This window comes from Lissotriton vulgaris, chromosome 10 (genome assembly GCF_964263255.1).
Source record: "Lissotriton vulgaris chromosome 10, aLisVul1.2, whole genome shotgun sequence".
Classification (NCBI taxonomy): domain Eukaryota; kingdom Metazoa; phylum Chordata; class Amphibia; order Caudata; family Salamandridae; genus Lissotriton; species Lissotriton vulgaris.
In genome coordinates this window covers 1,080,612,406-1,080,684,494 of record NC_141698.1, presented here as the reverse complement: position 1 = coordinate 1,080,684,494, position 72,089 = coordinate 1,080,612,406, and the positions used below count along the sequence as shown (strand labels likewise).

General features: G+C 45.4%; 1 protein-coding gene across 1 annotated transcript; it reads left to right on the top strand.

The window, feature by feature from the left end:
- Positions 1-36,421: 36,421 nt before the first annotated feature.
- Positions 36,422-43,710, top strand: LOC147689349 (glutamine amidotransferase-like class 1 domain-containing protein 3, mitochondrial). Its single transcript, XM_086942155.1, has 4 exons — positions 36,422-36,812; positions 40,002-40,173; positions 41,377-41,578; positions 42,990-43,710. Exons 1-4 carry the CDS (start codon positions 36,705-36,707, stop codon positions 43,180-43,182), a joined length of 675 nt encoding a protein of 224 aa, XP_086798281.1. The 5' UTR covers positions 36,422-36,704; the 3' UTR covers positions 43,183-43,710.
- The last annotated feature ends 28,379 nt before the right edge of the window (positions 43,711-72,089 follow it).

Sequence of the window (72,089 nt, the reverse complement as noted above, 5' to 3'; positions counted from 1 at the left end):
CTATCCAACGCTTTCCCTACTGTTGCACTCTCTGGAGTAGGAATAGTAATTTTTATCCCTACGCTATCCAACGCTTTCCCTACTGTTGCACTCACTGGAGTGGGAATAGTTATTTTTACTCCTACGCTATTGTACGCTATCCAACGCTTTCCCTACTGATGCACTCTCTGGAGTTGGAATAGTATTTTTTACCCTACGCTATCCAACGCTTTCCCTACTGTTGCACTCACTGGAGTGGGAATAGTAATTTTTATCCCTACGCTATCCAACGCTTTAACTACTGTTGCACTCACTGGAGTGGGAATAGTAATTTTTACTCCTACGCTATCCAACACTTTCCCTACTGTTGCACTCTCTGGAGTGGGAATAGTTATTTTTACCCCTACGCTATCCAATGCTTTCCCTACTGTTGCCCTCTCTGGATTGGGAATAGTAATTTTTACCCCTACGCTATCCAACGCTTTCCCTACTGTTGCTCTCTCTGGAGTGGTAATAGTAATTTTTACCCTCTCACTATCCAACGCTTGCCCTACTGTTGCACTCTCTGGAGTTGGAATCGTAATTTTTACCCCTACGCTATCCAACGCTTTACCTACTGTTGCACTCACTAGAGTGGGAATAGTAATTTTTACCCCTACGCTATCCAACGCTTTCCCTACTATTGCGCTCACTGGAGTGGGAATAGTAATTTTTAACCTTACGCTTGTTGCGCTCTCTGGAGTGGGAATAGTAATTTTTATCCCTACGCTATTTAACGCTTTCCCTACTGTTGCACTCTCTGGAGTGTGAATAGTAAATTTAACCCTCACGCTATCCTACGGAAAAAATATTGTATATGTTTTGTTAATAACATGTGTATATATATATATATATATTTCAAACTGAGTCTCCCAAAGAATACAAGATCCCCCGGAAAACAAATGAAGCCGCCACTCCAGTCACTCGAATTGTGTGAGACAACTATCTTGGGGGTGGTGTGTAGCGAGTGTGCCACTTGTTTGAGCGCTCTAGCGCTCACTTGGACCACAGGTGAGCCCTACTTAAGGCGAGCTTGGCAGTTGCTCGGCCTTGGAGAAGGTAGTAGCACGCACGCGCGTTATGCTGCTGAATTGCAATCCTCAGCACTGCTGATATTTTAAAAATACTGCTTTTGTATCTTGGTTGCTATAATTTGCATTTCCCCCGTTTTTAATTCAATCTTTGTGTGCCCTCTTACTTGCACCTTAAATTGGGCCCCCCACCGCGCTTTTCGCGGATCTGTGTCACTTTTTCTTCTGCCTTCGTGTTTGGCGCCGGGCGCCATCTTGGGGGTGGTGTGTAGCGAGTGTGCCACTTGTTTGAGCGCTCTAGCGCTCACTTGGACCACAGGTGAGCCCTACTTAATGCTCGCCTCCTGCGCGCAGCGGTGACGCGCAGCGGTAGCGCCGGACTCGCGCCGGAGTCAAGCCAGAGTCCTGCCCGTCTGCGCCCGTCAGCGTCCCGGAGGCGGGCGGAGCGGCGGGTGGGGCTCTACCACCAGGGATGTGTCCCCCTGGGACTCCTTTCCACCATTATTCCCCCTTGGAACTTCGTTCTCTCAACCCTCGGGTCTCTGGCTGTCGCACTGTTTTTCCCGGACGTCATCGTGGGAAATCCTGTTGCCCGGGTTGTGGCTGGCGCCCTAACCGCTCGCTCTTTCCACGGCCGAGCAATAACACCCATAGTGTGGGCTTCTGTTGCATGCTATTAAACACCAGGTCAGCATGTAAACATGCGCAAGACATTTTTGAGCTCCTAGATACAGTGAAGCCACTATGTCTTATGCTCACTGAGACGTGGTGGGGTGATTTCTCCAACCCTGATGTTGTTACGGCAATCCCGCCTGACTACAACATCTTCAGGAAGGATAGAGCTAAGGGAAGGGGCGGTGGAGTGGCATTGGTGGTCAAGAAAGGTACCCCGTGTGCGATCCTGCCAGCAATGGACATCCGAGGCTCGGAGACCCTAGCCTTTTCTATTACTCTGTCGCCACATCAATCCTTTAAGGGATTACTCGTGTATAGGCCACCTGGCGCACCCGGCACTTTCTTTGAAGATCTGGATTCTGTGCTGTTGGGGCTGGCCCTGAAAGCTGAACATTGTATCGTGGCAGGGGACTTCAACTTTCGGATGGATGATCCGTCCGACCCTGCTGCCATCAAACTTTCCGAGGCTTTGACCCCGCTGGGACTGATCCCTTATTTACAGGAGCCTACGCACGAGAAGGGGCACACTCTTGACCAGGTATTCTCGTCCTCCCCTCTTGAGGAGATAGAGATTACTCCTGTCCTATGGTCAGACCACTTCCTTGCCAAATTTGTGATCAAAGGCATAGCTAAACCGGTGCCTACCTTGGCACAGCAACAGGGTCGTGTCCATAGGGCATATCATCGAGTAACCCCAGAGATGCTGGTCCAGGCAGCAGTGGTCCACCCTTGCCCCCTCTCTGGCGATCTGGACAGGGATCTGCAGACCCTGCAGGACTGGCTTTTTGACAGGCTAAATGATCTTGCCCCGGAATTGACATCTCGCCTGACACCGAAACGGGTCTCCGCGCCTTGGTTCACCGCTGCACTGTCGGCTACGCGGCAGCAGTGCAAGGTAGCCGAAAGAGCCTGGCGGGCACAATATGATACTGTTGCCAAGCTGACCTACAAGACGGTGGTTAAGGCCTATCACCGGGACATTCGCCTGGAAAAAAAAAGCATATCTAGCCAGGAGAATAGAAGCTGCTTCTAACTCCTGCAAGGAGATTTTCTCCATTGTGAGAGAATTCACCTCCCCATGGTCTAACACCTCGGATGAAAAGCCATCTGGTACCTGGGCTACGGATCTTGCTGATTTCTTTACGAGCAAGATCCAACGCATTCAGGATTCATTTCCTTCACCAGGGCCTATGGTCCAGACTGAACCTGAGACCACCATATCGCCGCAGACCTGGCCAGGTGTGACGCTGAGCGTGTTTCCACCGATCTCTGCTCCTGACTCCCTAGCGCTAATGGGCAATTTAAAATCGGGTTCACCCCTCGACCCATGCCCTGCTAAATTTCTAGCGAAAGTTGCGGAGGTGATCAATCCACTGGCTAACCCGCTGTTAAATCTCTCGCTGAGTCAGGGATTGGTCCCACAAGCCTGGAAACAGGCGATGGTGATTCCTTTGCTCAAAAAACCAGGCCTAGATCCGAAGGCCCCGGTTAATTATAGGCCCATCTCTCTGCTGCCGGCTCTCACGAAGATTGTGGAAAAACACGTTCAGGGTGTGCTTTCCAATTTTCTTGAAACCAACGAGATCCTGCATGCCACCCAATCGGGTTTTCGCCCCCATCTAAGCACAGAGACTGCGCTCCTTGAGGTCGCAGAAACCATTAAAGGGGTTCTGGACTCTGGGGGCAAAGCCATGCTGGTGATGTTAGGCTTGTCGGCGGCGTTCGACACCGTTCCCCATGATGGTCTTCTCGCAAGACTCTTTGAGATAGGTCTACGGGGGACGGTGTTCGACTGGTTTTCTTCCTTTCTTGCCGGCCGCCGGCAAACGATCTGGGCTCCGCCTGATTCCGCCGTGATGCCGCCTCTGGGAGTCGGGGTCCCGCAGGGCTCTATCTTGAGCCCGACCCTGTTTAACATCATTATGACCCCGTTGGCGGCGTTGGTGGAGTCGCATGGCGCCCAGATCGTATCCTACGCTGACGACACCCAGCTCCTCTTCTCATGTAAGAGAGGAGGTGACTTTGATGAGGAGAGTATCCGGGATTGCCTTGGGGCTGTTTTGCAATGGTTCCAACTGAACAGCCTCAAGTGCAATTCCGATAAGTCCGAGGTACTTTTCTTTGGGTGTGACACAGAGCCAGATTGGCAGGCCTGGTGGCCGATGAATATGTTCCCTCCGTCTTGCTCCTCCCAGGTTGCCAAGAATCTGGGGGTCAAGATGGATAATAGGCTAACTTTGAAATCCCAGATCCTGGGGGTGTCGGGCACCTGCTTCGGCATCCTTAGGATGCTGCGGAGGTTTCTGCCCCTGCTGTCCGAGGAGCACAGGAAATTGACAGTGCAGGCTCTGATTGGGTCCAGGTTGGATTATTCCAACATTCTTTACCTGGGCCTTCCAGAGTACTTGTTGCAGCGGCTTCAAGTGGTGCAGAACGCCGCTGCAAGAGCAATCTATGGTCTAAATAGACGGTCCAGTGCATCGGGCCTGTTGAAAACCTTGCACTGGCTTCCCATCCGGAAACGGATCGCCTTTAAGGCTCTGACTCTGGCCTATAAAGCTCTCCACGAGGGGGGAGCAAAATACCTTCAAAAGAGACTGGTCTTTTATCAACCGACCAGGTCTCTGAGGTCGGAATCCCTGTACTTGGCAGTTGTTCCGCGTGTAAAGAGAGCGCGCCTCGGAGGCCGCTCTTTTGGATTACTGGCACCACAGTTGTGGAACTCTTTGCCACTTGCTCTGCGGGGAGCTACTAGCCTGTTGGCTTTTAGAAAAGGCCTTAAAACTTGGTTGTTCACTCAGTAGCCTGTTTTGTTTGCGAGTTTTTGTTTGGCACTCTGTTCTTTCTTTTATTGGTGTTATGTTATTCTGTCGCAGTTTTCCTTTTCCAATAAAGCGCCGGGACACTCTTTTTGGGTAGCCGAGCGCTATACAAAAGAATAAATAACATACCATAACATAACATAACTAATTTATTCTTAAATCCATTGCAGCATTATTCACAGCGGTTTGGTTCCACCGCATGAAGCCACGCACCTGCAAGAAGCGCCCAACACGGAAGGAGACTTGAACCAACCTGTGTTGAATATATATATATATATATATCCAAATCAGAGCAGGAAACCCTTTAGGGAAGAAACCACACACGAAATGGATCCAAAAACTCCTTTAATATCGTCAGCTTGCCAGCAAGCTTCCAGCATTGGTGTTATCAACAGGTTTTTCGCCAGACACGTTTCGAGAGCTGAGCTCTCTTCTTCAGTGGCTTACAGGTTACCAGTCACAAAAGAATGCCTTATATTGCGCACATGTTTCAACAGTCCCCGCCCCCTGGGCGTGTTCCTCAAAGCGGCGTTATGGGATCTGTAGTGCCAATTTCTATGCCAAGTGGATGCATTCTCAGTTCAAATGAAACCAAAATAAAATCCAAGTGGGTGTGAAGACACACAATGAAGGATGCCTGCCCCGCTTTGCAGCTGACGATGGAGTGACACAAGGGCTCCCCTGCTGAGCCCCAGGTCAGTTTGTGTCCTTGTTGATCCTAAGTAGGTATCAGCACTGGTTCTGCGTAGGCAGCAGGTCTCTTCTCCACGACCGGGGCGGCCATTGTTTACATCCAAATCAGAGCAGGAAACCCTTTAGGGAAGAAACCACACACGAAATGGATCCAAAAACTCCTTTAATATCGTCAGCTTGCCAGCAAGCTTCCAGCATTGGTGTTATCAACAGGTTTTTCGCCAGACACGTTTCGAGAGCTGAGCTCTCTTCTTCAGTGGCTTACAGGTTACCAGTCACAAAAGAATGCCTTATATTGCGCACATGTTTCAACAGTCCCCGCCCCCTGGGCGTGTTCCTCAAAGCGGCGTTATGGGATCTGTAGTGCCAATTTCTATGCCAAGTGGATGCATTCTCAGTTCAAATGAAACCAAAATAAAATCCAAGTGGGTGTGAAGACACACAATGAAGGATGCCTGCCCCGCTTTGCAGCTGACGATGGAGTGACACAAGGGCTCCCCTGCTGAGCCCCAGGTCAGTTTGTGTCCTTGTTGATCCTAAGTAGGTATCAGCACTGGTTCTGCGTAGGCAGCAGGTCTCTTCTCCACGACCGGGGCGGCCATTGTTTACATCCAAATCAGAGCAGGAAACCCTTTAGGGAAGAAACCACACACGAAATGGATCCAAAAACTCCTTTAATATCGTCAGCTTGCCAGCAAGCTTCCAGCATCGGTGTCATCAACAGGTTTTTCGCCAGACGCGTTTCGAGCTGAGCTCTCTTCTTCAGTGGCTTACAGGTTACTTCGTGCCTTGCTGGATTAAAGCCTCTGAAGAAATGCTCAAGGGAGCATGAAACGCGTCAGGCTGGCAGATTTATGGACAGTCTTCCTTCCAGTGTGCTGTCACTTGCACAGAATAAACAGATTTTAACCTTCCTAATTTGTGGCTCTTCTAAATGGGGTGACTCGTTATTTTTGGTATTTAAACGGCCGGTCCCGGTCGTGTAAGAGCCCTGCCACGAGTGTTTGTGAACCAAGCTGCTTGCAAACTGGACAGCAGCGTAATGGACAGGAAGGTTGTTTAGTGCAAGAAGGCACTTGCAGCGCAAAGGTAACGGGACACTTTCCAAACCCACTGGGGTTTTATTTTTTCCAAAGTTTGCATCGTAGTGAAGCAGCTCACTGGAGTACTATTGAAGGCACTACATAGATCATCAGGCTCAGGGGAGAGCCGACGCCCACTGAGGCAGGTGGTGGGAGTCACAAGTAATGCTGATGCTTCGTGCCTTGCTGGATTAAAGCCTCTGAAGAAATGCTCAAGGGAGCATGAAACGCGTCAGGCTGGCAGATTTATGGACAGTCTTCCTTCCAGTGTGCTGTCACTTGCACAGAATAAACAGATTTTAACCTTCCTAATTTGTGGCTCTTCTAAATGGGGTGACTCGTTATTTTTGATATATATATATATATATATATATATATATATATATATATATATATATATATATATATATATATATATATATATATATATATATATATATCGACTCAAGATTCCGGTATATTACCAGTCCCGTTCGCGAGTGGGTCGGAGTAGGGCTCCCGGTCACCCACTATTTCCAACACAGGCTTCCATTCAATAGAACAGACGTCTCCGACACTCACAGGTTGCAGTGCACGTAGTTATTTTAATCAGCAGGAAAACTGCTGATTAAAATAACTACGTGCACTGCAACCTGTGAGTGTCGGAGACGTCTGTTCTATTGAATGGAAGCCTGTGTTGGTTTGATGTTACTGTGACTATTACACACATTTACTTCTGCTAGTGGGTGGCATGCAACTCTTCATCAATAGAGATTAAATTAGCGTGCCACCACCAATGCACTCCCTTAAAACATTAGAGTATAGCACTCGGTTTTAACAAGCACAATTTTGCACATTACCACTGAAATTGCACTTTATAACAGCATATTTTGCACGTTACCTATATGTGAGACTTTTTGCAACTTTGGAATACATTTATACATGAATTGGAGTGAATCATTAATTTGATGGGCAATGCACTTTATTCCACAGGCATCAGTATATAAAGATATATTTATTTGTAAATAGTATGTAAATATATTAATTTGCCTTGTCAAGTGTTTACATTGATATATATTTTACCATGTAATGAATTTGCCTTTTGCATATGGACCATTGTACATTGTTGATGGGATTTGAGATAACAACTCCGTTTACAAAGTATTTCTTCCATGTTTATGTTGCATTTAAGTCTGATTGGGAGCATTCACAGTATATAAGTACACTTATTGGTTCTTTGTAGTCATGTGATCAAGGCTGCCTTGCTGCAGCCGAAACGCGTCATGCTGGGGACAGAAGAACAATAAACCACCCTTGAATTAATACCAATCGCAGTGTTTGTGGTCTGTACCTACGTCGAGGACTCTGCACTTTTGCCGAGAAGTAGGAGTTGGAACGGATATATATATATATATATATATATATATATATATATATATATATCGACTCAAGATTCCGGTATATTACCAGTCCCGTTCGCGAGTGGGTCGGAGTAGGGCTCCCGGTCACCCACTATTTCCAACACAGGCTTCCATTCAATAGAACAGACGTCTCCGACACTCACAGGTTGCAGTGCACGTAGTTATTTTAATCAGCAGGAAAACTGCTGATTAAAATAACTACGTGCACTGCAACCTGTGAGTGTCGGAGACGTCTGTTCTATTGAATGGAAGCCTGTGTTGGATATATATATATATATATATATATATATATATATATATATATATATATATATATATATATATATATATATATATATATATATATATATATATATATATATATATATATATATATATATATATGTTTTAAAATAATACATTTGTTAAGTTACATTAATTATTTATTAATTTTAAGTTTATTTAAGTATTTTAAGTATGTTTACATTCATTATATTTATTATTATATTAGTTTTAAATTACTTTTAAGATATTTAAAAAATTCGATATTTTGACTGTCTATATTTTTTCCTATCGATATTTTGGAGTCAATATTTTTGTACTTACCTGTTTGTAGATAGGAAGTCGATATTCTGGCATTCTATATTTTTACCTCGATATTTTGACTGTCGATATTCTGTCAGTGATCCAAATTAATAATCTCCCTAAAATATTTTTTGACAGGAAAAGGCAATCGCAATAACATTGAACTTTTCTAAATCAGATGGACTAGTAGTAGTATATTGCGAACCATCCTATCCTATTACAAATTTTCAAAACCTACCTACCTAGCCCTATTCCAAATTTATCAATCTACATTTTGGATTTACTAATAATAAATTGCAACAAATTATGTTTGCTTCTTCTCAAATCTCATTCATAATCTCTCAACCCCCTTTGACCGGCTAATTCACTAAGAGGCCTTATTAATGAATTATTATGGCAATGTCGGGTGGATGTCGTTGCGGTTCTGGAACCTCCCAAGCTTAGGTTGGCAGTCCCGGCAGCACTATTATGATGCGTTCGCCCATAGGCCATAGGGCGGTCGCAAAACCTCCATTTTTAACTTATTACAGAACTTCTTACATAATCATCACTAATAGTACGATAACTAGGTTAGGTAGCGCCTAGCACCTGTCTAGAATAACGATCAGATTTGGGAAAAAATATAAGCTATTTTATAATTACTTAGCTACTCACCCTAGCCCCACAACCTCAACCCCTAGCAGGTCCAGCAAGTTCTGATCTTGGTCCTGGATGTCGGACCAGTGGTGTATGAACTGATGATAGGTACACCCGACCACCGGCCAGAGGGTGCACTGCCCAGCGCATCCTAAACCTCAAGGAAGGCGGATGCTACTTGCGCGCCTTGGTGCACCCTTATCTGCCACGGCGCAGTGGGGAAAAAGAGAAAAGAAGAAATGGGGAAAAGAAGGAAGGAAGGTAATAAGGAAGTAGTAAAGATAAAAAAAAGTACAAAACTAATGCAAAAACACACATAAATTAAAAAAACAAAATACACACTTAGGAAGACAGAGGGTAAGATAATAAACAAAAAAGATGGGGAAAAAAGTTTTGAAAGCCAAGGATTATGGAGATTAAGGAAGGATGAAAATGTAGGCCCCAGTATCATAAACAGAGTAAGAAACAAGGTGGCTGCACCCATGTGCAACAATGTGGTGCAGTTCGAGCAATATTTCTGCCTGAACACGCAATCTGCGTTGACGTATGGTTGAAAAATCACGCGAACGGGTGGGACAAGCATTTCCGCCAGCTCACGGAATACTGCATTGCGCCGTGGAGATTTTTCATTGCTTTGCGGAGTTCCACGTAGCTTGGCTATGCAAACTTCACCCAGGTATTGGTTTGGGACTTTGACTTTAAACATTACCCCATTGGTTTATTACAACAGTAGCTTTCCCAAAAACAATGCACACTAAATGTCTGGGGAATATCTAGAGGAATTTAAAATAGCATAGCAAACCCATTTAGAGACACATGAAAACCAGAACTTCATCAATCACAACAGCACAATTTGCTCATCCTTTCCCTCTGGCTACCTAGTGTTTCCCAGGAATTGAAGACGTGACTCCAGAGGTGTGTCGAAATTCCTTTATTTGTAATTTCAAACTGACTAAGAACTCAGTCGGTATATTTCACAGCACATAGCCTACTATTGCCAAACACAAAGTGCTGCCTCAACAGGTTTGACGTAGTGCCAGAAGCTGATGTAATGCAAATTGATGCGAAACTGAGCGTCTCAACTCCATCTTGAGAAATGGAGACAAATTTCAGAAAATGTACGTTTTTTTTAAAATGGAAATTATTTTGCATCATATTTGCAGCTCATATGTGAAGAAATGGGGAAACAGTATTTACTGAATGGCCCTATACCGGGTTGATACTCTAAAATGCAGAGCTATTGGTTTTGCCAAAATCTTTTGTAATTGCTTGCATGTGCACGCATGAAGACTCACACAGACGTGATGTGAGTGATGTCAATTTTCGAATGGGTTTTCTAATTAAGAAAAGAAACATGAGCAGACAGGTGTGTGGCTGAGGAAGCAAAGTGAAGAGTGAGGGGAGTAGAAGAAGTGGAAGGGGTGGCAGCACAAGGGAGAGAGAGAAAAATACACTCCCTTCCAGTGCTTACATAACAGGAGTTCATTTGTTTCAATCAAGGATCATCGTGTAAGGATTAAAGTCAACCAATCAAAACATTGGGAGACCAAAAATGCTCTTGGGAGTGATATACACATGAGCAGGGAAGAAAGCCATTGAATCAGAAGGAGGGTAGGGGTCTAAACAAAGCCATCTAATCATAGGCAATGTGCTGACCCAAAGCACTCTGAATGTATATTGGAAGCCAACAGTCTGGCAAACAGACAACTCAAGCTGTCTCTAGCCGAGCCCTAAAAAAAGTCCTACAAGACATATCTGCTTCATGTATGTTGTGACTTGTTTTGTTTGTATCGTTGTGATATTCTTATATTTATTCATAAACAAACTTTCCTTGTATATTGCTTTGGTCTTTTGCCATTGTTATTATTATCAGATACTTGGAAGGGTAGAAAAAGAGCCACAACAAATGTCAACTTTGTTTGTGTGGGTTGTTTTATCTGGCTTAACAGCATAACTATGTGTGGCCTATCTTTTCAAATATGGAGTTCTCCGCCCTGATCTTGGAGTCTCCACAGTCTTAAAGTTACTATTAAATTGCAGTTTTGTGAATACCGAAAGAATACATTTACACATTTGTAAGGTTATCTTGTGAACATGGCGCTGTGAGGGAAGGACAACTAAGACAAAGTCATACTTAAGTTGAATAAGCAAAACTTTAATAGGGTTGACAACATCAAAAGTGATTTTTTGCCAGGTAAAAGTGGGACATCTGACAGGAGCCAAAGGTATGTGGAATGTTTAGCACATGCATCCGTACCAGAGCAGATCTCTCAATCTCTTACCCTCCTATCTGCTTCACAATCCAAGCCAGGAGACCAAAAGTGAGATTTAATTAGGTTCTTGAGAGCTGATATTCCCAAGAGACCCTGGGGCCCATGCCCAAGCATATCTTGCCTAATTCCTTCACGTGTTATACACTTTCCATTTTTCAAAAGAGAGGGATCTGTAAACACTAGTGCTGTTGCTATGTTGTTATGCAACCTCAAACAACCATGTTGGCAATAGCCAACCTTCAGTAACATAATTTCTGTTCAATTTGAAAGACTCATACTTCCTCAGCCTCACATTCCCTGTCTGCACCCCCAGACTGAATGATTTACTCTTTCATATAAAGAGGGTAGTTTATCAGTTTCACAATCATCCTTGCTAACACTGAAGGAGAGTTCTAATGGAAGACGTGAGAGATAGTCATCAATTACATTCTTTTTGCCAAGACAAAATATATCTCAAACAAGTACTCTTGTAACTTGGACCAATATCTTGCAATCCAGGCCATAGACCTTTCCCCCTGAAGGTGATGGGACATTAATTAGAGGCTTGTGGTCAGATCAAAGAATTAATTAATTTCCCCCCACATAGTACCGGAGGTGAACATTACTCAGATACAAGCAATAAGTTCTTTGTCGATCCCTGCGTACTTGCGTTCAGTGATATTCGGAATTCTATTGATAAAAAGGGCACATTCCACTTTGAGCTATTAGGGCATTGAGAGAGTACCGCCCCCAGTCCATACTCCGTACATACTAGCGTCCACTGTGATTCCACATGTTTTAATATAATGCTAAGTCTTAGAAATAATTGCAGTGTAAACTGATGTTTCTACAGCTTCAAAGGCTTTTCCTTGTTTTTAACAAGTTGGTGACTCATAAAATAACAGCCTATGAGGTTACATTATTTTAGCAGACTATATGGCAAATCTACGGTAATATTCTCATAATCCAGCAAATGAGATTAGTTTCTCCTTGGGATCTAGGGCAAGGGCTCACCTAATGGTTTCTATCAGATCGGCTTTGGGCACTATTCTCTCTTTTGAAACAGAACGTCCTAAATAGTTTACCTTGTCTTGTAATACAGAACACTCCTCAAAAAGCAAAGCAAACCCATAATTAAGCAAGCTGGAACACACCTCCGTCCAAATTTCAAAATGATCTTTGTTTTTTAGAACAAGTTAGAACATCACCCTCGAAGATGTTAACTTTTATATCAAAATCCTTACAAATGCTGACCAAGGCCCTCTGTAATGCAGAGATTGCTGAACCCATACTCAGTGCAATTCTTTTAAAACATAACAAGCCCAATGATGTTAAGTAGGGAATAATTAGTTTGCTTTAGGAACCAACTCCACCTGATGTGTGCAGCTTTCAAGTCTAAAGCGGAGCAGCCCCATGTAGCATAGAAATAATTTCATTGATTTTAGGAAATGTTTGGACGTCTACAACCAAGTATTCAAGGCTTTTGGATCATAAACAATCAGAACCGACTAACCCTCTTCAAACCTATTCTGAGGACTTGGCTCCCACTATTACATCCGCTCTGACCATCTCCTCAAGTATCTCTTACAATTATCTCTTGCATTCATCGGTTTTCCCCCTTAACTCATGCTCAACTCACTTTCAAGAATGATCCTTTAATGATGGCTTTGCAACTTTCCTACAACTCCTGAACAAGCTTCACCGAACCTCCCTCTGATGAGCAAACTCAGATCTTCTTCGATATCCAGTTATGTTATGTTATGTTAACAATCAATCAATAAGGGGATTTTAAAGCGTGATACTCACCTGTGACGGTGTTATGTTATGTCATGTCATGTTATGTTATGTTATATAATGCTATATCATGTTATTTTATTAATGTTATGATATGTCGTGTCATGTTATGTTATATTATGTTATGTTATCAATCAATCAATCAATCAATCAGGGGGTTTGTAAAGCACGCTACTCACCCGTGAGGGTCTTAAGGCGCTGGGGGGGGAGGAGTTTGGCTCTGGATCAGTCAAACACCCAGGTCGTGAGGCTCTTCCTGAAGGTGTGCAGCGTGGGGGAGCGTTTGATGTTGACAGGGAGCTTGTTCCAGGTCTTTGCTGCGATGTAGGAGAAAGCTCTTCCGCCTGCTCTGGTTCTGCGGATGCGTGGGATCTCTGCCAGGGAGAGATTGGCGGAGTGGAGGTTCCTTTTAGGTACTTGGAAGGAGACTCTTTCGTTGAGGTATTTGGGTCCGATGTTGTAGATGGATTTGTAGGCATGGGTGAGTAGCTTGAAGGTTACTCTCTTCTTGATGTGGAGCCACTGGAGGTCTCGTATGTGTGGGGTCATGTGCTCATGTCGAGGGGTTCCAAGGATGGGTCTGGCAGAGGTGTTCTGGATGGTTTGGACCTTGCATAGCAGGGTTTTGTTGATTCCGGCATAGAGGGTGTTGCGGTAGTCTAGTCTGCTGGTTATGAGTGCGTGGGTGACAGTCTTTCTGAATTCAGGGGGATCCATTTGAAGGTCTTGAGGAGGATTCGGAGAGAGTTGTAGCAGGTGGAGGCAACGGTGTTGATCAGTCGGGTCAGGATAAGGGAGGAGTCTAGAAAGATGCTGAGGTTCCTGGCCTAGTCCGTCGGGGTGGGTGGGCTTCCGAGGGCCACCAGGAGCTGTCCCATGCGGTGGGGGAGGGTCCGAGGATGAGGACCTCTGTCTTCTCCAATTTCAGCTTAAGTCAGCTATCGCTCATCCAGGCAGCGACATCTTGTCATGTCATGTCATGTCATGTCATGTTATGTTATGTTATGGTATGTTATGTTATGTTATGTTATGTTATGTTATGTTATGTTATGTTATGTTATGTTATGTTATGTCATGTTATGTTTTGTTATGTCATGTTATGTTATGTTATGTTATGTTATGTTATGTTATGTTATGTTATGTTATGTTATGTTATGTTATGTTATCACCCGGGAGTGTATCCTGGCGCAGGTCAATGGCCAACACTTATTCTGAGTAAGATGGGTTGAGAAGCATCCCCAGCCTGCGTTGTTCTCTCCATCCAAGACACCAAACCCATCTTCATCCAAGATATATTTTAATGATGGTGCTACTGAATATCGACACCAACTATATCATGACGTACTAATATCGATGACAATATTGAGGGCCAAATATCAAAGGTAAGTGCTTATAGGGAAGCGTAGATTCACTATTCCTAACTCCACATCCACGTACCTTGAAAATATACGCACCAGGTAGGTACATATATGTGGAGTTAGGTATAGAAAATCTAGACTTACTTATTTGTCTGGATTTTATGTTTGATATTTTGTCTTCAATATCATGGTCCATTAATATTGTTGAATGGATATTTGGGGGCACCCCATTTTAATCTAAGTATTTCTGCACTTAAAACTCACCTCACCAGCACAGTGCCTGGATACCCTCACGGGTGATAAGAAGTGCTCTAAGAATATCGATTGATTGATTGATTGATTGAAAATACCCTATCGAGTAGTTTGTTTTGCAATCAGATGTATCTGACTTAGCACCATTGGTTTGTCATTCTTATTACATCTTTAACCCGTTAAATTGCTGCCGCGGTGCCGCGGGTTTAATGAGTTGGCGGGACCGCGTCGGCCAATGGACGTGCATAGCACTATGAAGGTAGTGCGTGCAACGGCCGTTGGCCGACAGCAGCACGCAGAGGGTTAAGCTTACCATCAAAATAGTGTTTAGTGATGATAGTAAAGGGGGAACCTGAATCAGCCATTACTTCGAACTCCTTTTCTCTCATACCAGTTTTCATCGACCTCATAAACTTGTGAAATTCCACAAAACCACAGGGCTCTACCCTGCAAAACACAATTGCAAAAATGTGGTGAATCTGTTCTATGGGCAAAATGTGTCATTGGCTGAATTCCATGGTTTTTGTTCTCCTGGAATGTTTCTCCCACGGCCAGAAGATACACCTACGATATCTGCAAACGACTGTCGCCAGTAAGAGAACTCTAAGTCTGAGGCTACCCTGCAAATTGCTTCCTACTGTGGTTCTCCCTACTATTTTAGGAATTTGTGAAATCTCACAAAGGTAACAGAGGCCGCTGATCCCCAAACAAATATGTGCTGTGGAACAGCCTTTGTGAATTAATTTTGGGAAGAATCTAGAATCTTTGTTTTGATATATTATTCTGTTTAATGCAGACCTGCCAATCTTCAAAACATGTTCACCCTATGGGAGGAGGAGGAGAAGTTTGGGGCCTGGTGAGGGGGCAAGGCACCGGGTTTTTAAGCTTATCACCGCCCTTCCAGCCATTGAGAGTGGTGGAGCAAAGTGGAACGGATGGGTTTTACAGTGCAGGATTTCTTGGCAAGACCTTTATATTCTCCCTAAAACACTTACAAAAACTTCAGAGGCTGCTGGTGATATCCTGGGAAGGCAGCATGACCCCTGATTGACATCAACAGAGCAACTCCTCCACAAAGAGCTAGAAACCCATTCTGTGCTGGAGTTTCCACCTCACCTGTCTTACACCATGTGATATTGGCACTTCATCAGGAGATTGTGGGGATAGAGTTGATATCATGTGGCACACTGTGGCATCATTTGAGATGGACGGTCTGTAGAATGTTACAATATAATGAGCCAGATTCACAAAGATTTTGCTATGATATGGTCTTACTTATTCTTGTAGTACTCCTGTTTTGCCAATAAAGTTCATGAGTAAGCCATGAGTAGTCTTGACTTACTCCCAGAATTCAATAGTAAGGCAGGAATGCTCCTAGAGGAATCTAAACAAATTCTGTCAGTCAGGCCACTGTTTTCAAGCACTTTCCCACTAGTATCTAACACCACTCACGGGCATGCTGGCTGGGGAGGATCTAGGCAATGGCTGGGAGAGTGATGTAGAAATCCTTGGGAATTGTGTATTCAGTCAGAAGACAAGCCTACAGGGGAGGCAGCTGGGGTTGCCACTAAGAAGGCTTTAAACTCCCATGTCAAGGGTCAAGCGACCTCTTCGTCCTCGTTGGCCTGCAGCCGTCTCTAGCCATGTCACACTTTAGGAACTGACGGGCTTGCTGTTTTACCACCCACCAACCTTGAAAGGTATATGGTGTTTGCCTGCTATGCTTTGAGTAACATTATGTTAGTGAGTCTGGTCAGAGAGTTTGATTGGTGTCGTGTTTTGAGGGATGTTTTCTGGGTAGACTCATACTTGGCCTTGATTCAGGCAGACACCTTAGCCTTTTTCGTCAAATTAATTACAGAAATGGTTCTCAATGACCTCAGATTTAGGTTTTGGAGCTTGACTAAGTTTGGGGATTGGCCAGATGCCTATGTGGCTCTTTCCAAACCTCAGCTGGCTATGCCCATGGGTGACGGACGATGGTCTTCCCCCAGGATCTTTCCTGGTAGCCCAAGCGCATCTCTCCGAACGGTGTCAGGGGGATGTCCCAATAGGGACACCCCTAGAAGGTCCTTCAGGTGGCATCTGAGCTGAACTTGTCCTTCAGAAGAGCTGAGCGTTCTTCCTCACATTTTGGTGGGGAACTCTTTGCCTTCAACCAGTGCGTTAGACGATGCTCTGCATCTATTTGAGAAGCCGGTCATGAGACTAGTTATTGCACTGTCAGTACTGGAGTGCACTGCATATATAATATATCATAGCTGTACATTAGGGGGCAGACTTACAAGCCCCTTGCGCCTCTTTTACACCGCCGTTGCATCACTTTTGTGATGCAGCGGCGGCAGCAAAGCCAGCGCCATGGTGAGGGATACTTACAACATGACGCATCCGGGAGATGCGTCACGTTGTAAAGCCCTGCGCCACATGTAGGCGTTCCGGCCCTGGGGGAAATCTACAAGATTTCACTCAGTCACTTTTAAGGCCATGCTGTGTCAAAACCCTGCGCCTGCTTGAAACAGACGTAAGGATTGACACAGCATGTTAGGGATAGGGCACCCGGAGCCTTGCTGGAGCTGTATCCACTTACGACGCAACTCCAGCAATGCGCTGCCTTTACGGCAGCAGATGCATCACGCATCTGTCCATTTTTGCACGGTACTTCGGTGGCTTACTTCATATTTGGAAGGCCATCAGCAAACAGTATGGGCCCCTCCTTTTTCAGCCCTCATCCCCTCTATGAAAGTAGGAGTTCCACAGGATCTATTCCGAGCCCGTCCATGTTTAATGTGTATATGGCACCCCTGGCACTTCTGGCAGAGGAATGCGGCGCCTAAGTAATATCCTACACCAATGACACTCAGCTGCTGTTCACGTGTGAGAAAGAAAGTATGCTGAGGGGAATCGAGATAAACGCTTGCCTGTCAAAGGTGTTTTCCTGGTTCAGACAGAACCAGTTATGTGCAACTCCGAAAAATCGGAAATCATTTTCTTTGGGCATAACCCGGATGAGGAATGGCGCCAGTGGTGGCCTCAGCATATGTCCCTCCAGTCAGCGCAGTCACCACCGTGAAAAATCTTGGAGTAAAATTAGACGTGGACATGTCCATGAAGTCTCAGGTCCAAACTGTGGCCTGACATGCTTTGATCTACTCAAAATGTTGAGGAACTTCCCTCCTCGTCTACCAGTTTCTCACAGGAGAACTGTAGTCCAGGCCTTAATAACATCCGGACTGGACTATGTCAATGTTTTGTACCTTGGCCTCCTAGACTACCTATTAGGCCGCCTTTAGGTGGTACAAAACGCGTCGGCACAGTCCATACTCATGGAAGGCCCCAGGACACATATGACCCCTCACCTGATATCCCTGCGCTGGCTTCCGGTGCGACAGAGGATACATTTTTAAGCCCTAGTTCTAGCTTTTAAGGCATTTCACAAAATAGGGGCCCAGAAACATCAGGAACAGAATTCAACATTATGCTCCCCATAGAACCCTGTGATCTTCCACTCAGCGACTGCCGACGGTGCTCGCTCTTGCATAAGGAGCTGCTCCTTTCAGGTGGTGGCCGCACAGCTGCGGAGCAGCCTGCCGCCTTCTTTAAGACAGGTTCAGGATCTCCACAGCTTTAGGAAAAATCTTAAAACTTGGCTTTTCCAATGCCAGCAGAGATCTCCATGTCAGTCTGTGTTCGCTGTTTCGGTCTCTGGGTCCTTCTTAGCGCCGGGACACTCTGTGGCGTAGCCGTGCGCTTTACAAGTACCAAGTAACATAACATAACATCTAGCTGCTGCATTGTTCTGGTAACTGGCGCCTATTGAAGGTTTTCTAAGGAGTGTTATCTTAGCTGATTTACAGCGAGATGCTTGCAATTGCATTTCAAAGGCATCTCTGCCCTCTCACCCCCTAGGTTGATTAACCCGTTACTGCCTGCAAGACAAAAAACAAGAAAGCAAAAAAACAACATTTTATTTTGCATTTCGCAACTCTGCACTTTGGCAGTAGGACAGAGGAAACCATCATCTATGTTTGTTTTCTTCAACCAATTGCACATAGCATTGCGGGGCTTATAGTTTTGCTTTTAACAGTTTCAAAATGGGCTGAAAATTCTAGCATACAAAGTGCTGTTGGTTACAATATCACAATTGGCAATTAGTCAACTATATTTTAAAAGTTATGCAAAGTAGTCAGCTATGTTTTAAAATTTTACAAAGTCGCTCCAAAAATTTTTTTTCGCATTTAAATTCAAAAGCAAGCTCTGCTCACATATTTTGTGAGAGTTCACTCTTACACTCTCATCGCGCATTAAAACAAACATTGGCAATGTGGATTTGTCTTGTGTAGCTTTTCAACACAATAAAAGTACAGTAGCAGCACGACCTTCTCTAACACTAATATTAAGTTAAGGACATGCGATAGTGTAAAAGGAGTCAAGTCATAAGTCAAGTCATAACATTTATATAGCGCACTACATACCCAGAGGGTTTCAAGGCGCTTAGGAAGGGGAGGAGGATTATTTGTCAAATATCCACGTTTTAAGCTGCTTTCTGAACGCTAGGTGATTCTGGGTGAGGCAAAGGTAAGCGGGGAGTGAGTTCCATGTTTTGGCAGCCAGGTATGAGAAGGATCTGCCTCCCATGGTGGTCTTGTTGATGCGAGGTACAGTGGCGTAGGCTTGGCTGGAAGAGCGAAGTTGGCGGGAGGGGGTGTAGAAGGACAGTCGAGAGTTGAGGCAATCTGGTCCGATGTCGTAGAGTGATTTGTGTGCGTGGGTAAGCAGTCGGAAAGTGATTCTTTTATTGACGGGTAGCCAGTGGAGGTCTTTAAGGTGACCAGAGATGTGTTCGTTGCGTGGGATGTCTAATATGAGCCTGGCTGAGGCGTTTTGGATTCGTTGTAGTTTCTTCTGGAGTTTAGCGGTGGTACCTGCGTAGAGGGTGTTTCCGTAGTCCAGTCGGCTCGTGACTAGAGCGTGGGTGACTGTTTTCCTTGTTTCGGAGGGGATCCAGCGAAATGTTTTTCTGAGCATGCGAAGAATGTTAAAGCAGGAGGAGGATACGGCGCTGACTTGTCTGTTCATTGAGAGTGAAGAATCCAGGATGACGCCAAGGTTCCGTGCGTGGTCTGTCAGGATGGGTGCATTTCCGAGGGCTTCCGGCCACCAGGAGTCGTCCCATGCAGAGGGGGATTTACCTAAGATGAGGACTTCTGTTTTGTCTGAGTTCAGTTTCAGACGGCTTTGTTTCATCCATTCGGCGACTTCTTTCATTCCTTCGTGTAGGTTAGTTTTGGCGGTGCTGGGGTCCTTGGTGAGAGATAGGATCAGTTGAGTGTCATCCGCGTAAGAGATGATGTTGAGGTTGTGTTGGCGGGCGATGGCCGCGAGGGGGCTCATGTATACGTTGAAGAGGGTGGGACTGAGTGAGGATCCTTGTGGTACGCCGCAGATGATTTCAGAGGCCTCGGACTTGAATGGTGGGAGGCGGACTCTCTGGGTTCTTCCGGTGAGGAACGAGGTGATCCATTCCAGTGCCTTTTCTTGGATTCCGATGTTTCTGAGGCGTTGTAAAAGGGTTTTGTGGCAGACTGTGTCGAAGGCTGCAGAGAGGTCGAGGAGGATGAGGGCGACTGTGTCTCCATTGTCCAGTAGAGTTCAAATGTCGTCTGTTGCTGCGATGAGGGCGGTCTCAGTGCTGTGTTTGGCTCGGAAGCCAGATTGTGAGGGGTCGAGTGATTTGTTGGCTTCGAGGAAGGCGGCGAGCTGGTTGTTGACAGCTTTCTCGATGACTTTGGCCGGGAATGGAAGAAGCGAGATGGGGCGGTAGTTTTTGAGTTCGGTGGGGTCTGCTGTTGGTTTTTTCAGAAGGGCGGTGAGTTCAGCGTGTTTCCAGTCTTCTGGGAAGGTAGCGGAGTTGAAGGAGCAGTTGATGACGTCTCGGAGGTGCGGAGCTATGACGGAGTCTGCTTTGTTGAAGATGTGGTGAGGGCATGGGTCTGTGGGGGATCCAGAGTGGATGGAATTCATCAGGCGGATGGTGTCCTCAGTGGAGATGAGGTTCCAGGCGTTAAGGGTGTTAACGGGGGGAAGATGGTCAGCTGATGGTAGGGTGGGTTGGCTTCCGGGTTGGTTGTCAAAGCTGTTGTGGATGTCTGCAATCTTGTTGTGGAAGAATGAGGCTAGGGAGTCGCAGAGGGCTTGAGAAGGGGTGATGTCGTTGGAGTTGGCCGAGGGGTTGGAAAATTCCTTGACGATGTTGAAAAGTTCCTTGCTGTTGTGGGCGTTGTTGTCAAGTCGATCCTTGAATGCTGTTTTCTTGGCTTTTCGGATCAGTTGGTGGTGAGTGCGGGTGGCGTTTTTGAAGGCGTCCTTGTTGCTGGTGGATGGGTCTTTTTTCCAGGCCTTTTCAAGGGAGCGGCACAGTTTCTTGGATTTCTTGAGGTCGTCGTTGAACCATGAGGCCTTCTTGTTGCCAGGTTTGTTTTGACGTTTTTTCAGTGGTGCTAAGGTGTCGGCGGTTTTGGATAACCAAAGGGTGAGGTTGGAGGCGGCTTCATTGGCGTTAGAAGAGAGGGCTGGGGAGGTTTGAAGGAGCGATGTGGAGATTTGCTCCGTGGTGATTTTGTTCCAGTTTCTTTGTAGAGTTGGTTGGAGGTGGATGATGGGTTTCGGCTTGTTGTAGGTGAAGTGAACGCAGCTGTGGTCAGTCCAGAGGAGATCCGTAGTGTGGCTGAAGGAGACATGGTTGCTGGAGGTGAAGATGGGGTCGAGAGTGTGACCTGCGATGTGGGTGGGGGAAGTGACCAGTTGTTTAAGTCCGAGGTTGGCGAGGTTGTCCAAGAGGGTGGCGGTGTTGCGGTCGTTGATCTTTTCAAGGTGGAAGTTGAGGTCTCCCAGAAGGATGTAGTCTTTGGAGGGGAGCGCGTGTGGGGTGATGAAGTCCGTGATGTCTTCACTGAATTTTGCGCGGGGTCCTGGTGGTCTGTAGAGGAGGGTGCCTCTGAGTGTGGTCTTGGGGTCGATGTGGATCTGGAAGTGAAGGTGTTCGGAGTTAGCGAGGTTGGCGTCAGAGCTGGTTGAGATGCGGATTGATTTCTTATGGACGATAGCGATTCCACCTCCTGTATGGTCGGTGCGGTCCTTGCGTGTGATCTTATAGTCATCAGGGATAGCGATGGCGATGTCAGGGGCGGAGGAAGCGTTCATCCATGTTTCCGTTATGAAGGCGACGTCTGGAGAGATGGTGTCTAGTAGGTTCCAAAGGTCAATGGCGTGCCTGTGGACCGAGCGGGTGTTGAGAAGGATGCATTTTAGGTGGTTGGGGTCGGGGATCTGTGTTGTGGTCGTAGCGGTGATGTTGTCGGTGCCGCTAAATTTGCAGGAGAAGCAGGAGAACGGTCCATGGGTGCGTCCAGGAGCGGCTTGGACGCAGTTGGGGGCGCGACCGGGGTTAAGGGCTAGGAGGGTGGCGGCATCGTAGGTAACGCGGGGGGGCTGGGCAGCGTGAGGGGCAGGGGGACTGGCGCTGGGCGCGGCCCAGGCGCGGACGGGCGTAGACGGGCTTACCTTTGGCGCACCTTCGGCGCGGGTTGGGCGCGGTCGCTGCGCGTGGACGCTGCGCGTTAGGTCATTGGTCATAAATGGATGGTAGAGGGGGCGGAGCGTGGGAGGGGCAGCAGCTGGGAGGAGGCGGTGGCGGGAGGAGGGGCGGACCAGGGGATAAACAAAACAAATGCACAAAATGGAGGGTCAAAGGCGAGCACAGCCAGGGCCAGCAAATGCACAGCGTAATGAAGCTTTACACGCACGACACAGCTGAACAATTCAGGGTTAATGAAATAAGTAAGGCGACAGTGCAGCACAATAAAATAATTAAATCAGCAGAGCAGCGCTATTCACGAGGTGAAATTAAAACGGCAGTACAGCGCTATGGAGCGATGGTGCAGCGCTAGCAAATGGGTGAATGCAGGGCAATGCAGCGTTGGGAGCAGAGAAATGGAAAAGCACAACGATACCAGCGTAACACAGGTAGCTAATAAACTAAAGAATGAGAGGAAAGTGTTACAGGAGTGTTGTGCAATTTCCATAAACATACAAGAAGCACAAAACTACTTGAAGAAACAGCCGAACCTTTTATGGAATTAACATATATTCATGTACTCATATAAGATGATGAACACTCTCCTATCCAGTGTGGTACTCATCACCAGTGGGTTCCATATCTAGTACTGGGAAGCATTTACAAGCACTGCTGTTCACAGTTTCTAGTCTCCTACTACGCGCTCCGTAGTTTGGCTGTGATTCTGTCACTTATGTCGACATTTAAGTTCTCCCTTTGTTACACTATTGAACTTATAGTAAACTTGTATGTGGGTGAGCTAAAATGTAGCTCATTGGTGGCTGCCTACATCAATGTTAAAAACAGGACGGCTGAGCAATGGACCCTACTTCTCTCCTCCATCCACATGCCATGTTGCTAGAATTTCACCCCTATGGGGCCAGGCATCTTCCCTAGGAGTATGGGTATCTCACATCGAGTGTTGGGAAATAGATCTTGCTTCATATGTCATGTTCACCACCCTCAGAAAGATGATGGGGAGGGCGATGTTACAAATTTCCTCAGGCCTCATTCCTTGTGCTACTGGGGAGGCTGTCAGAACGTGCAGCATGTTTCAAGAGCGAGTAACGTTCATTTTTTTATTTTTTTATTTTAGGAGTTTTCTATAGCGCTAGCCAGACCCGAAGGTATCGGAGCACTTTACAACAGTCGACATATGAGAGACAAACAATCTAGTAACTGTATTGAAGCCTGCTGTATGAAACAGGTCTTGCCCACACCACCAAGTCACACTTGTAGCTAAATGGGTGTGCGAAGCGGGAGTGCATAGGCCTTGAGATTGTGAACTACATGTCCAACACCAAAGCATAATCTGCCTCGCCACCTGTACGGCTAAGAGAGGGGTAGTGAGGCAGTGGCGGCCGGGTCCTATAATCCTGAGCAGCCCGGTCTGCGTTGCATCCTGTATGAAAAGTCAGCAGAGTGGAGGCTGAGATCAGCTCTCAGCTCATCCTGGACCTCCTAACCTGCTGCAAGTGTTGCAGACTGCCCATTTATTTATTGCTGTGGTGTGATTTTTTTTTTAGATAAAAAGTGTAATTTGGATTGTTTCCCTTAGCACCCTAGATTACATCACAGAACTGAGTGGCCTGTATTAGAATTAGAGAACCACACCCTTTCTGCCGTGGCAGTTTAATTAATGACTCAAAAGGCCAGGGTCACACTGTTTGGCCAAGCTGGGAAGCCAGGATTAAACCAGGTTTCCTTATTAGACATTGTGTAGCTCCAGTCCTGGATGGGTATCACATTATTTTATCTTCAGCCCTATTGATAATTGTGTTAGTGAATGAATGAAATGTCGTTAGACGCACAGATATTTTTGAAAGAAATGGCTTGGCACTGGAAGCGAGGGTAAGATAACCCAAGAGGCAAGTCAGTTGTCTAGCGCCATCTATGCAAGGCCTTTAATGTTCACATTAATGAAGCAACATCATGGTCTATTATACCATATACAATATAGGTTTTTGTACAGTGCTCATCCTGAACTAAATAATTTCAGGGTGCTCTCAAATGTGATGATCACGGAAAAGGAGGCAGAGCGAAGAAAAGTAACTTTCCCGGGTCACACAGTTTGAATAAGATAAAAAGCTGTGATTGTAACCAGAGTGGAGCAGGGCTACGTTAGTAGTGTGTTTCACCAGGTCCAACCAAAGCTTCTGACTGGCCTAGAGATGTTATGCAAGTGCATTCAAAATATCCTTTGTATTTTTATAAGATAGAGCAGCAGCATTATAAACACCCTTCCTGCTAGAACAGGTGCACGTTGGGCAGAAACAGCGCAAGCTTCCTAACTTCAGGGAACTGGTGCAGCGGGGGTAGCATCCACACAAACAGGGCTGGACTGGCTGTAGCAGGTACCGGGCGTTTCCCCGGTGGGCCGCCATGGTGGGGCCGGTGTTGGGCCCCTGGGTGCCCATTTTTGCTACCAGGGGCCGGTAATATCAGTCCCCTGTAACAAAATCGTCCGAAACAGGTCCTAGCAAACAGCTCGCACCCCCCTCCTGACCTCCAGGGGGGGCCGGCTGAGCAGTTTGCCAGGCCCGGTTTTGGATCCCCCTGCGCACAAACCTTTCCCATCCCAGAACGGTTACAATCCAGGCAGCAGCAGCACAGTCTTTCCTGACTCACAGAACAGGGCCAGTATCAGGTGTGAAACACCCATTGGGCTCAGGGGGCCTTAGACCCCTTCCCCCGCCCCTCTGTCAGCCTCCGTGGGTTGGGCTGAGTCTGGAAACAGCGTTGTCATGCACCATGGCGCTGCTCTGACCTGCTCATTGTTGGGACATCAAGCATTTGTGTCTCGTTGTGAAATCTGCATTGCAGAATAAAAGCACGGTGTTACACCCTTTTCAACAGCCAGAGCTACTGAATTTGGATCTGGGGAACAGGTTTGTTGTTTCGACATCCTGTGATTCTGGGAAATCCTCTTACTGTCCCCGTGCCTAAAAACGAATATGTGACTATGGGATGTAACTGGCCTTGAGGTCGAAAAAAAACCATTTACTCTAAAATACAAAAATACCTATTGCATTCCAGCCCCTCTGTTCTTCTTTTCATTAATGTCTATGATGTCATAAAGCCCCTGCTGTGATCTAACTCCCTTTAATGTATCTCAAGGAAACAGAAGAAAATGCATGGAGTCACTTCCTTGAAAGCACAAGCCTGATCCTAACAACCAGTAATCTACTCAACTAACCACCCATCTTAGGGGCGTATTAGCAAGGCGGGCGATATGACATTATCGCCGCTCTTGCGGCCGTTTTTGGACGAAAAGCGGCGATAATTTTATCTCCTTATCCAGGCCCGGACTGGCCGTTGCGGGCACCGGGCAATGCCCCGGTGGGCCGCAAGGGTGGGGGCCGGTTTTGGGCCCCTGGGGGCCGTTTTTGTTACAGGGCCATTTTTGCAGCATAGCTGCAAAATCGGCCCTGTAACAAAATCGGCGGAAAAGCGGCCCCGGCAAAGAGCTCGGTCGCACCCCTGTCCCCCCGGGGGCGGAGTGGGGAGGGCCGGCCAAGCACTTTGCCAGGGCCGGTTTTCGTTCCCAGTCCGGCCCTGTCCTTATCAGAAAAGACACGCAATTGCGTGTTTTGCTGATTTAGTGCCCTTTTCCACAACGCCCAGCCTTGCATCTCTAATGAGATGCAAAGTAGGCGTTCCAGGGCAAAATATAATTGCCCTGCCCTATCAGCAAGGTTTTCGCCATTTTCAATGGAATATCGCTGGAAAACCAGTGATATTACTTTGAAAATGGCGATAATCCCCGCTATTGCTGGGATTTTTATCTCGATGGCGTTAAGCGTTGTTCATACAACGCTACCATGAAGATTACACCAGCGATAGCGGGTGATAGAATTCCTCAATCTAGCAGCGGTCAGCGATAATTATCGCTGCCGCTTGCTAATATGCCCCTTAGTTTCCAGAAGAACTGCCCAATTCAGCTAAATGTCTCATTAGGAGCAGTAACCGCTATATAAATGCAACTGCAATACTATACCTTTGTTACATCAAAAAAGGTGTTAATAAATGCTAGTGTTACATTGGCTACAGGTTACAATTTTGAGACGAAAACATTTAAAAAGCACTGAAACACAATTTAAGGTGTTATTTTATTCATAACTTTTACTAAATATGGCATGATGCCATGTTATTTTTTGGGATTATTCAACTATAAAGTTTCTATTCAAATGCACCTCAAGTGGTGTACTACTGTCTTACTGCACTTTCTAGAAGTAGGGATCAAACAGTCCCATATTGCAGCAGGAGTCTGCAAATAAACTTCTTGAGGAGTCCACAGCCACAAACCATGCTTGCCAGTGGCTCCAAAAATCTTTGCAATATGTCGTTCTCTTAACAGAAACTTTGTATTACGTGAATGAGGATGAAAGAGTAAAGTTGAGTAGAACTTGTAAGCAGATGTTCAGCCTCAAAAAGTGTTTTTGGGTTCAAATGAATCTACCTTGGTTTGCCCATTGTATACTCATTAGAATAACAGTACATTTGCTTAGGCTCAGTTCCTGTGTGCCAGTCAGTTAACGTAGTGGACCTCCTAACAGTTGATGTATGCAACGCCATACTGTGGTCACTGGATAATAACCATAGCTATAGAATGTGCTTTGGTATTGGCTTTGTAGAGTACTTTGCTATATTGTAGCATTTATATACCACTTTTCTACCCTTATGGATGCCTTAAAGTTCTTTTGGGGTATTCGAGTAAGCATCTACTTAGGGTATGATGCATGGCTTGAACTGTGTGTGTGTTTTGTATTATGTTCTCTGTTGGAAGTTATTTGGAGCTGTGTGTGAGGTTTAGAAGCTTGCTCCAAACATGCAGTAGTAAATGAGTGACTGTGCATAACCAGGGCATGAAGCAGACAGATGTGGGAAACAAAACCATATTTGCCTACATTCCCCTACTATTCTTACAATCATTACTTGTTATGGTTACTGAGGGGTGAGCTGTCCCCGTTGCAGTGGTGGCCACCACAAACGAAAAGTGGTGGGGTGGGTGAAGGGGACACGGGAGGTGGAGCATGGCTAGGGAGAGTTTAATAATAATTAAAAAGAAAAAGGGAGACTTACTTGAAGCTTCCAGCGGCATCCCATGTTGCGCCTCTGTGTTCTTCTTCCTGGTCCCAGCGTTACACTGGGGCAGCATTACATACGCTTTGTGCAATCCCTGCGCTGCTCTCATTCTATGAGATCAGCGAGGGAATTGGCCTGAGCGGGCTGGTTTGACATTCCGTTCAGGCACAAGGAGTCAGTACTGTTTCTCCCACCTGGCTGATAAATGCAGCTGGATTGGAGAACCTAAGTGCGCATGTGTGTTTGGCTGGTCTAAGATGTCCAGATAAGCACACATGCACACTTAGAAGTGCACCAACGAGTCCTTCTTCCCCCTCCCATGGCCCCTCCCTACACACGCTGGCTCAGCCAGCAGGTGAAAAATAAAACTATGATAGAATATTGTTTTATTTGTTCACCTGCTGGCTCTGAGCCAATGGGGCAACACTCCTCTGCCATTGCAGAGGAGCCGCTACTGCCCAATTGGCCTTTTTGAGCAGGTGTAGGCTAGTAGCCTCGGCTAAGAAAGGGCATGACCCAATGCACATCAACAGGCACCGTTCTTACATGGTGCACTCAAGCAGAGATACCCTTATATAAGATGATCAAGCTATCCCATTCATATATGGGTGTATGGGCTGCACCTAGGGTTGGAAATTATGTGATATAAGCAAATCGAGAGACACTTATACGAGCCCCAGTGGCCCATGGTGGAGTGAAGGTGCACCAGCCCTAAAATCAGAAGATGCTGAGATGCTATTTCAGGGCAATCAAGAGACACCACATTTACGTAGGTACACAAGGTACATATAGAAGTAAAATGTGGCAACCATAGGAAACTGCTTGACACAGCTTCTATATTAGCCTTTGATGCCCACTCTGGAACACAAGATGCTACATCCCAGTATTTTGGTGAGAATAATATTGATAAATATTTTTGTTTTGTGAAAGTCGCTGAAGACAGCAAGTCCATATCGGGACAAAAAGTCCCTTGCATGGTTCTGAAGAGAGTGCGGCCCTGCCTTTGTTGTTTTTCCTGTTGCTGTATTTTCCTTCAGTAAGCCCAACAATCTGTCAAGATCACTGAAGCACCTCCATGTTGCATAGGTTTAGACGCCAGAGGATTGCTCTAAAATCGAGAAAGAACTCACTGTCCAGTGTTGCGGGGATTCTGCTCATGCACAGAACTATGCCCAGGAACCCAGGACCTCAGTGAATTGTGGTGTATGAAAAAACTCACCTCATTATCCAGAATCCCTATCCGAATAGCATCAGTGTCTCATAAGCTCTCCGTCCTACAGCGAAGCTACCAATGATTAGACAACCCAGAACATGTGACTTAGGCAACTCTCAGGAATGGTGGGAATCAAGAACACTCTTTCATTTTTAGGTCTCGCCTGTCCATGCGCATGCGCATCGAGCTTGCGAGACTATGGGGGCTTATCCACTCTTGAACCAACTTGCAAGGAATCGTGGCCATTCCTTGCAGTGCACGAGAAATTTAAGCTCAATGCGCATGCGCATTGAGCTTAAAAGCGCGTGCACATGCCCCCAGCCGCCTGCCTTGCCTACTCTCTGTGTCACAGCCTCCCCCAGCTCCGCCCCCTAACTTCTTGATTGCACGGCCGCTAGGCCGTGCCTCCCCTACTCTCCTCCCCCCTCCTCCTCCTACTCTCCTCCCCCCTCCTCCTCCTACTCTCCTCCCCTGCCTGCCGTGTCGCACCTCTCCCCGCTCCGCCCCCTCCCCTGCCCGCCGTGTCGCATTTCTCCTCCCTCCTCCCCTTATCTTCCTTCCCTCCGTCTTGTTCTGTTTTCTTGTTTTAAACATCCAGGTCCCACTTCAAGGCACAAGCCAGGGCAAAAAACTCCACCCTGTATCACCTCCCGGATCATCGAATGTTTTGAAAGTCATTGTGTATGAATAGGAAGTTGTGTCGAATAAAGCCGAGAATCAACAAGAAAATTCCACGGGACAGCAGTTATTCTAAACACCACTGTTTGAAATTAAATCATTTGACATTCTATATTGGTAAGTTCTCACGTTTCTAGAAAGAATAAAATAATATTTTCACATAAGCACATCAAGCATTTAGTTACTTTCATTGGATACACAGAATTTAAATAGTTGCTTTATCTAGTACTAAAAAAACTCGTACCATTGCTCAGTCTTTTGAAAACCTGTTACTACTGTTTCTATCGGTTTTTCTAATTGTTGGGATACATGCTACGAATTGTAAGATGGCCGACGTGCTCGCCGATAGACCTGCTTGTAGCAGTGGGCAGGAGCTCTGACGTCAAAATGAATAATTGCCTGACGTACAAGTGACGCGTCCTGTCACTGTGTTCTTTCTTTATCCCTACCTCTTCTAGTTTTATTTGCTGACCCGGAAGCCTTGGATACGTTGGGTCACCATGGGCAGCAAGATGGCTGCTGCCAGCAGGGTCGTTCAGGTAACTTTGCAAATGCCCCCAGTACTTGAAAGGAGAGACTCATAATCGAGGAACGAAGACAGTGCATTCAGCGTCAGCCTGTCTCTAAAGTGGCGAAAATGCTCTGGTTTCTTTAATGAGTCGTCCAAGAATTCCAAGGACGTTATTAACTGTCATAAAACATCTGGACGTTCTGATTACTGGTTCGAAAAGTATTGTGCTCCATTAAACTCTGTGTAAGGACCGTATTCGTATAAACTAATGATGTATTGCGGAAACTGCACGTATGATGCTCGAGTCTCGCACTTTGAATGAAGCTCGTCGTAGAACAGTCTTCAGCTCGGCCACTTTCAGTGGAGCACCGTTATAACGCTAATTTTCATCGCGCCTGTGAGACTACGCTTTTCGTTTTAATCTTACATTTTGATTTCGCAGCCTTAGTCTTAGTCACTTGTTTAGAGTAATGCATCCTGAAATCCATAGGGTATTTGTTAAAAAAAATCTCGGACTCTTGATAAATGATAGAAGTATGTCTCCGCATGCTATTACTCGTATGAAGTCTCTGCTTTGTGTGGCGGGTGACGCTTGCGCTCCTGATACATCTCACATTTTTTGTTAGAGGGGATCTTGAAATCAAGTTGTTCCTATGGTATTGGTTCTGTGTGTGCAAGGGAAATATACACTGGTAATGTCCATGGGTTGTTTGTGCATACTTGACCACTCACCCGCATTTCCGTGTTCATTCGTCATTCACCAAATGGATTACACTGTTAAAAGCCGGACTTCGCCCATGTTTTTTGTTCAGGGGTTGCCAGGTAGCAGTGTGTTTAAGATAATCTCATCCCGGGTTCATGCAACCCCCTTTATCCCCTGTAGAGGGCTGCTTTCAGGGGACACACATTGCATTACAAATGCTATAGGTGTCACATTTGCAAAAGTTAAAACTATTGACATTGTAACTGACAAAGCTATTAATTTTGCTACTTTCAAAACCAACACATAAATAAAAAAGTGTCATTTACAACACCAATAGCTCAAACTTTCCTAATGCGAGACCTATTGCATTTCCAATGCTTGTTATTCTCATACCAGTCCACAACGTGAGTATTCAGAGACACGGAAAAGTTTAAAATGTTTATTTTTACCTACTTTCTCTAAGATGCAGTATTTTGGCTAACATAAGAAGGCATATGATTAGAAATAAAACAATCAGCATTGTTACAATTCCATAAAACACAAAGGGAGAAATCATGTTAAAATGATAGTGAAAACAGGTCATATAGCGCCTTGTGAACCACCCTTCCCTGCTAGGAACTAGGACAAGTTGGCCCTGCACCTTCAAACAACGTTCCTGCCCAATAATACAACGCAGTTTGATGTGGCTCAGTCAGCTACCCTAGCAACTATTCTTCTGCCTCCTTGCTCTTATGAGGATAAGAAGGTTGCTTTGTAGATATAGGGATTGTGCACCGCCTTGGCTTTGTCAATGGTTTTTACTGTGCTCATGGAAATCACTCCCCTCCTGGAGTGTAAAGAGTTAATGCTGACCGGTTGCACACCTATAGAACCATAGGTGCGTCTCCCATGGCACCAGTGTATTTGCTGTACCAGCTAAAGTTTTGTTTCAAAAAATTCCAATCAACCGTTATGTCTTTTCAAAATGAATTGTATTTCACATTGTTTTTAGTTATCACAATGTTTCTTCATTCATCATTTGTAGCAACATAATCCAATGCATTTCGGTGAATAGGTTCACCTTCGTCAGGGATTTTCTACAAACAAAATAAAGGGTATACATTGTAACTTTCCTTAAATGAACATTTGTTACATTCACATGTTATTAGAACATTTGTATCTCTCACATAGCTATCTGTGTATTTTAAACTAAATATTTGCCTATCACTCGTGTTTACGCTAATGTGCGGTCGGTTACCGTGATAATGATGCGTTAAAGTTTAGCTCTCCGTTAGGCGGCGGCTTAGAAGAATAGAATGGACTTTAAAGCTGAAATACACGCGGTATGGATGTCGCTTCCATTCCGGTTACCCTTAATCTCGCCCTAGCTCACCTTGTGCTACCTCGAAATATCCTTCCGCTCCTTCCTGCGGGTGATCTGTTACGGAGTGAGCTCTCTGACTATAGGTAATGACGCTGCGTGTGTCGCGCATGCGCGGTGTGCAGGTTTGCCGAGTTTTTTTTACTTCAACAAGTGTTTTATGTGAAAAAAAGTTGTCAACACATATAACTTTAACCAACTTAGTCTCTTAGGTGCTCCGCTTAGTTACAGTGGGTAGAGGTTAATCAACGCACTCCAATGGTGATGTTGTGTAGTGTTGCTGTGCTGAATATCTGGTTCTGATGCGTGTGACATGCTGTGCAAAGTCTGGATTATAAATAACATAAAAATTCTGTTCGATCATTTAAGCCATTTGGCTTAAGACTGTTCAAGTAGTAAATCCAGTGATTTTCGCGTTTCAGCAAATTCTTTTTGTTCAATGCTCCTTCCTTCTTTGGTACAATTTCCAAAATGCAGGCTCTCAATTGATTTAAGTTGTGTCGTTTTTCTTCAAAATGGATGGCTATCGTGGATTTCGTGGAGTGGGTTCTTATATTGCTCTTGTGTTCTGTCAATCTTACTTTTAGTTTTCTCTCGGTGTGTCCCACGTATACGCTTCCACATGGGCATTTTAAAAGATAAACCACGTTAGTGGTGTCGCAGGTTGCGTTAACCCTCAGTGGTATTTTGTGTCCTTTCATGGGGTGACTGATGTTCGACCCCTTGATGATGTTGTGGCAATTGGCGCAATTTAAGCACGGTACTGTTCCTCTGTATATTTGATGGGGCTTGGTTTGTTTTGGTTTTTTCAACAGTTCACTTAAATGTTTGCCTCTTGAGTGAGCAAACAAAGGTTCCTGATCAAATATTCCATTGAAATCACTTTCCATTTTGACTATTTGCCAATTCCTGTAAATGATTCTTTTGAATTGGGAACTTACATTTGAGTATTTGCTGACGCATGTTATTCTTTGTGATTTGGTACTGGTCTTGTAAGTTAGTAATTCTGATCTGGTTTTCATTTGTGCTCTAGCCTGAGATTTTTGGATCATATCTTCTGGATAGCCTCTGTTTGCAAATCTGTGTGCCATGATTTGTAATTGTTCTTGGCATACGTGATCCTCCGAGACCACTCGCCTGACCCTAAGAAATTGCGTGTAGGGGAGGTGTTCCTTCAATGTAGGAGGATGATGACTAGAGTAATGTAGTAAGTTGTTCTTATCGGTGGGTTTCCGATATAAGTTCGTCATGATTGTTCCATTTTTCAATGTAATTTCCACGTCCAGGTATTGGATGGTGGTATCGTTGATATTCCATTTGAGGAGGAACACATTTATAATGACCAGGAATGGGCCACACACCTGTTAGCCTACATGAGATTCATTGATGATATGTTCATCATATGGAAAGGAACTCAAGAATCTTTGGAACAACAATTAAAAATATTGGACGAGAAAAATGAGAGGATCAAATTCACGTGGAATATCAACGATACCACCATCCAATACTTGGACGTGGAAATTACATTGAAAAATGGAACAATCATGACGAACTTATATCGGAAACCCACCGATAAGAACAACTTACTACATTACTCTAGTCATCATCCTCCTACATTGAAGGAACACCTCCCCTACACGCAATTTCTTAGGGTCAGGCGAGTGGTCTCGGAGGATCACGTATGCCAAGAACAATTACAAATCATGGCACACAGATTTGCAAACAGAGGCTATCCAGAAGATATGATCCAAAAATCTCAGGCTAGAGCACAAATGAAAACCAGATCAGAATGACTAACTTACAAGACCAGTACCAAATCACAAAGAATAACATGCGTCAGCAAATACTCAAATGTAAGTTCCCAATTCAAAAGAATCATTTACAGGAATTGGCAAATAGTCAAAATGGAAAGTGATTTCAATGGAATATTTGATCAGGAACCTTTGTTTGCTCACTCAAGAGGCAAAAATTTAAGTGAACTGTTGAAAAAACCAAAACAAACCAAGCCCCATCAAATATACAGAGGAACAGTACCGTGCTTAAATTGCGCCAATTGCCACAACATCATCAAGGGGTCGAACATCAGTCACCCCATGAAAGGACACAAAATACCACTGAGGGTTAACGCAACCTGCGACACCACTAACGTGGTTTATCTTTTAAAATGCCCATGTGGAAGCGTATACGTGGGACACACCGAGAGAAAACTAAAAGTAAGATTGACAGAACACAAGAGCAATATAAGAACCCACTCCACGAAATCCACGATAGCCATCCTTTTTGAAGAAAAATGACACAACTTAAATCAATTGAGAGCCTGCATTTTGGAAATTGTACCAAAGAAGGAAGGAGCATTGAACAAAAAGAATTTGCTGAAACGCGAAAATCACTGGATTTACTACTTGAACAGTCTTAAGCCAAATGGCTTAAATGATCGAACAGAATTTTTATGTTATTTATAATCCAGACTTTGCACAGCATGTCACACGCATCAGAACCAGATATTCAGCACAGCAACACTACACAACATCACCATTGGAGTGCGTTGATTAACCTCTACCCACTGTAACTAAGCGGAGCACCTAAGAGACTAAGTTGGTTAAAGTTATATGTGTTGACAACTTTTTTTCACATAAAACACTTGTTGAAGTAAAAAAAACTTGGCAAACCCGCACACCGCGCATGCGCGACACACGCAGCGTCAGCGTCATTACCTAGAGTCAGAGAGCTCACTCCGTAACAGATCACCCGCAGGCAGGAGCGGAAGGATATTTCGAGGTAGCACAAGGTGAGCTAGGGCGAGATTAAGGGTAACCGGAATGGAAGCGACATCCATACCGCGTGTATTTCAGCTTTAAAGTCCATTCTATTCTTCTAAGCCGCCGCCTAACGGAGAGCTAAACTTTAACGCATCATTATCACGGTAACCGACCGCACATTAGCGTAAACACGAGTGATAGGCAAATATTTAGTTTAAAATACACAGATATCTATGTGAGAGATACAAATGTTCTAATAACATGTGAATGTAACAAATGTTCATTTAAGGAAAGTTACAATGTATACCCTTTATTTTGTTTGTAGAAAATCCCTGACGAAGGTGAACCTATTCACCGAAATGCATTGGATTATGTTGCTACAAATGATGAATGAAGAAACATTGTGATAACTAAAAACAATGTGAAATACAATTCATTTTGAAAAGACATAACGGTTGATTGGAATTTTTTGAAACAAAACTTTAGCTGGTACAGCAAATACACTGGTGCCATGGGAGACGCACCTATGGTTCTATAGATAAGAAGGTTGCACCAGCTGACTCCTAAGCATGCATGCAACTTTTACATAGATAGGACTTGGGAGGCGTGCTTATATGACCAGTTGTTAGTTTAGTTTGCGGGGCAGTAGGAAGGAACACTGATTCGCATAAATGCCATTTCACAATGGATTTGCCTTTGTATCAAGCTCTCCTGCCCTCTGATGAAGGAAGACCTTCCTGTGGGGATTACAGTTCTCTTGACTGGGCCAAGACAACTTACTTGGTGTTATTTTAGCAGGGTGTTGTGCCCAGTATTTGGCTCTGGCCATAGAGGACTTGTAGCGGGAACAGGGAACATCTGAAGTACTGGGGGTCCCACTTTTATGCACAGGTGGCAGCCAGGCACTCTCCTGACTTTTGCAAAGCTAATTTGCATTTTCGTTGTCTGTCCATGTTGAGCATGGTTCTAGATTGTGTGAGTTCTATCTATTCTGTGTTTGCTTCTTGGGTTTGTTTCTAGCTTGTATCTTCCTTCCCAACCGTGGTTATGGGTTCCTGACTGTTCTAAATGAACTACTGTTCCTGTGAAAACGTCCTAAGTTACCAACAATTTGTAGTAAGATCAGATCACAAATCTTTCTCCAGAGCTCTAATTTTAGCTAGCTTAGATGCTTACGGTGCGCTTCAGGAGGCATTGCTTCTTGTTAGTGTCGCTAATCTACATCCTTTTTTTTTGTCCTGGAAAGAAACCACTCCAATAGGGAGTCTGTAAAATGATCACCCATTTTTTAGTATTTCACTAATAGTCTAGGACCAGTTATAGTGATCAATCAAAAATATATTGCGATTTGGGGCAAGGGACTTTATCTCCTCGTGGCTCAAGTTGTAAATAATGTCTAATGCACATTTTCATAAAACTGCTATACATTGTTCTGTCTAGTTGGCCCCAATTACATTATCACCTGGTTTTCTTTCGAAGATCCTTGTTAATATCAACCTTGTGAACAACACCGACAGCTACAACCTAGGTACCATAAAAGCGCAGATGAAATCCAGTTGCACTCCAGGGTACGCAAACAAACATATATTCAGTGCCACGCCATCACTTTAGCACCCAGGATAATGTACTGCATGGCTAAATACTTATAAGGTCCCAAAAACGAGACCTATTGGCTGTGCCAATGCTTGTTGTATATGCTGTTTTGCATCCCCCTGCTCCTGTTACAGGCAGATACTTGGTCCCTCCTACTTGGCATTTCCCCAAAGCGTAAGTGACTCGGCAGCTTGGGCGAGGCGTCTTCAGGGGAACCCCCAGGTGGCATAAGGGCATGCTGATTGCACACGCGGGGTGCGGTTTATGGGCACTTCCAGGCGTTGCTCCATCACTTCCTCCTCCGCCCTCCCCTGTCTCATCTGTGCCTATAAGAGCCGCGGAGGCGCCTGCAGAAGACACCAGCTCTCGCTCCCCTCTCCACAGCCTGTCCTGCACTGGAGCCCTCGCTGATCCTGCGTCCGTCTGTTTGACCCTGCGTTCTTCTGTTTGACCCTGCGTCCGTCTGTCTGTCCTCTGTGCCTGTAAGAGCCGCGGAGGCACCTGCAGCAGACACGAGTCTGAGCTCCCCTCACAGCCTGTCCTGTACCGGAGCCCTCGCTGACGCCGACCCTGCGTCCGTCTGTCTGTCTGCTGTGCGCGCAGCACCCACACCATGGTGAAGAAGGTGGCTGTCATCCTGGCCGGCTGCGGCGTGTACGACGGCAGCGAAGTCCACGAGGCTTCGGCGGTTCTGGTCCATCTCAGCAGAGCCGGGGCGCAGGTAAGACCGCGCACTGTGGATATACATGTTACATGCATGTGGGGGTGTTGGTCCACTCTGTACCTGGGCTTGTTCGAGTCCGGGGCAGCTGGAATCTGTCGTCCATCCTTCCTGGCTCTTCCCACTGCCCTGGGACAGTTCCTATTGGTAGCCGTGCAGTCTTTAAGTTGTAAAAATGAAATTGGATAATTTGTATTTACTGTGGCCGCGGCTCTGACCTCAGACCCGGGCTGTCACCGAGCTGTGGGGTCCGCTAGGGGTCTCTCAGACCTAGTGGCATCAGAGCTGCACTGTGACATCATCACTGGGAGGGATGCGGACCTAACCACCTCTAGCAGGGCTGTATTGTCACCGACTAGTACCGTGATGTCACTACCGCGGCCTGTGACATCACTGCCGGGAGTCTCTGAGACTGATGCTGACATAGTTGCCCGGGGCTTGGAAATCACAACTAGAACTAGATACAGTGTAGACATTACCGAAAACGGTGACGTCGCAGGAGCTGTGGCATCACAGCTACGGACTGTCACGCACCATTACTCCCAGAGACTAGTGTATTGTATTGTATTGTATTGTAATTGCATTTATATAGCGCTTACTATCCCTGACGAGGCGTCGAAGCACTTTTTGGGCGAGTAGCGCGCTATTCCGGGACCCATAGAGGATTAGTGTTGAATTAGTAAAGTGAAACATGCAAGTACATTTTAAGTGGTGGATAGGTTAGTCAGTTATTTGGATTTGGAATGATAGCAGAAGGATAGAGGAGGACAAAGGTTTGTTTTTATATAGCGCTTGTTGGCGCACGCTATTCAGGAAGCCTACAAAGGATTAGTGGTGAATTAATATGGTGAAATATGAAGTAATTTCAGTGGTGGATATTAGTTAGTTACTTGGAGTGAGAAGGATAGCGGAGGGATAAAAGGGGAAGAAAGATTTGCATTCATATAGCACTTGTTACCCCTGATGGATTAGTGTTGAAAATTAGTATAGTGTAAATATGATGTAATTTGAGTCACTATAATGGTCTCTAACGTGTATCATATCAGTGCCGGGGGCCGTGATGTTAGTGTCAGGCACTGCAAGGTTGCTGCCACATTTGTGGCATCGGTGACAGTCACTAATATCACTGTCAGGTTATGATGTAATACAGTAATCGAAAACTGTTTCATAACAAAGGCGACTGTGACGTCTCCGCCAGAGCTTGGCGCTGAGACCTGACTTGCTTAGACAACATATTGTGACGTTGCTGTGTGTGGCACTGACGTCACAGAGTCGAGAGTGGCCCCGCTGCCGGGGAGAGAGAGGACTCCGGTCAACTGAGTTCAATGCCATGCTGCATACACTCACAATGCGGCTTATTTATAGAGCGCTGCGTCACTTTTGCACCAGGTAAAGTGGTGCACGTGCAAAGCAGGGCTCTCATAAATATTCATGAGTGGCTTTGAGTGGCCTCATAAATCATGAGTACGGCGAACCAGCGCGAATCTCTGCGTCGCCTTCCTCTGCGCCCATGAGGTGTTCCAAGGGTTTTCCCGCGCAACACCCATGAAATGTGACCCTGCCCCAGATTTACAAAGTGATGTAACCTAGGGAAGCTCACATCAGTACGCCTCCCGAGGTGAGGCATAACCAGGAGAAAAATGTTTATTTCTCCTTGTTTTTTCCTCTTTCCATGTGTGCTGCATTCACCTAGAGAGAGGAAAACTTTTCATATGATTCTTTTTGTGCAGGAAGGAGCCCCTTCCTACACAAAAACAATCCTGCCTGCAGTAGAAGCACCCTTGCACCATGAGGCACTAGGCTGCCAAAACAGCGCCAGTGCAGGCAGAACGGACAGGAATGCACTGTATAGCGGAAATACTGCTTGCATTGCATTCCTGCCCTTTCATGTTGGCACAGGGCAGTGAGGAACAGTGCTTTGCAGCACTGCCCTACGCCAAAATGCCATAAATGCAGGCCCTATGTGTCTCAACAGGAATAAATGCTTCTCACCCGGAGGACACACAGCTCTCCGACTCCTCGGAAACCCCTTTAGTGGCTAGCTGCGGGGGCTGCGTTTAAAAACTATGAATGCAACGTATTTACATATTTGCCCGAGCCTTTTATTTGCCTCTATTTACAGAACTATGAAGCACTGGCCAGCGGTTACGTAGACCTCATGTAAAGCAGGTCTGTTGCATGTGTTAGGACAAACGTCTTGAGAAAGCGAGTCGATACAGTGTATCCTCAGCCAGACCGTTGTTGAATCCGTCACTTTAGTTTCGAATAAGGCGCATAGCTACTCTTGGCTCAGCTGGTGCACTTCACTAGGGCACAGAGCCCGAAGGATCCAACTGAACCCTGACAATTGGTGTATTTTACTACCCCAACAGCAGGGCGGGACTGGCCGTAGCGGGCCCTGGTTGTTCGCCCGGTGGACCACCAGGGTGGGGTCTGTTTTTGTTACTGGGGGCCGGCAATATTGGCCAGTGTAACAAAATCAGCCAAAACCGGCTGTAACAAAGAGCTCGGCTGCACCCCCACAAACTCCCAGGGGGACCAGCCGAGCAGTTTGCTAGGGCCGGTTTTGATTCCCAGTCCTGCCCTGCCCAACAGCACTCAATGGTGCCATTTTTCATGGCTTGCATAAGGTCCCATGGCATCCCTGCTACGCTAATTACTGTTCGGATCAGGCTATTTAGCAATTATTCGCACAGTGGTCCGCACCCCATAATGGGCCAGAATTAAAAGAAGGTTATGTGAAAGATGGTACATGTCCTGAGGAGGTCCTTGTAATTCAATGTTTGGGCCGACACGTCAAAAGCATCAAAGGGGCTGTCCTACAAAAATTATTCAAATAACAAAGAAGTATAGTGGACTTGATCCACTGTTGGGTGGGTCATTCCCGTGACTGTATATCATATTGTACACTTTCATTTTTTTAGCGCTGCGCCGTCGTTGATATTGCATTTACCGAAATGTCATGTGTATGTAATTGTCACCTTCTTTGGGCCGGTGTAAATATAAACATGCAGTGTTAAGCCTGTTACCATCCTCATGGCCATGATCATGTTATAGAAAAAATAAATAAATAAATATATACATTCATACATACATACATACATACATAAATAAAATGAATTAATCAATATATGCAAAGGAGTATATGGCTACTAATATTCCTGCTTCACTGTGACCCCTGTTCCTTAGGAAGAACTCTACGCCCCAAACATTGAACAGATGCACGTGGTGGACCACGTGACGGGGCAGCCCACGGCAGAGAAACGTAACGTGCTGGTGGAGAGCGGGCGCATCGCCAGGGGCAACGTCAAAGACCTCTCCTTGCTGAGGGTCAGCGACCTGGATGCACTGATTGTGCCAGGTGAGGGATCACTCAGGGGATGGTGGTATGTGTAAAGTGATCTCTTGATCCTGATAAGTGAGAGGTCAACTGGGAGATGGGGGTATGTGTAAAGTGATCTCTTGATCCGGATAGGTGAGGGGGCTTCCACGATTTGGCGGTATGTGTAAAGCGATCTCTCGATCTTGACAGGTGAGGGGTCACCGAGGGGATAGTGGTATGTGTAAAGGGATGCCTTGATCCTCATAGGTGAGGGTGCTTCCCGGGGATGGTAGTGTGTGTAAAGCGAGCTTTTTATCCTGATAGGTGAGGGGGCTTCCAGGGGATGGTGGTATGTGTCAAGGGATCTCTTGATCCTGACAGGTGAAGGGTCACCCAGGCTGATGGTGGTGTGTGTAAAGTGATGTCTTGCTCCTGATCGGTGAGTGGGCTCCCAGGGGATGGTGACATGTGTAAAGAGATCTCTTGATCCTGATAGGGGAGGGGGGCTCCCAGGGGATGCCGGTGTGTGTAAAGGGCTGCCTTGATCCTGCCTGCAGCAGGGCATTTTGGGGAAAGAGGTCTGTCTAAAGGGCTGTGGAAAGGGTTGCCTTCATTCAGCCCGATGAGGCGGCACCAGAGGTGTGTGACGCGTGTGTGAAGTGCTGGTTTGTCCCTATGTCGGGGCATCCATGGGAGTGGGGTCTGTGTAAAGGTCTGTGGGGGGGGTTTCTTGATTCTGCTGGATGAGAAGTACCCAGGGTATTATGGTCAGTGGAAAGGCCTGTGTGATGACCCTCCCATATGCTGCCAGGTAAGTGGGAACCAGGACAATGTGGTCTGTAGAAAGGAGATGACTTGATCCCTCTGGTGAAGGAACATACTAGAGCGGCGAGAGCAGGTGTCTACACAGGGAGCTGCCAATGGAAGGGTCTTCTTGTGTAAGGGGGTGAGAGCACAGGGCGAATGGCCAGGGCGGAAACTGTTTGGTGTGCGTCACCTGTGGTTGTAGCAAAGTGAACTTTGAGTGTGGGAGCATTTTTGAAGGTGGTCCATGATCTGATGAGATATTAGATTCTGCCAGGATGGAATCCAGATGCCTGAGGGTCTTTCATCTCACAGTCAGGATCCTACTCACCCTGGAGCTCTCCCTCTCTGATGTTCATGAGTGTTGACATACTTCCTGTTTACTTCCTCCATCTTGTCAAACCCTTCAGATCACTCTAACAGGGCTTGTGTTTGCAGGTGGCTTCGGGGTGGCGAAGAACCTGTGCTCCTGGGCCGTGAACGGGAAGGACTGCACCGTCAACCAAGCGGTGGAGGACACCATCAGGGCCTTCCACGCGGCCAAGAAACCCATCGGCCTCTGCTGCATCTCCCCGGTGCTGGCGGCCAAGATCCTGCCCGGCTGTGAAGTCACCGTGGGCCAGGACGCAGAGTGTGACGAGTGAGTGATAGTCATGACTCTAGACTAATGTAGGGGGGTGTGGGTTCCTGAGTGAAGTCTGGAGGTCCATGACAAGGGCTCAGTGCTTCCAGCTCAACCCAATGATGTCCATTGGGGGCCTCCAGGGGAGGCAGAGTCCACACCTAGCTTTCCTTTGGTGTCCCGGGCACTGCCATGGCTGCCCCATTTGTCAGGGCCTGTGAAGGCTGCGGCAGAAAAGAAGCTAACCAGGGCTCTAAGCACCAAATTAACTTTCTACAAGTTCTTAACTAATCTCTATATGCTCTGGGGTAATTCAGAGGTGTTGAGGGTCAGAAGGTAGAGCAAAGTATCAATCATGTGATGTCATCAGGAGTCAAGGGGTCTGGGGTATGTCTAGCTGATGTTAGTGACTGCATCAACCAACCAGTCAATGGTGCAAGAATACCATTTTTGAGCCTGTAATTCAGAAACTTGTGCACTTTGCTCACCCTGAAATTGTTCAGACTGGGTTGTTTTATATAATTTGATGGACACCGTCTTGGTGGATGTCGTACTGGCCTTATATACATCAACCCATACATTATATATGGCCATTGGAAGTACGGAATGAGTTCTATAGAAAGAACCTAGTTTCTTTAAGAAGTCACGGAGCTAATTCCAATATCCTTATAGTGTACAGTACGGGGTGTGTTATTCCTTATAATACATGGTCATACAACCACTCTTTCCTACCGTCTTTAAAATACTAACACATCACTTTGAAGTGGGTGATGAAAGCAGGTGCAAATAGCGTACAAATGTAGTTTTGCCCGTTGCTGGCTGGGCTTTACACCTGATTATACCTTTGGAAAATGGGGAATCACCTGCATATCATGGTTTTGCCACTTACTTGTGCTTGTTACTGCTCCTACTGCACGCAGTTGTGCAGGCAGTTTTCTCCAGTGAGGACCAGCGGCCTCTTAATGACTGGCCCGGGGCAGAGGTGACAGGTTTCTTTGCCCCTTCCCACCCTATGCCGCATACACTTAACTCGGAGTTTCTCTGAGTTAGTGCCCGAGCTGCAGCCAGCGCAGCTTGGAAACAGTAAGCAGTAGTTGCCTCTCTGTTTCCAGGCTCTGGTGCCTGCAGTTCATGCAAAAATTCTGGAATATTGGGAGTTAAATGTATGCGATTTACAGTGGAATCGCATAAAACCGAGGCATAGCTTGGAGGGGACCTATGCACGCACACACATTCATGATACTGCCTCATTTGGTAACTTCTTGCACAAGACACAGATGTGACACATTTCCCGCCTCCTCCGGTGTTGTAACCTTTATTTATGGGTGTGGCTAACTGCTGCAATAAAATCTGATTATATTCATTGTGTCTGCACATCCTGTACCTCTCCAGGCAGTATTCAGTGACTGACGTCTCTTCTCATCCCCAGGTGGCCCTTTGCCCAGACCGCGCAAGGCATCAAGAGCATGGGCTGCAAGCACGTGAACAAAGACGTGCACGAGGTGCACGTGGACGCCAAGAACAAGCTAGTGACGACCAGCGCCTTCATGTGTAAGGCCCCCATCCATCAGGTCTTCGACGGCGTTGGTGAGATGGTGAAGGAAGTGCTGAAGCTCGCGTGAGCGGAGTGAGGATGCAACATTTGTACGGCTGCCACATCCAATGGGGAGACCCCCCAACTCTGTAGTGCCACTAGACCCACCGTAGCAACCAGAGTCACCTCTGCTCTCAAATTCAACGCTGGAAAAACTCTTGTGTAGCACCAAACCTACAGACTAACAGTGGGACCCCGGTCAGCTCTGCTACCACACCCAATATGGCGCCTCTCAAGACCCAATGAATCGTGAACTATCAAACACTACAACAGAGACTGATATTTCAGGGCCCCACACCCAATATGGAGACCAAAGTGCATTTTATGACTACACCCAATATGAAGACCAGGAGAGTCCCTTCTACCACCACTTGCACTACGGAGATCAGGGCCGCCTCCACAACAGCACACAATATGGAGGACAGAGTTCCCTCTCCCGCCACACCCAGTACACACTACTACTACAGCGCACTAATTCCAGGGGTGTAGTCCAAGGCACTGCTGAATCCTGCACTGATGTATTTTTATATTGAATAAAATTACTTTATTTACATTATACTCATAAGCATGTGTCTTTATTTTGTTATTATGGTCTGCCTTGGCAGCGGAACAGTCGCCATATAGTTATGTGAGAACCACCAGGAGAGTAGCTTTTGCTCTGCCCACATGCTGGGAACCAGGAGTACATGTTTTAAATGGGCAGGAGTTGTGTGCTTCCACAAAGAAATTTCTTGTTCGCCATAAAACTGTGATCATTTCATTTATATATCTACCTGAGCTTCAACTTTCAGGGGCACACACGGTAGTAATGGTTGTAATGCATTAAAGTGTCTTAGATAACTAGATGATTTATGGTGTTTTTGTCTGGCAGCAGCACAGATGGGAGGAGGACAGTCGACAGCGTACATGGGTTTTTAGGTCTGGCTTGACAGTGCATTCATAAGCCAAACCTATCAGCATTGGCCAATGCTTGTTATAGCTAAAACCACTACGATGTACTGTACCCCCTCTACCACCGGAACCAATAGAACTACTCACTCACATGTAATGTGTGTCCTCTGCCCATGGACACCTATAATCAATATAATTTGTCCTCTTGTTGCCTTTCCAAGTTCCCTGCCATCTTCTTTCCTCCATCCATCCATCCACTACACTCCATTCCTTCCTTTGTCTGTTCATTCATCCCTTCTGGATAAGCAAAAGGTTGCAAGCCTGCAGGGCCATTAACGCCAATAAGGGCCTGGCTGGCCTGTAATTCAATCTGGCATTTCCCAGGTGGACTGGAGTTTTTTTGAAGGTTCAGGGCCACTGCTGATGAATCTGTCTCTTTCCCCAGTTCCCCGAGTTTAACTGCAGCAGACACAGGGGGGGCTTCAAAATAGGGATGGAGAGACGGCAAGATATCAGTGAGAGAGAAGTGTAGGTGGTGAGAAGGAGAGAAAGCTTGGATGAAAACAGAGTGAGGCTAAGAGGGGAGCGGGTCTGGTTTGAGCCTTTTTAGGTCTCACCTGGCGAAAGCAGCGCATGCGCTGCCCTAGCTATGGAGAGGACCTTTTGGAATTGATTCAGCCAAAGCTAAATGCACGCGCGTCCAGATGAACAAAGATAGCTGCTCTCGCCATCCGCAACGCTAAACATGCAGACGTAGGGACAAAAAAATGCACATGCATGTTGACAGTCCAACGCCATCTTTGTTTACTTTAATTAGCATAGGTATGTAGTACACGCGCGCATTTTTTTGTTCCTATGCGTGCATGGCGGCGTGCTTTCGCTTTCACTCCCTCCGGCGTATTTTCGCTTCCCCTTCCTTGAGGCCCGTCCAGCCAGAGCTCTGACTGGGGCCTACTCAGTTAAGTGCCAAGGCATCCTTTAGTGGCACCAGGCTGCTGTTAACAATCCTGTTCCACGCTACAAGATAGCTCACCCCTTCACAGGCAGCTGCTGCACTGGCACCGATGCCTGTCACCCGGACTGTGCCTGCTCTGCCTGCAACCGTGCCCCCAGAAATCACAACACCAGACCAACCGAGGGAATAAAAGCAGGGCTTGAGGTCTGTGGGTTCAAATTCTGCAGGGCTGTGTTGCTCTCTGACAGTGGCCTGTGTAAAGGTCCCCCTTAGAACTAATCGCTCTACAGACGTGACTAAAAAGCATGAAACAAGGAGCTGCAGATATTAGGAGCAACCATAAATGTCAGCAACGTCTCCCTAATACCAAAAGCCTCCAGATCCTTATTGGTGACAGGGGCTCTGGTGCAGACCCGAGGAAGCATTTAACGTCTTAAGCTTCAACCGATGAAGAAAACGTTAGTGCACGCGGACATTTGAATGTCTTCAAGTGCCTACTGTCTGTGTGTTAGTGTGTTAGTGTGTTGTCAGCATCTGCACACGGTGCCGGTCCTCGAGTGCTGTGTGTTCTTGTGTGTGTGTGTGTGCGGAACGGCCTGTTTATGTGCTGTTTGTGTGTTTGTGCCTCTATCTGTGTTTGTGTGTTTCCATGTGTGCATGTGTGCATTGGTTTCGGTAGGTATGTGTGTATGCTGTGCAGCGAGCAGCCATTTTTCTTTTTGTCAGTAGGTGCACCTGAAAATCATACAATGATAGAGAGAGGGCGGGGCATAAACGGCTCCCCATAAAGAGCGTTTGTGTGTGTGAAATTGAATGCTCTTTTGCGCATTGCGCATTATGTGCTGAAGTTGTAAAGGTCCTAAAGACAGACTGACACTTCCGCTGGTGCAGACTGTGGTTGAAAGACACTGGCACTGCTACAGGCGAGAGCTCCAACCTACGCAGAGTAACACTCTTCAGCAGGCAGTCTGGCAAGCTGGGACACTAATCACCCCGGAAAAAAACATACAGACAAAAAATGTATACATTTGGAAAGTGTGAGCAGGGATGTAGCTTGGTCACTAAGATCGGGGAGGGGAGGGGGGAGAACTTCAGATTTTTCAACAGCTAACAAAGTACATTACAGATAAACAGGGCGCATAATAGGGGCTTTAGGGGCAGTGGAAAGGGAGAAGAATACTGATGGGTGGGGGTACTAGGTGAGAGGAAAACCCAACATTTGATAAAGTTACCAATACTTTTGAAGACTTTCAAAACTGAGAGAGGTAGATAGTGTGTATAAATTCCTTGTGAAATCCAACAGACTCCTCACCATACACAACTGACAGCTCCAGCGTCCAAATGTATACCATAAAATTGTAACTCAATACCGAGTGAGAAGCAAAAAGGTGAGAGAAGCCTTAAAAAAAACATTGGCATAACCCATAGGTCTAGTTATGCAGCAGGTCACAAAGGCTAGTTTACCTGGGCTGGTCTTGGATCCCTAGTCCCGCCCTGATGTCGGTCTTCAAGGCAGGTTCTGGGTCAGATCAGGGGAATCTGACGAGTAAAGATAATTCTATGTACTTCATTGCATTACTGATTATTAGAAAAAATCATATCTGTTCAGGTTCAGTGCCACGGATAACATAAAAGAAGAAGGAGAAAACATTAAAGCATTAAAGGAAAACTAAAACCATACAATCAGAGATTACCAAATGACATTTTATTTAGTTTTGAATACAAAAAACTCCCAAGGAGGTCAACAAAACAATCACATTCTAATATAACACTTATATTCAAACCGCAATAACACTGTGATAAGAACAATATTCTATGAATTAGATTTTAAAAAATCCATCGTATAAAGTATGAACTATTACAGGACATCTTTTAATTTGTTTAAAAATAGTCTTAAAACTATTAAATATTTATATATTGTGGAGGGGCCTAGATACATTTCAAAGCTTTTTGTGGGCTGCAAACATCATTCCTCAGGAATATACTTTTTCAAGAACAGATGGTGGAACTGATGAAGCTGTATGCGATAAATCCGGGACATGAGATCTACAGTACAGGCAATTATGGTCCCCAATATTGTATGGTATCCATTCTATTTGTTAAAATTAATTAAAAGCAGAGAAAGATAGTGCAGAAATGTCAGAAGAGTTTCCGCATGGAGTTATCTCTCAACATTACCAAGTAGTGTTTCATTTGATCTGGCACTGCGGAATCAACAACTGTACGCAGGCTATTTATAGGTGAACAGTCATTTGTATTGAGAGACAAACTTAGGTGTCACCCCCCATTTTAAGGGTGTTTTTACATATTAATAATATGACAGGAATTTAAATTATCAATATCTAAATTTAAGATTTTAAGTGGAGCCTCAAGATTTTGGCCAAAGATTGAGTTTGGCTGATTAATAATACACAATTCTGTTTTAATAGTTCTTAAATTGTGTGAGTGGTAGCCTGCTTTATGGGTTAGATCCGAGGAATAAAAGCCCCAAGGGTTTGCACATAAGAACTTCTGAGTCCTAATTCAAATCTCAGTGCTTGGATGGTAAGTCTACCTCTTAAAGAAATTAGGGATCTCTGTAGTTTTCTCTCAAACCTATTTAGAAAGGATAGCTGTGGGACAAATATACACCCTAAGATAAACATTCTATTCTATGTAAGACTACAGAAGGTATTTCAGTGGTATTAACATTTAGAGTCTTGGAAACGTTTTTTCTCCATGTTCCTTGGTAGAGAGTCGTCAACCCAGCTGCATGGGAGACAACTTTACCTCCCACATTTCTCACATGAGAGGTTGTCTACCAAGACCATCCCTTAGTAGGTATCGTTTGTAACTCTTCATATAATGGTGCAGCGAAAACTCCATAAGCTTGGCCTTTGACTATTTATTTTCAGGAAATGATTAGTAGAATAATTAAATAACACTTCTTAGACTTTGCTGTAGACTAATTGGGAAATGATCGAAAACCATACACAAACACCACATATATCGAATTAAAGGAAAAAACAGCACCCGCCCTCAACCAAGAGAAAGTTCACAATTCAACAGCCTAAACACATATTTACAAATACAGTATGGCATTTAGTATTTCATGGATTATGCAACGCACCGATCTCTGCGGCATAGGAACTCTGAATTTATGTACTTCGGAATGCGAGAAACAAGGACAGCAGATCTAGAAAATATTTGTTCAACTCTATCAGTCTATATTATAAGATGGATAGAGTAAATATGAGAGTCTCCAGGTATCAGTATGGGGCAGATGGTGTAACTCTAATATGCTCCAGGCTTGACTGTGAAGCACTTAAGTTTGGAATCAATCTAAACAAATCATTCACGTTTAATGGAATGCTAGTACACCGATAAAACCCAGTCGTTTATGGAATCCTGTGCGACTCAGGCCAGCTTTAAGCTGGTAGGGGATTTCAACTATCACTTTGAGCTGCCCTCTAACAAGAACTCAGGGCAGTTGATCGACATGCTGAACAGCTTCAATTTACATCAACTAATAGATGCTCCAACGCACACAGCAAGCCATACGCTAGATGGAGTCTTCACCAATAATGCAGACCTAGTTATTGACAAACTTCTGCCACTCCTATGGTCAGATCACAAGGCCATCTTCTTCTCAGTCACAACCGCAAGCAATAAAATAGATAGCACCAGTGTTAACAGAACAATCAAATACAGGCCCTGGAAGCATATTAAAGTGGTAGCATTGTGTGAGGCCCTATCTCAATTAGCTCCTTTGCCTTAGAGCAATTTAGACTGCGCCACTACTAGCTTCACACACTGGCTCGATGCGGCTTGTTCTAAAGTGGTACCTGAAAAAATACTAAGCCATAGGAAAAATCCTTTGGCTCCTTAGTTCTCACCAGCACTAAAAGCAGAACAGCTTAAGTGCAGACTGCAGGCGCATACTTGGAGGAGAGACTATGGGTTGGAAGAAAGTGCCAAATACAAGAAATGTCTCCTGGAGTATAAACAGCTAATCAAAACAGAAAAGATTAAATGCTTCTCAGAAAAGACCAGGCTCACGGCAAACTCCACCAGGGAACTCTTCAAAACGGTCAAAAACCTGTCCAATTGGAACAATAGCAACATTTTTGTACCAGATGTACCTTTCTGCAACAAACTGAGTTCTTTCAACATAAGGTCAACACTATCTTTCAAGCGTTCTCCTTAAACTCATGTAGATCCGATCTCTCCCCTCATCAGACTGAGGCAATCACCTTAGTGACATCCTTAGGGGAAGGAGCTCCTTTGTATTTTGCGGAGTTCTCTCCTCTCTCACAGGAGAGAATTATCAGCCTTATGAGCTCCATTAATTCTGGTGCCCCCTCGGACCCTTGTCCCCCCTTGATTTTCAACAAAGTGGCCAGCACGGTGGTGGAACCACTTAAGGCCCTATTGAATGAAGTGCTTAGCTCCGCGCACCACCAAAGTTGTTGGAAAAAAGCCTCTATTCTTCCCTTGGTGAAGAAACCTTCCCTGGACCCAAAGCTTGTAGAAAGCTACCGGCCTATCTCTCGACATCCCTTCCTGGCCATGTGGAAAAGTCAGCCCATACGACAACTGATGCCCAGGCTGCTGGCGCAAGACGCCTCTTAGTTCCCATCCTGAATAGTTACCAAATAAAGAGACGGGCGCTGGAAGCAGGAACACATGAACAGAGTTTATTTCTCATGAGGAGAGCCTGTCATTTCGGACACGAAACACAGTGTCTTTCGGGAGGTGCTCTAACAAGTTCTCTGAGGCATCGCCTTTTATACATCACAAATATTCCTTATTACAATAATGACATTGTGAAGCAAGGAAAAGACATCCCGACCCCTCCCTGTTCTGGCGCGATCCAACACATGGCTACAGTACAGGTCCTCACCCCATACAATGGGAGGGGGCTATCACTCAGCTGATTCCTTTGGAATGCGTGTGTCTGATCGGATCTTAGGGGGTGGGGAGGTCATGATCAATAGTAGCTCCTTTGAAGAGGGGCGAGTGCATACAGTGGTGGGCAATGAACTGTATCCTCAGGCGAAGGGGATGACCAGTGGTCCGTGCGGACAATCGGGCTCAGTGGAGGGGTCATCAAGGGAGGGGTATTCATGAAAAGAAGGGAGGTGTTGGTCAGGCGCGGGGTGTGATTCCCAAGGACAGAGTCGCACAGAGAGAGAGAGGTCTTATGACCCGTACGTGAGGGAGCGGGGGCAGTCAGGTACAGCTGGGGGGGTTATGTCAGCTGAGGGGAAGGATGCTTCTTCAAGAGGAAATGGGGGGTGGCGCGTGGGTCAAGCAGGAGTGTTATTTTTCAGAGTAGGGTCGCGCAGAGGGAGAGGGTTTTATGGTCTATGCATGTGAGAGTGGGGATGTTCAATACACGTGGGAGGGGAGCCGGGGATTTTAGCAAACGGCAGAGGGGTCATGATACCTATAATGGCTGGCGTGTACATGGGTGCATGGGCCTACGCTAGCGAGACGAGGTGGTCAGTGCTTTGCAGTATCCGTTCTGTTCACAGAAAGGGGGTAGGAGGGACGAAAATGAACGCCGCTTATGTACATACTTTTTGCCATTTTTCACAGTCGCCGCTTTTAACATAAGCGAGTTCATTTCCGCGTTTATCCTAACTGATGGGGTGGATATATATATAGTCATGGGCAGTCATCGGAATAGCGTCTGTCAGTACTAGCAGATTTTGCGTATTACCATGTGCAGTTGATACAATAGACGGAATGCAGTACATATGAATTTACATTTGATAAGCTGTTCGTACAAGTCTAGGTATTAGCATACTACATTTTATAGCTGCTCTGGCTTTCCCTTCGGTGGCATCAATGTACAGTAAAAAGTGATCGGAAAACATTTTGGAAACAATACTAAGTGGTTGAGAGAGGAATTTAGTTCAATATAAGCAATCAGTCAAGAGGCAGGGGAATGATATCTTCGTCCCAGTGTCTTTTTAGCAGCGAGCCATCACTGGTAGGCTCTAGTCCGTTTTTCTTTCGTTGGCGCTGTTGAGCACCGGCGGTGGAGCTATCGGTCCAGCTCGGATCCAACCTTACGCATTGCAGGGTGCGGTCTGTCCTCTGCTGTTAGACCACAGTCCTGTTCCCTAATTAGTCCCTTTCAGGGGTGCCTTAAGCTCGGCACCTGCATCTTTCTTTTCCTTCCGTGGTGATCAAAAGTCATGTGAAGAAAAGGGAGTGTCGTTGAATAGTCGAGGGGAGAGAGGGCGGAGTTGAGTCAGATTCTCTGAAGCAGACCCAGGGAGCAAATGATAACGAGCAGGCAGGCCCATTGATCGGGCTCAGAGGGGCGGGGACTTCTGGCACCAGTTGGTCTGCAAGCAGGGGGCTTCGGGCAGCCCTTCATCCTTTCTTTTTCCGTGTTTTGGGGGGTGGTGCCTCGTCCCGCGTCTCGTTGCTCTGCGGCTCCACCTTTGGTCGTTGCTGCATGTGCTTCATGATCTGTGGCCAGGCTGAGCGTCACATCCGGCCCTTCTCCTCCGGTGATCGTGCATCTTTGAATGGGTACAAAACAAGTTTTTAGAGAACTGGCAGGAGAAGACACTTATGCATTTCAATTCCGCCTTCAATCCTACGCAGTAGGGGGGCGCGTTCATCGGTCACAGTCAGAAGTTATTACCATGGAGTATGTATGTAGGCATTTCTACTAGGTCTGTATTAAGTCTAGCTGGTATTCATGGCATGTAAGGAGAGTAGCCAGACTCATATCAACTGCATATTCTATATTATCATATTTCAAAATCAGTCTGGGGTAGAGACTCGTTTTCCTAACCCGAGTCCTGTCAGTCTTATAACTTCCTTCAGGGTTGGCTAACGCTTGCAAATGGGGGTTACTAACATCTAACATCATGAGAGCCGGACAGAGGCTAAAACATTCTTTTCCCAGAGAGCAGTGGTTTGATCAGGGTCGTCAGTTATGGTTCGGGGGCATCTGATATGGAGCTGGGGTTAATCGGGAGAGGTGAGGACGCTTTGGACATCCATGCTTGGGTGCAGTAGGGTGGGACAATTCTGGGCATTGGGGATTGTGTTTCTAACGAACTGAAAACAGATGGCCATAGACCTATAGTCCCCCGATAAAAGGCCAGATTAGGGGACTTCAGCCGTCTTACCTGTCCTTTCCTTCTTTGCCAATTCAAGCTTCTTAATTTTACAGGAAGGAGAGGTAGTAATATGGCATGTTGTGATCGTTTTAGTGTCTGTCAATTTTGCCGAACACCTTCGTGTTCGGAAAGGACCCAATTGGACTCGTGCCGGCAGGGCACAATGTTACCACATAAAGGAAGAGGGATCAGGGGGACCCTCGGAGAGAGAGTCGTCCGCATTCTAAACGAGCCATCCGGTACACGTATAACATGTAGAGGTGTAGAGAGAGAGAGAGAGAGAGAGAGAGAGAGAGAGAGAGAGATAGAGAGGGAGAGAGAGAGAGAGAGAGAGAGAGGCGTGTACGGTAATAGGTCATTTAGTGCGCTCACAACACAAAACGGCAGGGGTCAGGTAACACGGAAACGCAAACAGAGGGAAGACATAAGCCCATACGTTACATACACACAAACTCAGACAAGGGGAGACAGTACGTGTGTTACATACAAAAAAATTCACGACAAAACATAGAACAGTTATTGGCCAAAAAGATCTCTTTCTGCATGCTGCGCATCCTTAGTATCCTATTTATCTACGTGCTGAGCTCTTTTTACCTTTTTCCTCCTTTTCCTCTAGTTTGCCATCTTTGCGAGTGTTCTCGGTTGCTAATACTTACACCTCGGTCAGTTGGTCAGGAATTAACCTGGTCGGGCTACTACTCACGGTGGGATCTTTGAATCATTTTTCCTTTTCTCCCTTTGGCGAAAATGTTCTCCAGGCTGAGGCAACGGAGGGCATTAATCAGGAGAACAGTGGGACAGCTTAGCTATATCTATGAGGGTGCGAGAAGGAGGTGGTACATTTTTAAACATCAGCAACATTCCTAGTCTTCCAGACGGACGGTGCTTAGGTAATCCTTACCCTGGAACTTTCATTGTCCTTTCCCTATCTAGTTAAACGTCATAGTCGTATTATCTGGCGTGCTGGTTTGAGTCATATTCTGTCATATCGTACTAACCCGTCGAGTATCTATGTCAGTCCATCTTCCCAATCGCTAGGTTCTGAGGGAGGAACAGTCATGTCTAAGTAAGGGGGGGGGGTGCTATATCTTACAAAGCTCTTCATGTATAAGCACTATGCTCAAATTCCCTACTTCCCCGTCCGTCGGTCGTTCGGTCATCACTCCTTCAAACTTCAGCCGATGTTCCGACGTGACCTGCAGATGGGAGGAGAAAGAAGTGGGGTGGGGACAACATTCAAAACACATCAGCGCGCATAAATCCGAAAATGTTTTTACCTACCACATACTCGACCTATCCCCATGGGGTGCATTCTCTACCATCTCGGCGTTTAAGCCCAGAGGGACCAGTAGTGTTAGAAACATAATCATTGGCGTTCTGCGTATCCACATGAATCACTCGAGCGTGGTCTTTTAGATCATGCGCAAGGGTGGTGGTCAGGTGGCATTTCTTCGGTATTGCTTAAGGGCATCTAAAACGTTTTTCTTGTTGCCTGTGGCATATAATGTAACGGCTTAAGTATTGGGCTTTTTTAACCTTCAACCTTAATAAAGCTGCTTACATTTCGCTTATCGGAGACAGTAGTAACACATTCGAAACTCATTAATGCAATCGCTACAATTGTACTTGCTTTTTCAAAAAACCTTTAATAAAAATGTTGGCACACAAATACGAGCCTACAACCCAGTGGGCCAGCCATAGAGCAGACTGGAGCCGGGCGTGAGGGGAACGGAGTCGGTGGCCATTCATTTCATAATATAAAGTGCGGCAAGTGCAATAACATCGTATCGAAATTCATTGGGAGTAGGCATCATGAATGTCGAAAAGTCAAACTTTCAATAACCATGGTGCGTTAAAACTTAATATCAATTCATTGTCCGAATGCCCAATTAGTACCTATCTCATATCAATTCATTGCTTTAACACATAATTGGTACCCACCCTATACCAATTCATTGTTCCAACACATAGTCAATATCCATCTTATATTACTTCCTTTTCTGAACACATTTATCAATATCCATCTTATCTACTTTCATTGTCCAAAAACTACATGCATATCTCAGAACGTCAAGGCTTGAGCAATCAGGGTACAACAAGGAGCTGAAAGTTTCATTTGTACCGGCGCCATTTTGGGCGAGGTCAGGCAGGCCCAAGTATAGTCAAAATGTCTCCACCATCTCGTTGTTGGACCAGAACCTCTTTCGGCAGTTCAAGAGTTTGTTTTCGAAAGGGCAACGGAAGAGACTGGCAATGTGAACCATCAGTCAAAAAGTGGGGAGGGAGGCAACAATTTTCCTACCGGGTCACACTGGTATCCCACCGGAACTGTTCAAGTTGGCGGTCTTGCAGGGTCTTAGTCATTTCAAAACTGAGGTCGGTGACGGCAGGAGTGCGCCGATGTCGTGGTTCCCAACGGGGGACGGGGGCGCCCGTGTGGAGGGGTCGGGCCCCCCCGGCTCTCATAGAATCTTCAAAGTTGAGGAGAAGAGCACAGGACGTGCACCGGTCCTGGGCCAAGCGCCGCTTTTCGATTGGGACCCTGTTGATCGACGCATTGGGGTGTCGCTGGAAGCCTCCACCTGGGGAGGTGGGGGGGGCTCGTTCGCGCCACCTCCCCCTTCCAGCAACCCCACGCCGTTTTTCGGCTCCAGCACTTTGGGATGGCTGTACCAGGCAATGAAGAGAGGGGGGGGGGGTGGTCGGAGGCAGCAAGACATTCCCCCCCCCCTCCGTTGTCAGGGCCATCAAAAAGGAAAGAAGAAGTGCCACCGTGTGCAACCCTCCAGTGTTGTCGCCGAAGGGGACTACCTGCAACTCTCCAGTGTTATCGCCGAAGGGGACTACCTGCAACTCTCCAGTGTTATCGCCGCAGGGCGCCACCAACCTCGGCTCCGGTTTAATTTTTCTGGCGGCCGGAGCAGGCGATAGAGGGGGGGGGGGGGGGGGTCGGGGGCAGAGGCAAGACACCCCCCCCCCCCGTGGCCCGCAGGGCAGCCAAAAGAAGGGAAAGGGGAGACCAGCACAATTTTCGGGCCGTCCGCCCCACAGCCTCCCTTTCCAATGGCGGCCAGCCGGGCCCTGCTCTACACGCGTCGAGGCCTCGCCTTCCGGATGGGCGTAACCGCGGACCTGTTGCACTTCGGGAGCTTCCGGAATGGGGGTAGGTATATGCTGATTTATATCTACTTCATGTTACCGTTATTTGGGCGTGTCGGGCGGTGGGACAGACATGTTTGGATAGCAAGGGGGGGGTGGGGCCTAGCTACCTCGTGGCTGTCTTGGTGTCAAGCTTGGTTTCTCTCGCTATTTTTACATTTCTTATTGCAGGCTATTTCTAACGTTCTTTTTTTATTTTTTGCGAAGTCGATAACTCATCAGTGGCCTACTGATTTTACTCGATTTCTTTTTCTTCCCTTTTCTAATGTGTTTCATGCTAAAGTTTCGGTTAACCTGATGCAGTGATCACTTCATTATATGTCCCTTTTTATTAGGGGTACCCTCCGGTTGAGCCAGATGATCTACCTCCAATAAATGGTCCGGGTGGAACTAGTTTATCAATCAGTGGGGAGAAGACAGGCATGACGGATTACAACGGGGACAAAAGTCTGCACTACCTATCTTATCACGGCGGGCAAAGACTAGACAGAATATTTCTATTCTTCGTTGTTTGCTGGCGGTGAATACCTCAAACGAACCAATATCGAACAATCAATGTTCGGTCAATCAATCAATCAATGGGGAGAATAAGTGGGTACGACGTGTTAAAGGTTTGCGTTACCTACCCTTTCGCTACCTGCAAAGAGAGAACCCGTTCTTCCCCGTTTGCAGGCAGAGAATCTCCAGAATCAAACAATCAGTGGGGAGAATAAGTAGGTACGACGGGTTAAAAGTTTGCGTTACCTACTTTTTCGCTACCTGCAAAGAGAGAACCTGTTCTTCCCCATTTGCAGGCAGAGAATCTCCAGAATCAAACAATCCGCGAACAACAGTTCGGGCCAAACAATCAATCAGTGGGGGAGAAAGATAGGCACGACGGATTACAACGGGGACAAAAGTCTGCGTTACCTATCCTTCGCTACCTGCAAAGAGAGAGAATTATTTCCCTGTTTGCAGACAGCGAATCTCCAAGAGCAACAGAGCAACCAATCAATGAACAATATCAGTATTTAAATACCGATTCCAATACCAACAATCAATCAATCAATCAGATGGATAAAGCCATCCTACCAATTAGACGTAACAGGCGTCCTACTTATCCTTACCCGGACCGGACCATGTGGACAGTTGTTCGTCTTCCCCTTTCCAGCGCCCGATCGTTCTCTTACTCCATGATTTTACCGCAGCAGTCCTGTGGGATCCCAGTCAGGACAGTAGGCCACTCGAGAGAGGTCCGTTCGGAATCGGTGAAGTTCATTCAATCAGCAGCCGGACGAGGGTCCTCTCAAGGCAGGTATACTCCGATCGTTTAGATGTTCACCTCATCGTCTGGACCTCTCTTACTGGACCCCATGTCGCTGATGGGCCCACCGTTGGGCGCCAAATGTGGAAAAGTCAGCCCATACGACAACCGATGCCCAGGCTGCTGGCGCAAGACGCCTCTAAGTTCCCATCCTGAATAGTTACCAAATAAAGAGACGGGTGCTGGAAGCAGGAACACATGAACAGAGTTTATTTCTCATGAGGAGAGCCTGTCATTTCGGACACGAAACACAGTGTCTTTCGGGAGGTGCTCTAACAAGTTCTCTGAGGCATCGCCTTTTATACATCACAAATATTCCTTATTACAATAATGACATTGTGAAGCAAGGAAAAGACATCCCGACCCCTCCCTGTTCTGGCGCGATCCAACACATGGCTACAGTACAGGTCCTCACCCCATACAATGGGAGGGGGCTATCACTCAGCTGATTCCTTTGGAATGCGTGTGTCTGATCGGATCTTAGGGGGTGGGGAGGTCATGATCAATAGTAGCTCCTTTGAAGAGGGGCGAGTGCATACAGTGGTGGGCAATGAACTGTATCCTCAGGCGAAGGGGATGACCAGTGGTCCGTGCGGACAATCGGGCTCAGTGGAGGGGTCATCAAGGGAGGGGTATTCATGAAAAGAAGGGAGGTGATGGTCAGGCGCGGGGTGTGATTCCCAAGGACAGAGTCGCACAGAGAGAGAGAGGTCTTATGACCCGTACGTGAGGGAGCGGGGGCAGTCAGGTACAGCTGGGGGGGTTATGTCAGCTGAGGGGAAGGATGCTTCTTCAAGAGGAAATGGGGGGTGGCGCATGGGTCAAGCAGGAGTGTTATTTTTCAGAGTAGGGTCGCGCAGAGGGAGAGGGTTTTATGGTCTATGCATGTGAGAGTGGGGATGTTCAATACACGTGGGAGGGGAGCCGGGGATTTTAGCAAACGGCAGAGGGGTCATGATACCTATAATGGCTGGCGTGTACATGGGTGCATGGGCCTACGCTAGCGAGACGAGGTGGTCAGTGCTTTGCAGTATCCGTTCTGTTCACAGAAAGGGGGTAGGGGGGACGAAAATGAACGCCGCTTATGTACATACTTTTTGCCATTTTTCACAGCCAAACTGCTATAAAATGCTATGAACGAAGACATTTTAGCATTTCTGGATGCACATCAGTTGTTAGATCCGGCCCGATATGGGTTCAGAGCTAACCACTGCACAGAATCAGCTCTGGTAGCTGCAGCAGAGGAGGTAGGACTAAGAGTGGACAAAGGCGGCAGAGCAGCCCTAATTTTCCTGGATCTCTCTGCTGCCTTTGATACGGTCCACCATGCTTTACTTATAAAGCGTCTGTCTGCTTTGGGTTTCAGGAAATCTGCACTACCACTGCTGAGCTCCTTTCTGGCAGATAGAACTCAGTGAGTGGAGATGGGAAACGCAAAATCACATACTTTCTCGCTCCCCTGCGGAGTGCCGCAGGGCTCGGCACTTAGTCCCACTCTTTTTAATGTGTATGTGACTCCCCTGGTACAATTGATTCTCAGTTTTGGTCTGACGGTGCTGTCATATGCCGACGATACACAGATAGTGGTATCCATCTCATCTCAGGTTGAGAAAGACGCTGAAAATGTTTGCAGCTGTATGACGCAGTGTCGAGTTGGATGCGGACCAACTGCCTTAAATTAAATTCGGACAAAACTGAGGTATTACTCTTTGGGAGAGAGACCTATTTCTGGAATGTGTCCTGGTGGCCGGCAGAGTTGGGCAACCTTCCAAAGCTGGGGCAGAAGGTTAAAAACCTGGGAGTATTATTTGACACAAAACTGTGTTTTTCTGCTCAAATTAATGCAGTAATGTCGGGAGGCTTTTTCATGCTGCGTGTACTTCAAAAAGTCCTCTCTTACATTCTCTTCGACCTGCAAAAAACGGTGCTGGTGGCCCTCATCACATCCAAAATGGACTATTGTAACTCCCTTTATCTAGGGGCTTCTAAATATCTGCTAAGAAAATTGCAGTCTCTTCAGAATGCTGTAGCACTGACACTTCTGAAAATTGCTAAATTCAAACCAGTATCCCATTTACTGCATGATCTGCACTGGCTGCCTGTGGAGAAAAGGGTGTCTTTCAGGCACTGTGCCTTATGCACAAGGCGCTTTTTAAGACAGGCCCGTCGTACTTTCAAGAGCGGTTCTCCTGGTACGTGCCCAACAGGAGCCTTAGATCCAGCTCTGCATTTATGGTTATGGTCCCTAGAATCAAACGAGCCAACTGGGGTGGCAGAAAGCTAGCCTATCAGGGAGCAAAACTATGGAACTCTCTCCCCCTGGCTCTCCGCGCACAGCCAGCATTGCAGGTGTTTAGGAAGCAGCTGAAGACCTGGCTGTTTCCACATTAAGTCAAGGAGGTCACCTGGTTTCTCCTCTCCCCACTCCACAAACCTATGACCCCCCTCGTTCTTTCCAGACTGAGACTGCTCAGCGCTAAGACACCCTCGGGTAATGCGCGCTTTATAAAATCATCTCATTCATTCATTCATCTCCAGCACAATTCTTTGTGATAAGAAGGGTGTTGTAAAGCTGAGATGCTCCACGTATCTCTAGTCCCAGAGTTGGTGAGTCTGGTACAAGACAGATAGTCTCAAGCTGAGATGCTTCAGACAACATTGGAAGAGGAATGGCGTAAATCGGAAATATTCCCGGCATCAGTATAAAACATGGCGTTAAATTGAGGTGGCATTGCGACAAGAAGGAGGGTGTAAATCTGAGATGCTGCACACGGAATGAGAGGAGAGCAGAGGTTCATAAAGATATTCTCCCGGAGCGAATCTAACAGACTGATTTAGACCCCAGATTTGAGGGTTATGCTGAAGGCAATAGAGGGGCAAAGAAAGCCCTCTCTTCAAATAAAAGGTGCCTCACACACAATTTGTGGCATGCTTCACCATTGGGTCTTATCTCACCCCAGTGATCAGTGATGGTAATCCAAGGTGGGCTAAAATTCTCTTGTTTTTTTACTTAAGGAAATGGAATAGAATGGTAAAATTGTCAGTGAGATTAATCTCCTGAAAGGATACAAAATTGTGGTGGATGCAGCTTGCTGCAAATTCTCCAACATTCTTTAGTCATCAACATGTTTCAGCTACTTTTTTAAGCCTTAGTAGGTTAGTGGCTTTTGTCAGGATGTTAGTTCCCTACTGCCCACTGCCTATTTGCAGGATTTAGTTTTTATTCATATTTCTATTGATGACAGTTTGTTGGGAGATGGACACATTCATCTCAATCACTCAAGTCACACACCCATGGTACGTGCTTGTATCCACGGTGTACTTGTAATCCCTATTGTTTCAAGCTACTTGTCCACAGGAGAGGGAATTGGAAAGCTCACTAGCGACTGTGCCTTCAAGAATGTGTGACTACGGGGAGTCTTCACCTTCCCATCTCACAGGAGGCAAATAGCTTAAAAAATGAGAACACATGTGATGGATATTCTGGGACTGATTGAGGGCATGATTATGACTTTGGTGGTCTCGCAGCGGGCCGCAACGCCAGCACCCGCTGCGAGATTGCGAAAGCCGTCCACACACTTCCTGCCAGATTAGGAGTTTAATTCTGGTCTGGTGGGCGGTGCTTGGCAGCACACATAGAAAGAGGAAAATGCCTTTCAAGTCCTCCTTGTCTACAACGCAGGGACCCTTGCACCATGACGCAACAGTGCCTCCATTGGTGCTAGGCTGCCAAAAGTGTGCCAGCGCTTAGAAAGGATAATAATGTGCCGTATAATGTTAAATATGAAGCATTCTGCCCTTTCCCTTTCACGTAGAGCAGCATAGTGCAGCGCTGTAAGGTGGCTTGCTGAATTGTGCTGCATGAAAGATTGATGAATCTGCCCGTAGTCTGTCAGTTTCTGGCTGCGGGTCAGGTTGGGCCTCCTATTGTATAGTTGACTCAGGAGCATAGCTGTGTGTTCTTCCCTGGTCTCACCAGGCTCTCGGTCTGGAGTGTCTTTTTGCTCTGTGGATGGTGATATCAGTCTCTAAGAATGGTCCATGCCTGAAGAATGGTCCATGCCCCTTCAGAGCGTCTTTTCCTGCCATTGAGCTTTCCACAATCTCAGATGCCTCCTCTTCATCCTCAAAACCCTCCTGGTCCCCCTAAGATATGACCGTATTGAACTACAAGACATGTCAGGTAACCTTCTCATTCCCTAGGTAGTCCCTTCGATTTTTTCTATTGTCCACAAACCTTCTTCAAACAGAATCCAAACCCTCCAGCCAGGATGCCGATCACAGACCAGCACTTGGTCTCCAGGCCCAGTCTGCGAGTCTCACACACTCTGCTTGTGGTTTGCCTGGTTATTGGTCCTCTTCTGCCTTCCTTGAACATCAAGGATGTCTAAGGTGGCTGGCTGTCAACCAGGCCAGATGGGTATACTGTCCTCCCTGCATTAAGTCCATGACATAGCACTTAGTTGTGATACAGGGTGTTCAGCATATTCGTAGGAAATTATATAAACACCTTTCTAAGTCTTCACCTTGATCTACACCAATGCGGAGGTTGTTGCTGAATGTGGGCATGAATAAGTCAACGTCCCTGTTGGGCTGTGACCATTTGGGTATGAACTAACCCTGGGCAAAGCACTACACTACACTCGCGTAGTTTGCGAAGTTTGTGCATCTTCGCACTACGTGAACTGCACTTAGCTCCAATACCCTGCCATCATTACTTGAACCCTGCAGTCCCCCAGACCACCTGCACACAGTGTGGTTTTCAGTTTATAATGGTACTGCCAAATAACACCACTAGAAACCAGCACAAGATGTTTCTTCTAAACTGCAGGTCCCTTGTAAAACACTCTCTTGAAATCCACCTACTTATAGAAGAGCTCAATCCAGACATCCTATATCTGACAGAAACATGGCTCAACGATGAATCTGAACCAGACCTGGTCCAGGCCATCCCCCAAGGCTACCAAATATCCCGCCTAGATCGTACAGTGGGGAAAGGGGGGGGGGATGAGCTATTATCTTCAGGGACTGCTTCCAGTGCCGCAGCTCCTCCAATCTGATACCGGACTGCGAAAGTCTTTCGTTTGTGATAGACTTTTCTCCCACCAATACGTTCTCGGGAATCCTCTTATACCGCCCACCTGGAACCGTAGGAGATTTTGCCAACAACCTCCCCTCCATTACGGCCAGCCTAGCTTGCACACCAGCGAATTTTACTCTACAGGGTGATCTCAACATTCACTTTGACGACACTACCAATCACACTACTCTACACTTGCTAGCAAGCCTCTCAGCCCTACAACTGACTCAATTAGTACTCGAACCAACCCACACAAAAGGTCATCTACTCGACCCTATTTTTAGCAACTGTACAGATCTGAAAGTAGGCACTCCCTCCCCCATCCCGTGGTCTGACCATCATCTGATCCCTTTCTTCTGGACCGCTCCTGACCGGCACCACCCGTCACACACTACTACACTTATGCAAAGAAACTGCTCCAAACCCCCGCTGAACGACTGGCGAATAGCTCTAGATAACACTAGACCACACAACAATCCAGACCCCATTTCAGCGAACAAGGAATATAACAGCTGGATCTCTAAACCCCAGTGGCGGCTGGTGAGATTTGAAAGTGGTTGGGCTGGAAATTTTTGGTGTAGAATGCCGTGCGAGCGAGCCGAACCACCTAAAATTAGCAGCCAAATGGTGGATTTTCAAGACTTTCGGAAGCCATTGTGCTTAACAGAAACAGGCCACTGCCTCCCCTAAAACTATCATCAGTTCCAATGCCTCATGAATAAACCATTCTAAATTGCAATAAACCACAATTAATTTTAACAATGTTGCATAAATAGGTTGGATCTGTCTACTGACCAAGTGGCTACTTGAGATAAAATGGCATTCAAGGTAGCCCATCAGAGTAAAATGCCTACTTTTTCCACATAGAATTGAATCTCATATTGGTTAGTGTTCATTTTTTGGAACTCGATAGCATGCATAAAGGCACCATGTATAAACAAAAAACACATAAGCATACAGAGATAAAATATATACATGCAACACATAAAATGTTTCCCCTACCTTTGCTTGTCTGTTTCCTTTATGAATCATTTGTTCAAAGCCAAGTACACAGGAGGTGAATGAAATCTTCATATGATATAATTGGCTACAGATAGAAATATTCATTTGAAGAAAAAAATAATTCAATCTTTAAGACTGTCAACCAAACTTTGAGCCGGCTAGCTTTACAGTTGAAACACGAAACGTAAATATCCCTCATCCCAAAGCCAATTGTTCAAACAGTAATGTAGAATGCTTTATATAGATTTACATTTAAACAATCAAGCATGGTAAAATCCTTTCAAAAAAAAAATATAAGGAGCAGGAAGATGACCAAAACCTTTGTGTAGAGAAGGTTTAATAGTACAAGAAGTATGTTTTATATACTTTAAATTTAAATACTTTGTACATCACTGCTAAAGTGTCTGGTTAACCAGTACTTTAAAAAAACATGTATATTTACATGAAATATGTATTGGTGTATGGAAGAAACATAACTGTCTCAAAGTCGTATGGGTTCACACATTTATATTATCTAACACCCATGAGGCCACCAACAAAATATTACTAGTAGATAACTCTATATGTTCCAACAAGAAAACAAACATGGTTATATCATTTATGAAAGTGAAATGAGCCAACATTCAGACTCCTTGCATGCAAATATAAGTGCTCCCTTACAGATGTTGCATCACTGCAGATGGCAATTCGCATCAGATTCTGCTAAAGTAATGGAGTTGATGAACATGAAGTGCTGCCGCCTTAATATAATTGTTTGAATTTTTTTATGGTGTGTTGAGTATTAAGTATGAGGCAATGAGTCATGAGTAGATCTAAAGAATCCACTCAGTATCAGTCCATGATGGTCAGTGGTAGAGATCGTTAAAAAAATACGTCCAGGATTCTACAGGCCTCTACCACACAGCAACACTACAGTGTATCAGTTTGCAATTAGGAAAAGAGCAAACAAACTACAGCTTCATCTAACGAATAGCCAGAAGAAAATTGTTATTCCTAAAGGGCACTGCATTACAGCAAAAGTTTGTAAAACGAGACTGTATTCAGGACTGACTATAATACCTGGATCAGGACTGACTATAAAGATGAAACCAATAAACAATATCCTGTAATTCTTACAAGACTGACTGTAGCCCAGTATGCACCATCTTTAAGTATGTAATGGAAGGTGCATGGTATCAGTGTGTCAGGCTATAGTTTGTAAGTTAATGCAAATCTTGCCAGAGTGTAGGATATTCACAAAACTGGGTCATGTTTGCTGGGGAACTTTGTAAAAAGGTGGAGAGAGAGGTGCATTAACTAATACCCTGAAACAACACTAAGCTTATGTGGCTTTATAATGATATGTCTGAATTACTCTCAAGTCATGCAAGGTACTGAAACATAAATTTAACACATGGTACATTTGCTTTCATAGGTTCCTGGACCTGCAGTATACTTGAAAGGCTGCTTGCAATACAAAGTAAACAAAAACTATATTTGTTAGCACCAATGATTCACAGCACCACGTGCATTTCCATGGTTTCTATTTGTACAGAAAGTTTGCACGCCGTTCTTTAATGTGAGCAAACGTTTCAATCGTTTGCTTGTTAAAATCTGGAATCTGATTTATTAGTTCTTTTACCATTGACAGCATGGCCAATGCATTAAGTCGAGCTTGGGTCATTGTGTTCCTTAAAAATGTTTTTATCCTTTTCAGTGTGGAAAAGCATCTTTCAGCCTCAGATGTTGTCATAGGTGTCGTAATGACAATTCTCAATAATTTAAGAGTCTCACAAAAAGAAGTATGCAAGTTGTTTTGACATAAGAATATATATAAAGCCATGGCACTGCCTGTAGCCTGCTGAAAGTCCTGTCTTCCATACAGGATTGATAGTTCAGTGCGCAATCGTGACCTATTTAGCATTGGATATGCTTCCACTGTTTCATTGAGAGCTGCAGTAGGAAAACATTTGCTATGTTTTAGAAACAGGCCACTATCCAGTAGTGTTGCACTGACTAGATGCCTTGTAAATGCAAAGCGCTCCTTGGCATGCACCACAATAATGTCGCATACTTCCTTTCCTTCCTGAATCAAGGTGTTTATCTGCAGTTTGCGGTTTGTAAATTGAGAATCATCTGGAAATTCAGAGTCCAAATTATCAATGGATTCTCGTATTTTGTTGATGCTGATCATAAAGGCTGAAGTGCATTTTTGGGCAGATACAGTATCAATGTCTCGTTTTTGAAATTGCTCTTACAACATATTGACTTGTGGCATTATATCGTGAAACAAATAAAGAAAAAAAAGAAACTCCTTGTCTTCCAGAGTCCTGGTAAAGCCCTTAGCTTCACACACAGAAGTGGAATCAAATGTCTTCTGTAATAGATTTCATGCATTCTAAAAGGTCACCCCTGTGTTCGTGAATTATATTGACAGCTCGGATGTTGAAGTTCCAGCGAGTTGCAGACCCTCTCGGTATTCTTTTTGCCACTATCTGTTCAAGCACTTCAGTCCGTTTTGGCGAACGGGAAAAAAAGCAGTAATACCACCCAACTCTTTAAAGAAAATTCTGCATCTGGATATTTTTGAAGCAGCCTGTTCCATGATTAGATTTATTTGGTGGGCATAGCAATGGACATAGTGCGCGTTTGGATAGATGTCTCTGATCTTTTTCTGTACCCTACCAGAGGCACCACGCATGACACTGGCACCATCATAACTCTGAGCAATTAGCTTCTCTTTACCACTGTGCTCTGGGAAAATATGTTCAAGTTCATTAAGAATAGATGCTGAAATTGTATCTGCAGTTGAATCTTTAAGATTTGAAAAGCACCAAAATCTTTCTACTACCTTGGAATTGCCATCAATGTAGCGGAAAACAAGTACTGACTGCGTCTTGGTAGAGACATCAGTTGTATCATCGGCCAGGATAGCTACGTAATCAGTGCTTCTTATTTGCTGTACAATAGTTTCTTTTGTTACCTCCAGCATACAGTCAAGCAACTCATTCTGGATTGTCTTGGATGTGCCTTTAAATACAGTTGCACTTTTTAAGTGCGCTTCCATTGCACTATCTATACTGGACACAAAATCAACCAGCCCTTTGAAGACGCCAGGATTTCGGGAATGTTCAGTTTCATCGTGGCCGCGCAATGCCAATTCAAAAGCTCCACAAAATTTTACACAGTCAATCAGTTTGGATAATATATAACGGTTCTTATCAACCTCCTCATTGTGTTTGATTACCCCCTTGCGGTAGGCTTCATTTAACTGTAGTGCAATATTTGATTTTCCAAACAAAGACAACTTTAATACATTGGTCAAGTGGGCTTCACTGGAATCATGCCTCTTTATTTTTTCTGCCAGATATTTAAGGTCAGTAACTCCTGTTTTAGTCCAGCTAACTTCACCCCCAAAGAGCAAGCAGGGGAAACAGAACAAGGCATTCGTAGAAGAGCTGGCAGTTAACCACTCCATTTTATCAAACCAGCTCCGTGTAAATCTACGTGTGTAACCCTTGCCCCGGTCTTTTGTAGACTGTTCAATGTTTATTTCGAGTTTATCACGTCCAAGTCCTTTCACCCGAAGTTTATCTTTGTGTGTCATTCCCAAAAATGGTTTTGTGAGTAAACTGTCAACTGTGTTCATTTTGACAAACAATGAAATGAACAGTTCAAAGAAAGCCTAAACTAGATTATAGATGTATCACCTAACAGGAGTCACCCACTTTCCTTGTGCTTATCAAACTATCTCTTGATTTCCTGTTGGTGCCTGTAGAAAACCTTTCTGCTGGTTTCCTCTCTGCTGCCTGTAGTTTCGTTTATTAGCTATTTGTTGATTTCCTCCCTGGTGCTTGCCGTACTATCTGTTGATTTCCTCCCTGGTGCTTGTCAAGCTATCTGTTGATTTTCTCTGGTGCCTGTTGATAAGCTTTCTGCTGGTTTCCTCTCTGCTGCCTATAGTTTCTTTGATAAACTATCTGTTGATTTCCTCTGCCTGGTGCTTGTCGAACTATCTGTTGATTTCCTCCCTGGTGCTTGTCAAGCTATCTGTTGATTTTCTCTGGTGCCTGTTGAAAAGCTTTCTGCTGGTTTCTACTCTGCTGCCTGTAGTTTCTTTGAGAAACTATCTGTTGTTTTCCTCTGCCTGGTGCTTGTCGAACTATCTGTTGATTTCCTCCCTGGTGCTTGTCAAACTATCTGTTGATTTTCTCTGATGCCTGTTGAAAAGCTTTCTGCTGGTTTACTCTCCGCTGCCTGTTAAACTATCTGCTGATTTCCTCCCTGGTGCCTGTGAAAAGGTAAAAAGGACGTAAGCTTGGAGAATAGTGTCCACTGGATACACAGCAGAAACCACTGAACAGCTTGAACAATTTGAAAGCAGCTGTTAATTTCACATTTGCATCAAAACCAGATGCCGCAACGCCACAGGGACTGCGGTGTGTAGGTTTCTCGGTAATATAGGGTTAAATGCATTCTTAAAGGTTTCATGTACATTGACGTTGGGGTCTGTGGTGGAAGCGTATGAAATAATATAGGCAGTCACGGAGTAGTGCTCTGTGGCACTTCTCCTGAGACATGGTGGACCTGCACCACAATTGAAACCTACAGTCCTGTATATACTCAGACGGTGAAAAAACAGTTGAAAACAGGAATATCCTGGGGGCGCAGGCATGCTTAATGCACCTTGCATGAGGCCTCTTTAGCTTTCATTACATCAGTGTACTGCAGTCACATACTAAAGTATATTCAACAATTTCCATGTCATCACATTCAATACTGCTTTAAAGCTGTCTGAATCATTTTCAGTAGTAGCTTCTTCCCTATCGTGTTTTCCATTAACATACACCTATCACAAAATGAACAGTTTCACTAAGTTAAAAACCATGGCCTAGATGTATCAAGCAGTTTGCAATTCGCAAAGGCCGGAATTCGCAGAATTCTGGCGTTTGCGAATCGCAAACGGTCTTTTTGCACGTTTTGGCATGCAACAACAATTCGCACAATAAGGAATCGCAAAAATGTGCGATTCCTTATTTTGCTTTAGCATTTAAGGAATCGCAATTTTGTGATTCCTTAAATGCTATGTATGTAGCATTTTGGAATTGCGAATTTAGGTCAAGAAATCGCAAATTACCACCAACTTGTAGTTGGTGGTAATTTGCGACTTCTTTTAAAAATGCAGAATTTGGCATTTGTGAAGGTGGCATGAGGCGCACATACATGCTCATCAGCATGCTTCCAGAAATCCAACTTATGTACGTTTAGACAGAGACCGTCCAACTCTTTCAACAGGAACTGCAATGAGGCACAAGCACAACACCTTAAATAACATCAAACTCATCTATCTAATCTTTTAATACACCCAGTACATGCCCTGCCACTTGTAGTTTGGAGATTAGTGGGCCTTTTCTGAGCGCAGTTTAGTTGGAAGAAGGGATGCTACTGTAATTGACAATCACAGCATCTAGGAATCGGATAAAGTTAACCCTACAGCAATATACTCGGCCACATTAATTACAACCCAGACTGCGCCAACTAGGCCCGAAGAGAGGCCTGGGCTGTCAGATGCATTAACGCTTACACGTACCCAGTACCTCACGAACCAGATCCAAAACAGGTGATTAGAAAGCTTTTACAACGTGTCAGAGAATTATTCAGCACCAGCCGAGGTGGTGGTTTTTCAGGCGCCTTATTAAAAATGCTTTCCTTTATACAGTGTATAAAATCAAATATGTATTATATTCCTCACGTTTCCCTACATTTCTACTAAATAATAATAATTATGAACAAGCAATGGCATAGCCAAGAGGTCTCACCTTTGGGACCATATAAGTGTTTAGCCATGCAACAGTTGATGTTGTTGCACCAGGGATATTGTGCTGGATAACTTAACAGTTATAAAGTCCCAAAGGTGAGACCTATTGGCTATGCCAATGTTTGTGTGTAATGTCTCTGTTGTTGTTTAGATATATAAACAGCAAACACATTCATGTTGCACTATAAGCATACCCAGAAGCATATACAGACAAAATGTAGAGAGATATGCAGTGAGACAATACACAAAAGGCAACATGCAGACACAGGTGGTTGTCAATGGATGCGCTGATGGCTGTTAAGAGGAATACATAGTTAACACCTTCGCTGCTAAGGCAATTCACGCAGTGTGCTGAGAAATGCAGGATCCCATTATTCATGACGAGCTCAGCTCGTCATCAGCACACGACCAGTGTACTGCATGACGAGCTGAGCTCGTCATGAGCATGGAAGGGGTTAAAGAGACTGTTGGCTGACTGTATGTGCATATTAGGGTGGATCGGTGTTAATCACATAAGTAGCTTGATGCACATGCGAACATATGGGTGAACACCCGGGTGTTAGAGGATGGATCAATGCGCAGCTAAGAGTGGATGGATATGTGCTTGATTGAAGGTGGTTCAGGGATGAATAGGTATGGGTGGATATACAACTTTACGCAGATCCATGTGGATAACTGAGCAGGATAAGTGTGGGTTCAAGGGTGGTTGGGCCAAAGATTAAGTGAGTGCATAGCTGGGGCATGGGTAAGGGTAGGATGCGTGGATGTAATTGCATAGGTGAATGGAGGAATGCATAAGAATGGGAGTGGATGCCTCCAACAACATTTAAATTAAATGAGTAATGGTTTGCTCGTGACATTCTAAACATTAAAAAAATTGGGACCAAAAGAGGATTAGTATTGAATTAGTATAGTGAAACATGCAAGTAGATTTTAAGTAATGGATAGGTTAGTCAGGTATTTGGATTTGGAATGATTGCACGCAGAAGGGTAGATGAGGAAAAAAGGTTTGTATTTACAGCACAGGTTCACAAAATGGAAACTGATCAAAAATCACGTAGGTGTGCAATAAGTGGTCTTAAAACAGGCACAAAAACGAAATAGCAATTGATTCATAAAATATAGTAGCATGCCTTAGGGAACATGTGTGGATTTGCATTTTAATAGTATATAAGCTTGTATGCAAGTGAACATACTTTTTCAGTATAATAAAAGAGCTTTCCTTGCCTACTCAAACAACTGTGACCCCATAAGCATAACCTGTACTAGGCCCAGTTTAGTCAGAACCCCTATGTCAGCCTATTAATATCTGAAGTGTAGGGTGAAATTATTGAATTAATCTCAGCCAAATGTAACTACCCAGGGACGAATTATAGTCTATTGCTTACTGTTCCAATACACACAGCAAGCCCCCTATGCAAATCAGTATAGGCCACACCACAAAAAAGGGACCACTAAAACAACGAGGCCTACTATGTTTTTCTGTGTTGTCGAGGTAGGTGGTGACTTTGCAGCAGGTCATTCTTCATGCAGGCAACAGACAATAGGTTTGCTTCCTTGCAGGATTCTCAGGCTTTCCAGCACAGGGAGCACACATGCCTCCCCCCCCTCTCCCTGCACCGCATCCTATCCCAGATCTGTGTCCCTTCCCACCAGTTGTCTTTGTCAGCCTCAACAATTTCATCACCTTGCCCCTACCCCTGTCTCATACATCTCAGGTGGTGTTGGCCCTTGCCTCTTGTGTAGACATGCTGTGCAGGAGTAAGTGGTGTGGGTCACCTTACTGTCAGGTCTGGAAGAGGTGGGCAGGAATGAATTCCTTCAAACCCAGGATGGGCAGGAGAGCACCATATGCATGTTGGGAGACTGATTTGATTTTTGCTTCACCTTTGGCTTGTTTGAAACTTAAGAATCTGGATTTTGTATGTGAACATTCCGGAATTATGCTTTGGATCAAGTTTTATGGGCATTTCTAGTACTCTTTCCTGGAGCCAGGCAGTATTTTTTACTTTTAACGTTTGTACAGACACAGGACCCCCATCAACACCATCTCATATTCACTCCACAAATCACTTTCCTATCATTAAGTTTTTTTTTTTATAAATAATTCTGCACCATAGGAGTAAGTTGTGCTGTCCCTTGTGAGCGTCCCGCTTGAGCGTGCCTGTTGATTAAAGTTCTAAGTGTTGGTTGGAATTTAGATTGGATATGACCATATATTTTGCTGACATCTCAACATTTTCTACACATGTCTTAACACCACTATGCAACACAAGGTAGGTGGTAGGGTTTGACCCACATAGATGGAAGAATCATTATGTCCCTGTAAATGCATGTTGATAGAGATTCAACAGGAATACTTCACACGGCCCAACTGAACGAGCATTAAATGCCACGGAAGGAACCCCTTCTCCAAAAACACTGCTATTCAAAAAGAGCCACAAAACTTGGCAGCTAAAACATTATGTACTCTGCATAAACAAATCCTCGAGCATCCAGACCGAGGGCGCCTGTAATTCTCTTTCCAAGTGACCTATTAGCAACATGCTGTTAATATAATTCAATTTCTAGTGAGCACTGAGCAGCATTTGTTTCCTATTCATAATTTATACTATTAAACCATATACAGAGAGCGAGTTAAAAGCCCGAGCTGTCAGCATTACTTAAGAGATGCCCGTGCCGTGCCTGTGCACAATAAATTGAATCAGGGCTGTAATTGTGAGGATTTGTATTGTAACTAGGGTTTGGCCCACATACATAGATGGAAGAATCATTATGTCCCAGGCTGTAAATGCATGTTAATAGAGATTCAACAGGAATACTTCACACGGCCCAACTGAAAGAGCATTAAATGCCATGGAAGGAACCAAAAACACTGCTATTAAAAAAGAGCCACAAAACTTGGCAGCTAAAACATTATGTACTCTGCATAAACAAATCCTCGAGCATCCAGACCGAGGGCGCCTGCAATTCTCTTTCCAAGTGACCTATTAGCAACATGCCGATAATATAATTCAATTTCTAGTGAGCACTGAGCAGCATTTGTTTCCTATTAATTTATACTATTGCCAATTTGCCAATGCTCGTATACAATGCAGCCCTGTGCATTCCTTCCCGGGTGCTGGCCCCCACAAGTATTTTTATATTTATATATATGATTCATGCTTGTTTCCAATTGCATGTAGATATTCTGTTAAAGAAAAGTGCACAGTGCACTGCATGGCAATCTTTTCCTAGCCAGACAATTGATGGAGCTGCCAGAGACAGGGGCTTCCTACTACTAGGCCACTTTCAGATGTGTTCAAACAATGATGCATTCTCCCAAACTTGAGACACACAAGACATTCAAATGTCACAGATAGGCACACTAAACACTTGGAAATGTCCCTCATAAGCAAACTGAAAACCTGGAAATGTTAGACATAAGCAAACTACAACCTTGGAAACGTCAGGCATAAGCAGTAAAGCAGACTAAAAATTTGGCAGCTGCGCATAATTATTGTCAATGCCACTGATGCCCTTGTGTAATATATACCCATATCTCGAGAGCACTGGTCAGGGAGGAGCTCGGACACTTCACTGCCCCTGGTTTTCTTCCTCGCTGTTTCCATCCATAAAGGT

Coding starts and splice junctions, on each gene's coding strand:
- LOC147689349 (XM_086942155.1), top strand. CDS start 36,705: ATGGTGAAGAAGGTGGCTGTCATCCTGGCCGGCTGCGGCGTGTACGAC. Junction 40,174..41,376: donor GGATGCACTGATTGTGCCAG/GTGAGGGATCAC, acceptor TTGTGTTTGCAG/GTGGCTTCGGGGTGGCGAAG. Junction 41,579..42,989: donor CAGGACGCAGAGTGTGACGA/GTGAGTGATAGT, acceptor TCTCATCCCCAG/GTGGCCCTTTGCCCAGACCG.